At 32.4% G+C, this 72,089-nt stretch overlaps 2 protein-coding genes across 2 annotated transcripts; both read left to right on the forward strand.

Annotated features, from left to right (window-relative positions):
- Positions 1-11,440: 11,440 nt before the first annotated feature.
- LOC134694259 (cardioacceleratory peptide receptor-like) lies at positions 11,441-16,994 on the forward strand. The gene is made up of 3 exons (XM_063555261.1): positions 11,441-11,590; positions 13,462-13,597; positions 16,660-16,994. Exons 1-3 carry the CDS (start codon positions 11,489-11,491, stop codon positions 16,992-16,994), a joined length of 573 nt encoding a protein of 190 aa, XP_063411331.1. The 5' UTR covers positions 11,441-11,488.
- A 31,492-nt stretch (positions 16,995-48,486) lies between these two features.
- LOC134694260 (uncharacterized) lies at positions 48,487-51,788 on the forward strand. Its single transcript, XM_063555263.1, has 2 exons — positions 48,487-48,820; positions 51,349-51,788. Exons 1-2 carry the CDS (start codon positions 48,487-48,489, stop codon positions 51,786-51,788), a joined length of 774 nt encoding a protein of 257 aa, XP_063411333.1.
- The last annotated feature ends 20,301 nt before the right edge of the window (positions 51,789-72,089 follow it).

The raw sequence follows: 72,089 nt of genomic DNA on the forward strand, positions 1-72,089 counted from the left end.
TATGTCAATACTTTTCAGTTACCTTCTTTGTGTACTAGTATACATCAACATCATAATTAATTGTCTGAAGAGCATCTTATCAGTACTGGAATAATTTCAAGCGAAGTGAACATGACTGAACGACTTTATTGTTCAGACTTTCACATCATTTCAGATAAAGCTTGGTTTCCTGGCACCGGTATCAATGCACAGTAATCCAGGAATTTAATGTCCTTTTATACACTACTCATTTTATCGAAGATAAACGTAGATTGATTTTTTTAATAAATTAGTTCCCTTTTCTTTTCATATCTTTTTGGTAGATGTACGCGCTATACACCGCTCTTAACCAGCCGTGAATGTTTTCCCTGCCCCATGTCAATGGACTCATTGTTTATTAAAGATTTGTAAGGTAATTAATACAAAGCCTTTGATAAATTTAATTCTATTGCAATAAATAACATAGTTCCCTTTTTTTTAACATGTCGGTAACCAAGGTTAATTATAGTAGATGTCAAACCACTATTTTTAAAATAACATATAACAATTTTTGAAAACTCATGCAAAGGCATTTTGAGGTGTTTTTATATTTAATTGAGATACTGAATTGTTTGGATTTCGTTTTCTTTTTTAGCCACGGCGTTGTCTGTTGATTTTCTATCTACGAGTTTGAAAGTTTCTCTGCATGGTATCTTTCGCCCTTCATTTGTAATATACAGACATTTTCAAGAAAGACGTTATTTTTTCCTGCATTATGGTGAAAAGAAATAAGGACATATGATGAACACGCAAACCCTAAAGCCGTGTTCATATAGCAATTTTCACTTTGATTTTTTTTAATAGAAACTGTTAATCTAAATCAAAAGTGACAGTATTTTTCTCTGAATACGAATCGATGCTGGTTTTTTACAATATTCCTGATATTTCTCTGGACCAAAGACGCTTATGCAGAGACTCCCCTCTACATTGCGATTTTTGTATTCTTACTTGGGATCATTATTTGCACTATTTGAAGTTTTCTTACGATATTAAGATAACATTATTATATTTCCGTACTATCTTCTTTCCAATTTTCTTAAATTATTTAAGACATTCTTACTCGTCTTTTTATTCCAACTGTAGTATATGATATTTTATTTATTCAAAAGATTTACACTCTTTATAATGTGAAATATATTATGTAGTGTCACAAACTATCATCCATTTGTCTTATTTAACGTGGAGAACTTGATGTAATGTAATTGTGTAACATTTAGTTTTTAGCCTCATTCTTGATTTCTTTTTTTTTCTTGAAAAGAAAAACTTATAGATATAAAATTTCTTTTTTTTTCTGAAGTTTTTATCTGATAAGGAGTTGAGACAGGTCAGAGAGAACACTCTCGCTTTTAAAGGATAATTTTTTTTTGATATCGTTTCTTTTGATGAATACATGAGATAAAATACGGTCTATGTCTAAGTATGTCCATGCTCTTCAAATTTTTACTTGTTTGGCTTTATAAATATTTTGACATGAGCGTCACTGATGAGTCTTATGTAGACGAAACGCGCGTCTGGCGTACTAACTTATAATCCTGGTACCTTTGATAACTTCTATCTATACCGTACCTTGACTTATAATGGTATACTTTTATACATAGTTATTTGAATGGAGAGTTGTCTCATTGGCACTCATACCAAACCTTCCTATATCTATCTATGTCCAGCTCGGACTTCTCTTGAACTGAATTTAAATGTGCGTATTGTTATGAGTTTACTTTTCTGCATTGGCTAGAGGTATACGGGGAAGGTTGAGATCTCATAAATATGTTTAACCCCGCCGCAATTTTGCGCCTGTCCCAAGTCAGGAGACTCTGGTCTTTGTTAGTCTTGTATTATTTGAAATTTTAGTTTCTTGTGTACTATTTGGAGTTCAGTATGGCGTTCATTGTCACTGAAGTAGTATATACATGTGTTTAGGGGCCAGCTGAAATACGCGTCCGGATGCAGGAATTTCTCGCTGCATTGAAGACATGTTGGTGACCTTCTGCTGTTGTCTGTTCAATTATCGGGTTGTTGTCTTTTTGACACATTCCCCATTTCCATTCTCATTTCGAAATTTAACCAAAAACTCTTTACAGACCACATGAAATCAAAGAAGGCCGCAAACATTTTCATTGTTTTAGTGAAAATCTTTACTGCAGATCCCATGTTTTTCTTTTCGTACAGAATGGCTGACAATACATTCTGTGCTGGTTGTCACATTACAGCTGTATCTTGGTGCAGTGACTGCTGTGAGTTTGTATGTGATGGCGTGTTCTAGAGTTCACCAAATAATGTCCCCGACTTACATTGTCCTAGAACTGCGACAATCATCCAGATCAAAAGATTGCACTGTACTGCTGTCAACATGACAAGGTAGTATGCGTGTCATGTGTTCCGGTATCACATCAGAATTGCAAGTCTATCATTTCAACTGAAAAAGCTGATGGAGGCGTAAAAGATAGTACCGCTATTTCTGATCTAGAGAGAAGAATTCTAAACCTATGTCAAGTTACAGAGAACAGACGGAGTCAAAGTGAGAGAACATTTGTACATTTGGAAGAATGTCGTACCAAAATAAAGACAAGGGTGTCTGAAATCAATCGGAAAGTCATTGCTCATTTAGATACGTTAGAAGCAGAGATTCATAAAGATATTGATTTTAAGTATAAAAATTGTACGGAGAGTATGTCCCGAAACAGAAATAGCATATAATCCAGCGCAGACTCGCTGTCTACATGGAAAAGTGATCAAAATTCACTGAAGCAACACACATCAGAAGTTCTTTTATTCAAGTTGGTAAAATTTCTCGATGCAAAAATTTACCAGAAAGAATAAGAAATCAGAGAAATCGAAGCAGCTACTGTTCCGATACTAAAATTTTATCCGTCAGAATCTCAGTCGAAAATTAAGAAACTAGTCCCAGACTTGGGTATAATAACGGTAGAAAATGTCCAAGTACCAAAACCTGTACTAAATATAGACAAACAATATCATTTTCTCGTTGAAGATGAAATAAAGTTGTCGCTGATATATTCATTCCAGACCACAAAATAAGGAAATGAAGTAGATATCACTAGAAGATGCTTTATATCTGATGATAGGTTACTCTTCTGTAGGTACAGGGAGAAACAACTTTTTGTTTGTAAACTCGATGAATCGAATTCCAAAAGGATTGAATTGGATTATGCACCACAAAATATAAGTTTCTATGACAAAAACCATGCTGTAGTATCTGTAGTATGTGCAAATATCCAGATCATCGACCTGACATGATTGAAGCATGGTAGGAGAATTAAAATTGAAGGAAGCTGTAGTGGTACCACCAGTATAAAGGACAAGATCTGGGAATAAAATTTAATATAATACTATAACAATTTTGGATATCAATGGTAAAGTTCTTAAAGTATTACAAACAACATTTGATCCTTATGATATATGTGCCAATCAAGATGGGGATGTATATTGTACTGACATAGCCAGTAATAAAGTATTTTTAGTTTCTTCGGATGGAAAAGAACGTGAAATATACAGCAGTCCTGACCTTGACGGTTCTTATGATGTAGCCGTAGATGACCGTGGGGATGTTTATGTAGCAGGATATACATCAAACAACATATATAAAATATATAATGATGGACAGAAACGTGACATTGTCTTTTCAGCAGACGATATCATCGATCGACCGACCGGTTTATCTTACAACAATGAAACAAAAGAACTATTAGTCGTAAAGGACTATCGTAGATCTATCAATATTTACAAAACCAAATGCACATATGAACACTGGCTAATGAACACTAAAATGTGAGAATTGGTGATTAGCCGAAATATAAACAATAAGTTTTTATATCTTAATGACAAATTGGTATATATAACCAAGTTTTCTAATGTTGCTTTTGCTTGAAACTTTTTCAGATTAAACTGTTGAACCATACCGAGAGTGATACAATACCTATTAAGTTATGAAGTGTAATGAATAGGAAACTTTTTATAATAAATAATAACACATTAAAAAATCTAGAAACATATATTGATTCGGTTTTTTGTACTAGTCGGAAGTAACTTTTCAAATTTGCTCAAAGAGGAAGAGAAGAACAATGTAAAGATGGGTATGCATATTTCGTTCACACATTCTATTTTAGTTCATAAAAGACCGAATGGTGAATCAGTAACTTGAGATTTCTACAATTAAATCAAATATTTAAAAAAAAATACCTGAATGTTTCCTCATTGAAACTAAACAAATTAAAAAAGTACCAGCTGTTAAAAATAAAGACAAAAGGCTGACTTTTCAAAACCAATGTTTTTTTTTTTATTCTTTCATCTATTTAGCGGAGAGTAATGTATAAGTTACCGAATGGCCTTCAACAATTAGAAACAAGAATGTGTCCCCAGTACACGGATGCCCCATACGCACTATTATTTTCTATGTTCAGTTGACCGTGAAAATGGGGGAAAATCTCTAATTTCGCATTAAAAGTAGAAATATCATATCATAGTGAGCATGTGTACCAAGTGTCAAGTTGATTAAACTTCAACTTCATAAAAAAGTACCTCCAAAATTGTTTTTTGGTTTTTAACCAAAACTTTAACCAAAACTATAATCTGAAGCGGAACAGACGGAAGAACGGACGAACGGAATATCGAGAACTGCGTCTGTTTAATCTATAGTTCTGTAATGTTGAGCACTGCGTCTGTTTAATATATAGTTCTGTAATGTTGAGCACTGCATCTGTTTAATGTATAGTTCTCTTAGGTTGAGAATTGCGTCTGTTAAATTTATAGTTCTGTAATGTTGAGCACTGCGTCTGATTAATTTATAATTCTGTAATGTTGAGCACTGCGTCTGTTAAATTTCTAGTTCTGTAATGTTGAGCACTGCGTCTGTTTAATTTATAGTTCTGCTATATCAAAAACTGCGTTTATTTAATTTATAGTTCTGTATTATCGAGAACTGCGTCTGTTTGATATTTTAAAAGTTCGGTAGTGTTTAACATTGTGTTTATTTAATATTCAGTTATGTTATTGCTTAAATTGAATTTGTTTTACCTAACATAAATGTGTTTAAGTAAAATGTTGTTTGTCTTTTGTCATATTTCGTATTTTGGATTGGCGTTGTCCGTTGTCTTTGACTTGTGAGTTTTTCATTTCCCGTTTGGTCAAGTTCGCCTTTCTCTTTCGTGAAATTCTCTTTTTGATACCAGAAGAACAGAAATAATAAAAGAGGGGGGATACCATAGTGCGAATGAAATACTATATGTTAAAGAAAGACAGACTTCTCAATGGACAAACAACAAAAGACGAGGAGACGGATAATTTATAAACACAAAACACTACACGCTACATTGGAAATTACAGATTGAGCAACACAAACTCTACACCCCCCTCCGAAAAAACAAAAAAATAATTGATTGATTGATTGTTGGTTGCTAAACGTAACAGAAAAAAAAATTTAAAAAAATGCCAGGATGCATTTGAAAGGCTGGGAACGGTTGGGAACTCTAGGTCAATTGATGATACTCCTCAAAAGACAATCTGGTTGTTGTCGGTTAAGAACTGTTCAGTCTATGCCTAGGCACGGCGTTGTTTGTTTATTTTCTATTTAGCAACGGCGTTGTTTGTTTATTTTCTATTTAGCCAAGGCGTTGTTTGTTTATTTTCTTTTAAGCCACGGCGTTGTTTGTTTACTTTCTTTTTAGCCACGGCGTTGTCTGATTATTTTCTCTTTTATCCACGACGTTGTCTGTTTATTTTCTATCTTTGAGTTTGAATGTGACGTATATAATTTTTCTGACGTCAGACACTCAAATCAATCCATGTGTTCGTAGATAGTAGATGTTTTTGTGTCCTGTTAAATTGTTCCTTTTAAAAGTTTTGGATTCTCATAAATTCTATGTATAACTTTTGGACTAGTTTGAATCTCGGTCTATTTCTGTAATTTATTCTTACATACTTTTGATTTTTTAACCCTGTATGCGTACATTGCCTATGTAAATTTTAAAATTGTTTGTATGCACATTGAACGACAAATTTATGTGACGTATATAATTTTTCTGACGTCAGACACTCAAATCAATCCATGTGTTCGTAGATAGTAGATGTTTTTGTGTCCTGTTAAATTGTTCCTTTTAAAATTGGTATACGATGATGACTGATGTACCCATATTGTGACTATTTTATTAATTGTGACTGTTTATTTAACGCATCATTTAAATGTAGCGGAATTTGATGAGACTGTTATTAAAGTGAGAGGGTTAGCGCTATAGAACCAGGTTTAATCCACCATTTTCTACATTTGAAAATGCCTGTACCAAGTCAGGAATATGACAGTTCTTGTCCATTCGTTTTTGATGCGTTTTGTTTTTTTGATGTTGCCATGTGATTATGGACTTTCCAAATTGATTTTCCTCTGAGTTCAGTATTTTTGTGATTTTACTTTTTCCTCTGCACGGTATCTTTCGCCCTTCATTTGTAGTATACTGACATTTTCAAGAAAGACGTTATTCGTTTCTGCATTATAATGAAAAGATATGGGGACATTATAATGAACACGCAAACACTAAAGCTGTGTTCATATACCAATTTTCCCCTTGAATTTGCTTATACATGTAGTTACTTCACATCAAAAGTGACAGTGTTAATCTGTGATAAATACGAATCGATATTATGTGTGACAATGTTTTTGACATTTGTCTTGACCAAAGACGCTAATGCACGGAATCCCCTCCCGAGTCCCATTTGTTTTAATTGTTATAAGAGTTCATTATTTTCACTATTTGATGTTTTCTTACGATATTAAGATAACAATATTATATTTCCGTACTAAAATGTACTATGTTCTTTACCTTTTTACTCGTCTATTTATTCCAACTGATATTTTATTTTTTCAAAAGATTTATTCCTAGAAATTCTTTACACTCTTAATAATGTGAAATATATTTTGTAGTGTCACAAACTATCATGTTGTCTTATATAATATGGAGAACTTGATGTACTGTAATTGTGTAACATTTAGTTTTTGACCTCATTCTTGATTTCTTGTTTTTTTCTTGAAAACTTGCAGTTATTCAGCTATTATCTGATAAGTAGTTGGGACAGGTCAGAGTGATCACTCTCGCTTTAAAAGGATGAAAATGTTTTTATATCTTTTCTTCTGAAAAATGCAATAAGATAAAATACTATCTATGTTAAACTTTATATTTTACAGACCATATGAGGTCAAAGAAGGCCACAACACTTTTCATTCTTTTAGTGAATATCTTAACTGCAGAAACTATGTTTTTTATTCTTACAGAATGGCGGACAGTAAATTCTGTGCTGGTTGTCAGCGCAGTGATGAAGACATTACAGCTGTATCTTGGTGCAGTGATTGCTGTGAACTTGTATGTCAGGGGTGTTCTAGAGTTCACGAAAGGATGTCCCCGCCTCACAAGATAGTACCAATAAAAGAGATACAACAACTCAGTTCGTCACTTCTTACATTGTCCAAGAACTGCGACAATCATCCAGATCAAAAGATTGCACTGTACTGCTGTCAACATGACAAGGTAGTCTGCGTGTCATGTGTTCCGATATCACATCAAAATTGCAAGTCTATCATTTCAATTGAAAAAGCTGCTAGAGGCGTGAAAGATGGTACCGCTATTTTTGATCTAGAGAGAAGGATTTCAAACCTATGTCAAGTTACAGATAACAGACGGAGTCAAAGTGAGAAAACACTTGTATATTTGGAAGGAAGTAGTACCAAAATAAAGACAAGGGTGTCTGAAATCAAACGGGAAGTCATTGCTCATTTAGATACGTTAGAAGCAGAGATACATAAAGATATTGATGCTAAGTATAAAAATTGTACTGAGAGTGTGTCCCGAAATAAAACTAGCATAGAGTCCAGCGCATTGTCTACATGGAAAAGTGATTTTAATTCACTGAGGCAACAAACATCAGAAATTTATTAATTCCAGGTGGTAAAATTTCTAGATGCCAAAATTTACCAGAAAGAATTAGAAATCAGATAAATTCAAACAGCTACATTTCCGATGCTAAAATATCATCCGTCAAAATTTGAGTCGAACATTAAGGACTTAGTCCCAGATTTCGGTAAAATAACGGTAGAACATGTACAAGTTCAAATGCCTTTACTAGATATCGACCAACAATGTCAATTTCTAGTGAGAACCGAAAGAAAGTTATCACTGTCACATTCATTCCAGACCACGAAATTAGGTAATAGAGTACGTATCAATAGAGGATGCTTTATTCCTGATGATAGGTTACTACTCAAGCAATACATTGGCACACATCTTTTTGTTTGTAAACTTGATGGATCAAACGTCACTATGCTTGAATTGGATTATCCACCGCATAATATAAGCTTATATGACAAAACCCATGCTGTAGTATCTGCTGGTGAAGCAGGTATCCAGATCATTGACCTGAAATCATTGAAGCCTGGTAGGATAATTCAAGTTGAAGGAAACTGTATAGGAATCACCTGTGTAAAGGATAAGATCTGGGTAAACAATAAAACTCACACTCTAACCATTGTGGATATCAATGGTAAAGTTCATAAAGTAATACGAACAACATTTTATTATTGTGGTATCTGTGCCAGTCAGGATGGTGATGTCTATTGTACTGACTTAGATAGTGATAAAGTCTTCCTAGTTTCTTCAGATGGAAAAGAAGATGAGATATACAACAGTCCTGACCTGGAAGGTCCTAGAAGTAAAGCTGTAGATGACCGTGGTGATATGTATGTAGCAGGATGTTTATCAAACAACATACATAGAATATCTAATGATGGACAGACACATGACATTGTCTTGACAGCAGACGACGGCATCAATAGACCGACCGGTATATCCTACAACAATGAAACAAAAGAACTGTCAGTCTGTAACGACTACGGTTATTGTATTAATATCTATTAAACCCAATGAACACTGGCCAATGAACACTAAAATGACTGTAAGAATTGGTGATCAGCGGAGATATAAACAATAAGTTTTATATCTTAATGACAAATTGATTTATATAACCGTGTTTTCTAATTTTGTTCGAAACTTTTTTAGATTTATTGTTACTGACAATGTAAAACATACCGAGAGTTATCCAATACCTATTTGAATATGAAGTGTAATGGATATGAGACTTTTTAATAAATAGTGACACATTCAAAAATCTAGAAAAAAATATTAAGAGTTTGCCTGTACTAGTCTGAAGTATCTCTTCAAACTTGCACACAGAGAAAGAGTATAGCACTATAAAGATGAATATGCATATTTCGGTCACACATTTTATTTTAGTTCATGAAAGACCAAAATTGTGAGTCAGTAATTTTAGACTTCTATAATTAGATCAAATATTTTGTAAAAACATGAATGTTTCCTCATTGAATCTAGACAAATAAAAATAGCACTTTGTGTTAATAGAGACCAAAAACTGACTTTCAAAAACAATGTAATGTAAAGGTTACCGAGTGACCTTAAACATTTTAAGAAAAAAATGAATACGGTATAGGCACCAATAATTAGCCCACCATGTAAACCGTGAAACATGTCATACTAGTACACTAACGGCCTAAGTTATAACAATTAAGTTTAGAAAAAAACAAACATGAAAGGCATCGATGCTAATTTATAACAATAGAAGAATGCTAACAGCTGTCGGAAAAGACATGTTATTAACTCATTGGCATGGCAAATAAGAAAAAGACAACAAGAAAATTGAGAAAGGAAATTGGGAATGTCATTTGTAATCACTAAGTAATGTTTTCTATTATTTGTACTCTATGACTGATAAAATAAATTGTCTAATAAATACCATTCAACAGCTAACAATATAAACATAGAATCATTGACTTTACACACTTTCAAGAATATAGAGTTAGAATATAAGTTACGCGTTTTTAACAGAGTTATGATAAGTCTATTCCTACGTGGAAAAGAGGAAGATCATTTTCAATGACGAACATTATGATTAGAAGCGTAGGCGAGAAATGATGAAGACCCCGCACAGTGCAATCCATTGTATTACGGCTAAACAAGTTAAATCCAGTATTATATTATCATGACTATCGCAGATGAAATATTAGCATGCTTTACAACCCGGGATAATCTAATTTCTTGAGGGAATGAAGGATCCTGTTTTATCCAATTCATTGGTATTTCACCTACGAGTGGTATGAGGCAAGTCGTACAACGTCTCATAAGTCTTGGAAAAATGTTCGTCTCACCTTTTTGCGATAATATCAGATGTCAAACTTGATTTTGAAAGATCCGAAATGTGAAACTTCAAAGGGTATTTATGATTGACTGCTGATACAGTCATCTTTTTTTAAAGCACCTGTCATGAATTATTCAACAAATAATTGTTATTTGTTGAAAACAAAATATAATATCATCTTAGTATGAAATATCACGATTCCTTTAAATAAATTATACCATTTTCCGTGTTGTCATATAAGCAATGTATGTAGAGGTTCTTGAATATGGAAATATGGCCTTGGTTCATCTGTCTGTAAATACAAAACTATAAAACCTACATTGCTCCCGCTAATTATCTATGTATAACATATATGTTTACTGCAAATGAAAATAGTACCTCATTTAGACCGTATGTAAAGATGCAAAAGTCTCACCAGAAATATAAGATTTTCTTGACATTTTACTAAAAACATATTACTGCTATTAAAGAAATTGCACGCTTAGAGTGCTGTTAGACAAAAACAAGAGCAGTTGCATTTGCAAACGAACATACACAAACATAACGGTGAGGGTAAACTGCACCTGTATTGGTTTCGTTTTAAAAGTAAAGATCTATAATTGTTAAAAGTAATTGATGGTGCCGAAATGTTTACGACTTTTTAACATATTTTCTGAAACGCACATACAACCTTATTGTCTTGTGGTAGCGGTTTGGAGGGATTGAAATGAATAAAGGGTTGATCTCTATTCTGGTCAAGGATGTTTTGTAAACATCTGTTTATTTAGATATGCCAAATGTTGACACAGTTGCATCGACCGGCGGTTAGGTAAAAGACCCAGCATTTCACATATGAAGTTCAACCTACTTCTTTGAACATATTAAATTTTATCTTTTTGAAAGTGTCATTTACATCTATAATGATATAATACTAGTTTTAATAAAAAAAAAATCGCGGTATAAACATTGTTATCGTCTTCTATATGTATTTTTCCCGTAGTTTTAGGGAGCCTTTATGAACATCATCTGATAGATATTGATTCTTGTATCAGCGGATACGTCATAAATTATATAATCTGGGCGTACTGATGTGTAACAGTGTACCGCAACTGTTATTTTTATATATGAAGTTTTATAGTTTACAACGAATACATTAAGGTATACATTACGATTTTTCAGAGGTTTTAACTTCTGTTAATCTAATTAAATTCGTTTATTCATTATACGTTACTTGATTGTTTGTGGAAACTTGTTTTTGTCAAGGCTTACTTTGATTATAAAAACGATGGAGTTTTTCTTAAGGAACATGACATTCCAAATGACATTCCAAAAAAACGGGAGTAAAGCCTGGAATGAAACAGCGACAATCGACGAACAAGAATCTCAGGTAATCAATTATATTTCAAATCAAGCAAGTAATTTTTAGCCTCATACAATTAAATCATCAAGTCATAATTTGCAGGCACCATGAGCCTGTAATTTAGGGATTGTCATTTGTATCTGTTTAATATATTTTTTGTTAATTTTTTTGGTACATTACATAGACAGTTAATGTCCTCAATCGAATTGATTTATATATTTAATGTCGGCGCCTTTTAAAGCTGGAAATGCGTTTGGCTTAGGAACTCATTTTACGGCTAAAAGTGTACCACTTTCACTATGAAGTTGTGATCAAAATCTTATCTTAAAATTGAAAGTTCATATGCACTATTATGTGTTTCAAAGGTACAAAAAAGGGCTGTGCGGCATGATTTCAACGTTGTCATGCCCTGGACTTTTCAAAGTCTAAACTAACAATAATTTCCCTAACTACCCCTACCTTGAATAAAGGGTTACCACGTAATTCAATGTAAACAATATGCAAATGTATATTTACTGGTAACATTCCCAAGTTATGTCTCTTTAAGGTAAAACACAGAGAGCATAATTGGGAACCAGTATGTTAACAAAATTGTTTTTTTTATGAATATTATAGATCTCCCCAAAGAGGCATGGTTTGAGAAACAGCTGTATTTACAAAGTGCAACCTATAGTTGTTAATTACTGTGTCATTTGATGTCTTGTGAAAAGTTGTCTCATCGGCAATCATACCACATCTGCTTTTTATATTCTAAATTATTTGAATTAACATGTCTGTAAAGCCTGCATATTGAATACTTTCCTTTCAGATGACAATATTTAAGGGATTTCGTTTTTATCATGATTTATTTTATATAGATTGCTTTTATGTAAGTATTGACAATGCATATTATCTTAGAAATCCCTTTTCGGCTAACACTGTTCTACTTGTACTATGAAGTTTAAAAAAAGGATCATTTCCTAGAATGGAAAGGGTTGTGCGGCATATTTTCAACGTTTATATGCCCCGAACGTCTAAGAGTTTAAACTAACACTACATTTCTGAACTCTCACTACTTCGACTGTAGGGTTACCATACATTTCAATATAAACAATATTCACATATATATTTTCTAGTAACTTTCCCAAGTTATGTCTCTATGATAACATACATGCAGATCAGAACTTATTCAGTATGTAATAAAAATCAATTATCTATGAATATTCTATATCTCCCCAAAAGAGGCGTGGTTTGAGAGACAGCGGTATTTACAAAGTGCAACACAAGAGTTGCTGCTCTAATGGAAGTTGGTTGACCATTACTGAACATCTGTTACACATACGACGACCGATATTAAAGGAATGACTGTAGGTTTTTTTCTGTCTGAAGAATAACATAGAAAATGAAGTGCACACTTAATAACCCGCAAAGCGTGTTATTTCAAGGTGTGCACCAAAGTTGTATGTTTATTTTGAATAGAGAGAAACAAAAAATAAAGTAATTCCTTATAATTTAATCACAAATTCCATTCTAAGACAGAGAAAATCACGCCAAAACTTTGATGACGTCACGCTCACATGACAAAATTATGTGCTGATAGACAAAACACTGTCAGCTAATCAGAAGACGTGTTATTTTAAAGTTAAATTATGTTCCAATGGTATTTACAACATTGATGTGTTATGTTTCCCCAAATGTGATGCACTTTATAAGAGGCATCATCGGGATTTGATTGCATCGTCTGTTTATTTTCGACATTCGGGATTGAATATTCTTTTCAGTATGTTGTCCTTCTCTTGTACAAAATTTTACATTCTTCATCTTCTTCATTATATAATTTTGGGGAAATCTTAACATGATAATACGAAAAGTGTAATGGAGTTAAACTAAATTAATTATTGTGAATCAATTTATTACAGGGTCTTAAATATAAATGGATTTCCTTAGCCATTCTCATCGGAATAATATTTTTCAACCTGTTGGTGTTGGTTTTACTGATTTTAAGAAATTCAAAATCAAGATTGCGATTTTTCGTTATTAACCTAGCTATAGCAGGTAAGACTAGTATAGATATAAAATGTAACAATTCAGAACCGATACAAATAATATGAAAACATCTGTTGGCCACATGTTTAGCTGTTACGGAATGAACTCCTTGTTTTCTTTGATGACGTTTTCAAGCCTCCATTTCGAAACCACTGTTGTTGAACGAAATATTCTAGATGATGTATCCAATTTGTAAGTTGACACTTAATTGTTGAAATGAAACATATTTGATGTTTTATACAGTTCAGTCAATTTACTGATTATTCTATGTAAAAACTATCCGAAACAAATATTTTCACATTTAAGCCCATGTTTTCTAATTTGGCTTTAGAATATCTTCGCATTTGGCACAGCGTTAAACCTGTCTTGATTTGATAGACTAATAATGCATTTCCCGCATAGTGCGTGTGTACCAACATACAATCATGATTATAACCTTTCAATATTGTTCAATAAGACAGGAGCATATTTCTAAATTAGTTCATTGAGCTCAAATAACAATCATAAATCCTTCCAACAAATCAGTTTTGATGTTAGGTCACAAATCTAATTATTTCCTTAACTGAAATATGTGTAAACATATTTCTGTTAACTTATCATCCAGTAGAGAGTAAGAAATTATTATTCTGGTTTCGTCATACACGACATATTTTACCAAATTTTCCTAATGTATACAACAGCTTTCTAAAATGCAAATAAAACTACAATTGATTAATATATGCTGATACTGTGTCATTTCTGGCAAGATGCACATTCATTAAACAATGAGATGATTATATTAATTTTGCAAAATGTAAAATCATTCGGAACTACTTTCTATTTACATTTATATTATATGTTTTGAAAGGTGAGATCTAAATCTTGCCTCATGAAAGTAGCTATACTATACTGATATAATACCTCAAAGATGATATTGCAAATATACAAGTAAATAAACTCATCATAGATACCAGGACTAAATTGTATATATACCCTAGACGCGCGTTTCGTCTACAAAAGACTCATCAGTGACGCTCGAATCAAACAAAGTTAAAACAAATAAAATAAAGTACGAAGTTAACAAGAATTGAGATCCAAAATTCCTAAAAGTGTTGCCAAATATAGCTAAGGTAATATATGCCTGATATGAGGTAGAAAAGCCTAAGTATTTAAAAAAATCAAATTTTGAAAACAGTTAATTAATGTAACCCGTCATTTATGTATGTATTTGATTGATTGATTTATTGATTTTGAAGTGATCTGCAATGTTTATCATTCTAAAAAGATATGTTCTACATAGTGAACAACGACGATAGACTTACATTTTATTCATACTTAAAAGTTTGGACTTTACAGTTACTTTCTTCTTCTAAATATTTTTAATAGATATAGGAAGATGTGGTGTGAGTGCCAATGAGACAACTCTCCATCCAAATAACAATTTAAAAATTAAACCATTATAGGTTAAAGTACGGCCTTCAACACGGAGCCTTGGCTCACACCAAAACAACAAGCTATAAAGGGTCCCAAAATTACTAGTGTAAAACCATTCAAACGGGAAAACCAACGGTCTAATATAAGGTTATATACAAAAGAGACAAAAAAAGGACATAAAGGCATCACACATTTTTTGCAATAGAAACAAGCAAGACAAGCGATGTTCATTTGCTTTTTCCCTGTACAAGTACATATGCACTGTTATGGTGTCAAGACTGGATACCCAATATCTAACGTTTTTTTAAATCATAAGGTGATAATTAGTACAATCAATGTATCTGCAACCTAAAAAGCAGGTACACTGATGATTGTACAGATGTGTTGAAGCCAAAGACGAACGCTAAGTCATAGCAAATTGTCGCATTGTCTCCATGGTAAATTTGGACAACAAACATGTATCTAATCAGAACAAAACAATTCGTAAAACACTCGAAATAATAGAATGAATATTACTTAACTTTTATGAAACCAGATTGAACATAGTTGTAACAAAAGGGTACACCGATATTGGAATTAATAAAATGATTTAATGTGAACCTTTCAACAGTGATACAGTCACAAATTATTTACAAACAACATTATTTCTTAAAATAAGTCGGGAGCAAACACAACTGAATGACAGAAAACCTATTCACACAACAAAACTAAGACACGTGCACTCTAAAAAATAAAATAGAGAAAAGAAATGGTGAATATGTCAAGGCAACAACAACTCAACTATAGAGTAGACGAGTACAGTGATAATGGACGTCATACTAAACTCCAAATTATACACAAGAAACTAAAATTAAAAATCATACAAAACTAACGAAGGCAAAATGACCTGACTTGGAACTTGGGACTTGGCAAAATTGAGGCGGGGTTAAACATGTTTATGACATATCAACCATCCCCTATACCGCTAACTAATGTAGAAAATAAAATGCATAACAATACGCACATTAAAATTCAGTTCAAGAGAAGTCCGAGTTCGATGTCAATAGATGTACCAAAAGAAAATAAATAAAATGACAATAATACATTAAATCAACAGACTACTAGCAGTTAACTGACATGCCAGCTCCAGACCTCAATTAAACTGATTGACAAATTATGTCTTCGTCATATGAATACCAAGCACAATCCCTCCCGTGGGGGGTTTAATATCATAAAATCATAAAGCATATGAGAAGAACATAACCCGTGTAACGCCAACAACTTTAAAAAAAAGTTCCGATGCAAAGACCCTATAAGTGAATTAATACTTAAGCAAAAATAAGATACATCTTTAATAAACTGACAACATTATCGTATTACATATCTTCTGAATAAGTCTCTTTAAAGGTTTTGTAAGATTTTGAGGTGAATATTACCGTAAACAATTGCATGTGAAATACCTGAACGTATAAGATGTCTGCATGTTTAGTTATATTTACGAAATATCTCCTTATACCAGTGGTAAAAGTTAGTAAATGTTTTGACAAGTTTATGATATCGAAAACCCTGGTGTAATAATTTTTCAGTAATACTTAAATTTCTCTCGCTAAAATCTAATACGTTGTTACATCCACATACAGGTTACTATTTAATATACTTCTATGTACTTTTCACTTCAGATTTTTGTGTAGGAGTATTTTTTGTACTGCCCGAGACGCTCTTCTATTGGTTTGATGTTTCATGGAATCCATACGCGTGTTATATTCTTTACGTGTATTTTTCTATGGTTCCATTTTACGTGTCAACATATGCCATCGTGGTTTTATTAATTGACCGTACATATGCTATTTTAAAACCCTTTGCATCTGCATCTAAGGGGAAGCTATACCGATATGGACTGGCATTGTTCTCATGGGTTATAGGATGTATCTTTGCGATTCCTTACGGAGTCTTTGGTACATATAGCGAAGATGAGGTTTACTGCTTTCATGAGGCGCCAAGCTTAGTAAGTTGATCGTTATTTTTAAAGAGAAAGATGATAGCAATTGACATAAAAAAAACCGAACTACGACACTAACCATCAGTTAATCAAATGTTACACAGGTTGGAATTGATTGAGGAAAAACAAAAATGTCATTATATATAATTCATTATTTCAGATACAATAGATATAATAAGTAGAGGCATCAACATACAAATGTAACTAAAATCTTAATCATAAGCCTGGTCTCTAGGCAGAATCATCTTGTCTGTAATGATTAATATGGTGCTACTTTAAAATTCAACATAAATTGCATACAAACGTGCATGTAATATAGTGTATTTAATGCTACAAGTGCTGTTGTTTTGGTTTTGTGCCGATTGGCATTTGATTCGCTCCAAAAAATATTTGATTTGCGCAACAAACAATGTTTTGAAATAAACACAAATGTTAAAATTTAAACATATAGATAGATACCAAAAGTAGTTGTTTGATTTGGAAAATACATGTATATTGCTGCTTGTTTGTTGAAAAAGCAATTAAATAGTTGTGTGGTATTTAACAACAAACAGGCAATCTATCTGATCGTTTTTGTGTGTATACCCTTTGGAAGTCGTTAATCAATGTTACCAGATGCTAATCGAACTATGATTCCGTATGTTAGAATACGCAATATAGCTATAAGGGTTTACCTGTAAATTGTAAAATTTGTTTTGGTTCAAATGAAATATAACTTTGTTGCGTCATTGAAAGATCGAATTTTGTAAAGATTAGCCAGTATGAAATATGTCCGTTATTATGCAATTACAAGTACGTTATAACTGGGTCAATTTTTGAAGTGAATAATTATCTGATGAATAATTAAATTCTGCTGTTAACTAGAAAGTTATTTCCTATGACATTATCCTACATCAGTTGTTTTCAATATTCAATTTGATTTCTAGACATTGCACCATTTTACAGTTTCACTCTTAACTTTTGATGTTCACTTTGCATGCATCAGATAAATAATACTAATAACACGTACACATAGAAAAGATACTTGTGTGAATTCGTAATATTTGAGGAGCCAATTTAACATCAACGGGAATTAGTACGGCGGCTTTGTGAAAAATTGTGCACATTCTGCTACAAGCATGAAATTTGGCATAGACTTTCCTCATCTATTACTCTTTTATTTCAGATAGGGAGGCATTAAAAAAAATGTCGGCAAAATCCAAAATGGCGGACTTCATACCTAAATCAGCCCAATATCGAAGGCTATTATGTGAAAAGGTGTTATAATCATGCTACTATCATAATATTTGGTGCAAACCATTGTTTTGTACTACTTTTGGATATATTATATACATACGATGTCTTGAAAAACCCTACTTCCGGTAAAATCTAATTTGGGGGACATTGTACTTAAATAAGCTTATTTTTTAGGGAGGGTAATTGAAATATGTTTAAACATATTGCTTCTATCATTACATTGTGCAGGAACCATTTCTTTGATGCTTCTCATTGGTACAATGTATAAGACATATTTCTTAAAAACCCTTACTTCCGGTAATATCCAAAATGACGAACATAGAAATATCAATTTCTTTTTTTTTATATATTCAACTTTTTTCAAAATGTAAAGAAATGTTGTTTATTGTGCTGGCTTTAAGTTATGCCAAAAACCACTTAATATTCTATTCTGTTGTAAATGATTAAATACAAAGTTATCAATTCCGGTAAAAAAACAAAAACATCCAGGCGCTAATGGGTGGGGAAGGGACAAAGAGGATCCCTTTTAAAAAACTTTTCTGAGGCCTCATCATTTTGTCAAAAGCTTGTACATTGTGGTTGTAAGAAAGGATGTCTCCGTCGTTGTTAATGTGGAAAATCCGGTCTCCAGTGCACTGCTTTGTGTGCATGTGGTAGGGACTGTGAATACAAATGTACTTTTGGCCAAATAGTAGAAATTAAAAAAAAAAAATTATATTATACTGATTTTTTTTAATCAATCTATCCAAAACTCTACATCGAAGAAATGGATTGAGTACTCATCTTTGAAATTTACACCATATTTTTAACCGGAAATGTCAACTTTGTATTTAACATTTACAACAGAATAGAATGAGGGGTTTATTATGATTGTAGCATGATAATAACACCTTTTTAAATACTAGCCTTTGATATTGGGCTGATTTAAGTATGAAGTCCGCCATTTTTGATTTTACCGGAAGTGAGACATCTTTTTTCAAATGCCTCCCTATCTGAAATAAAAGAATAATAGTTGAGGAAGGACTATGCCAAATTTCATGCTTGTAGCAGGATGTGCACAATTCGTCTGAAATATGCTTGTAGCCGCCGGACTAAATGGTGGATATGTAATTTTTTTGTCAATATTCTGATCCTCCATTTGAGGAAAATAGCACAGTGGTCAAACCTGGGACTATTATATTAACAGGATTGGAAACTAGTCGATCTGTTGAGATTTCATTGCCCGATATGCTAATTATTCCTGATCAAAACAATAAGTGTGCAATAAAAACAATGTTGGCAATTTCAGTGCATAATTAATTCTTATAACGAAAGTTGTGTTGCACGGGTCTCATAAAAATATATCCAAATTGTTTCAAACTTTTATGAACTTCGTGCTTACACCAGAATTAATACTCTTCACTTTGTACTTGTTTGACTTTATAACTATTTTGATCTAAGCATCGCTGATGAGTGTAATGTACACGAACAACGCGTGTGGCGTTTAAATTATAATCCTGGTACCTTTGATAACTATTTCCTGTCCAGTTTGTATAATAGTCCGAAGTTAAAAGGATTTTCGCAAAACCTTATAGTGTTTAATTTTGAAAAACAGAATTTTATAGAAAACGACGAAAAGTTAAACAATGTGTTCGCGCTTTGCTCGAAAAATAATTTCCGATTCACAAATAAAAATACCCCGATCTTTTCCCCCTTCAATTTAAAGGGTTGCTTCCTTGTCAGTGTGTAATGGTGTATTAAATGTCTGTTACTATATGCATTGCTGTTTTTATCAATTATAGGTAATGTTGTACTTTTTATTAATAGTCGTGTTCATTACCAATCCCAGCAAAACATATTAATACCTTTGTCAATAAATGACTTATATATTGCTTCCTGTACAGACTTTTTTTTAAAACAAATATATTGCGTAACTTATACATTTATTTTATAGTTATTTTCATCGTCACCTGATTTGACCTTTCTTATGTAAAATAATGACTGTTAGAAAGGTGTATGTCTGTTATAATTTGAGGTTATAAGATTATAATGATGTGTGGTAATCAAGTAGAAGTATGCGATGTCCAGTGATGTAAAAATGATTAAGTTGCACCTGGTGTTTCGGATATCATTTAGGTCATTTTTGACCAAGGCCGTAAATCCTCATCAGGTACCCTAGCCTTGTATCATAATAAATACTATTTAATTACAATTTGATTAGTTCTTGCTCTGGTAACATATCAAATGTAGTGTTATTTTTAGGGCACGACACCTGGTGAATCTGCAATATCATTATTATTTTTAGGTGCCCTAAAAATAACACTACATTTGATATGTTACCAGAGCAAGAACTAATCAAATTGTAATTAAATAGTATTTATTATGATACAAGGCTAGGGTACCTGATGAGGATTTACGGCCTTGGTCAAAAATGACCTAAATGATATCCGAAACACCAGGTGCAACTTAATCATTTTTACATCACTGGACATCGCATACTTCTACTTGATTACCACACATCATTATAATCTTATAACCTCAAATTATAACAGACATACACCTTTCTAACAGTAATTATTTTACATAAGAAAGGTCAAATCAGGTGACGATGAAAATAACTATAAAATAAATGTATAAGTTACGCAATATATTTGTTTTAAAAAAAAGTCTGTACAGGAAGCAATATATAAGTCATTTATTGACAAAGGTATTAATATGTTTTGCTGGGATTGGTAATGGACACGACTATTAATAAATAATCTGTGTACTATAATCATAATTCCACTGATAATAATTAGTGTGTGCTACATTATTATCACCATCAAACTATGTGGTCGCAAAAGAGGTGAATTTATTCTGAATAAAAACAAAGATTCAGGTAAGCATAATTTAAAACAATAGAAATTATATACATTGTAAACAGTTATCTGGTTTGTGTTTTTCTTATTGTTAAAGGCCGTTAATCTGCCTACAATAGCTTATATCTTCTCACTTAAAACGTTGGCGAAAAGTTTTCTCATTGACAATCATACAACATATCCTTGTTCTTTTCATTGTGTATGTACTCAAATGTATTTGTTCAGTGTTTCTTGTGAATTGATAATATCATATTTGTTTTCAAAGAGAGGCGAATATACAAAAGAGAAATATTCACTCTAGAATAAGGGTTGATTATATCCTATTAGTTTTTGAATTAAAAACAGGTGCACATTTAGCGTAAGATGACACATTTATGTGAAGGAATGCAAATTACAAGGGTTTAAATGAAAGCTTCGTAAAATTATATAAGGATGTCAAATTTAAAAAAAAAGTACATGTAAATGACTTGAAACAATAATTCTTATCCAAAAAGTAAAATCAAAAATACTGAACACCGAGGCAGAAATCAAGGATTTATATATTTCGTGGATACGAGTTTTGTAACTCATTAGCAGAAGTTTTATTTTCAATTTTGAACATTCGTTCGTGAAAAACATAGATGAGTAAATAGTTTATGAGCTATAAAACAAACTTGCACATCAAAACAATCGAAAGAAATTGATCTCAGTTCAATTTATTTACGAACATAGGAACCATAATAATGTGATAATTTATCAATTTATCAGCATGAAAATAGTTGGGACAGTTGAAATATAATTGCTGTAAGGTCTCTATGTGGTATATTATACGAGCCATGTATGCATTTTCATCCATCTGACATACTTTGAAAACAAATTGAATAACATCATGTTTTATTTGTAGACGAAAATGTTATAACTATAACAAAAGATCTATTGATTTGGTTAAGATGAAGGAGTTTGAACAAAATCAAGTTTGTAACACGTTTGTTAGTAACAATGTTCATGATATATATCTCTTAATCATTTGTTCCAGGGTGTTTTTTTTTGTATTAATGTTATTTTGTTAATTGATATGCATGCACATAAGTACTCTTTGTATTGATACATGTATTACGTTTTTCTGTAATGTATATGTCGTTCTTTATTTCAGTTGATGATTGTGATATAGATGTAACACACCAAGCTACAGCAAAGGCTAAGATCAGAACTCTTAAACTACTATGTGTTGTTGTTTTGGGTAAGAATGTTTCATTCTTGCAGTTATTTTATTTAATTTTGTAATTGGATGTTGTTATTATGCAAAAGAGGGTCGAAAGCTACTAGCTATATAAACAGACTGGTAGAAGGCTAACAAAATGACAAACTAACAAATAGTAGTACACAATATATATTATATATATATATAATTCTATAGAAAATTAAAAGACTGAGTTAAAAGAACCACACAAAAAGCCACGGGTAGTTTCATGTGCTACAAAGGGGTTCGCAGAATCAAAACATATGGTGTGAGTGCCAATTTGACTACCCTTCATCTAAGTCAAAATGCCGAAAAGTTAACAATTATAGGTAACAGTACGGCCTACAACACAGAACATGAGCTCAAACCAAAAGCAAGCTATAAAGGACAAACTAAGTAAAAAACAATATAAACAGTAAATCTAACTGTCTAAAATGTCCAAAAACATTGGAAACGAGAAACACTAATAAGCCATAAAAACAAACAACAACCACTGAAAAAAGGCCACTTTACTCAAGACAGGAGCATACAATTGCAGTTGGTTTCAACATATTTACATGCGCCAAACTTCAAATTATCCTGAAGCAGTAGCAGTAGATAGACACAGTGAAAGATGTAATTTGAAAATGACTTAACTCGTTCAAAAGATAGACTGTGGTGTAAGCCATCAATTGGAATTGCTGAAATCAATCAAAAAGACAATACACAAAAATGAATAAACATGCACTGAACTATACTGATATATGAGACAATATAAATGAAATTTAAATCAGATAATACAAGAGACGTATAACACTTGTGTACGGATAGATGATAGGCAACTATACTTTCTTAAAAATAAAATATCCGACAACAGATTTTATTTTTATTTTTCAGCATATATTTGTTGTTGGTTCCCAATTACAATTGCAGCCATTATGCTTCTTCATAATCCCGCACACTATGGACTGTGGTTTAATGTACTGTACTTACTTGCTCCGTTAAACAGCCTGGTAAATCCACTGGTATTTCTGATCTTTAACCAGAAAATGTTTCGGGGTAAAAAGAGAAAGGGTTTAAGCAGAACGACTTTCAATGCAGAAACTCAGAGAGTAACATTATATAGCTAGATTTGTAATGATTATAATCAGACGCCTGATATGTGCATGCTTTATTTGTTGCAGTATAAAATAGTATTTTGATTTTACTGTTTGTTACAGCTTTTGTTCGCCAAATATCCTAATCAAGAACAAAGAAGATAAATTGATAGTTCATAGTTTACAGTAAAACTGCTACCTGTAAAAATCATTATATTAAGATATTGATTATTAAAAATAGAATTATAAATACATATTTATAGGTTTATTATTAAAACCTGCAAACACCCTAAACCTCATACTCAGGTATGTCGATCTGTGTAATATGTGTCAAGTTTCTTCACCTTTTTAACGCTTAACAAACATTAAAGTGAGAGTTTAAAAACTATTTTCATATAGTAACGACTTAATTGCCATTCTATACATTCATTGACTAAGCAAATGTGTATCAATTAAATCCATCGCAATTAGAATAATATCTTATCCTCGATGTGTAACTATTAACATATTTACAATTTTAGTAGCGTTTTGATAAACAAGTTACCATATAGTTTGGCCGCCATTCCGACATATCGTTAATGTTGCCCTATCTTTTGTGTGGTTCATGTTGATCAGTCTTTAGTTGGATCATGTTTTGTGTACTGTTGTTTGTCGTTTGTCGTTTGCCACGGCATTGTCAGCTAATTTTCGACTCATGTTTTTGTATGTCCCTTTTGTATCTTTTGTATCTCTTTTGTACCTATTATTTATAGAAATATTCATTATACATATTTAAGGAGAGCATAAAATACGAGAGGGATATTCATATTCATTAGTCGAAGACAAACTGACAATACCAAGGTAAAGAAAAGGGAAGTGGCTCTGAAACGAACATATCACATGACTAAAACAAACCTTGTGGTTTTTTTTAACTTGTACTAGACAACAAACATGATTTTTAAGAACGATGAAATGAAAGTGAACTTATCTCCTCTTGTGTGACATGTTTGTGTTTACAATGTAAGTAACCAATGGAGAAACAAATGGCTATTATTCCTAATTTATAGTCAATGCAATGTAAACACATGCAATATGACTAAACGTAATGTATTACGGATTTATAGTACCAACATGTATCATTCAAAATGCATTTTCGGTATATGCTATTGGATATTCTTTTAGCATTTCGTTAACCTGACTTTTTTCAGCTTGACCATGTTTTGAATAATTAAAGGCAATGAACTATCTGAGCAAATGCATTGTGCAAACCTGTCAAATAAGTACCGGCTTTAGTACTCCTGATCGACAAACTATTACACATTACATGTAACTGCATACCATATGCAGTTACATGTAATTCCAAACATTCAATTTCCACATTCCAAACTAAAATACAAATTGAAAGAGTTGGTATTACTTTGCTTCATAAAACAAAATGGCCAACGTAGATACAAGTATCTTGTCTTAGGGAGGGATACATCCTACTTTGTAAAGAATCACTCTGATTCAAACAAAAAATTCTCTAAAACCGTTATTATCAAGATGCTTGATTTCTTGATTGACAACATATTTGTTACGTTCGGAGGACATGTTTTTGAACAGACAATCGGCATCCCAATGGGAACAAACTGTGCCCCTCTACTTGCCGACTTGTTTCTTTATTATTATGAGGCTGACTTCATGCAGGAACTTCTTTGGAAGAACGATAAGAAGTTATCAATATCCTTTAACTCTACTTTTCGCTATATAGATGACGTTCTTTCACTAAACAATTCCAAATTTGGTGACTATGTGGAACGCATGTATCCCATCGAATTGGAGATAAAGGATACTACAGATACAGTTCAGTCGGCTTCATATCTTGACTTACATCTAGAAATTGACATTGAGGGTCGGTTGAAAACATAACTTAACGACAAAAGAGATGATTTCAGCTTTCCAATTGTGAACTTTACATTTCTAAGTAGCAACATTCCAGCAACACCTGCATACGGAGTATATATGATACGATATTCCCGTGCTTGCATTTCCTATCATTATTTTCTTGATAGAGGGTAACTGCTCACAAATAATATATTTAACCAATAGTTTCAAATGGTGAAGTTGAAATCATCCCTTCGTAAATTTTACGGACGCCATCACGAGTTGGTTGGCCGTTATGGAATAACCGTTTCACAAATGATATCGGATATGTTCCTTACGTCGTAACTACAATCCCCTTCCCTTTCATGAATGTGACCTACCGAATTAGACTTTTTACCGGATTTGTAATCACATAAGCAACACGACGGGTGCCACATGTGGAGCAGGATCTGCTTACCCTCCCGGAGCACCTGAGACCACCCCTAGTTTGTGGTTGGGTTCGTGTTGTTTATTCTTTAGTTTTCTATGTTGTGTCATGTGTACTATTTTTTTTTCTGTTTGTCTTTTTCATTTCTAGCCTTGGCGTTGTCAGATTGTTTTAGATTTTAAATTTGACTGTCCCTTTGGTATCTTTCGTCCCTCTTTTATATGATGATTTAACAATACAAATATCGACTTAACCAAAAAAAAAATGAAGTAATGTAGATAAAAAAAGAGGAACGATACACATTTTCGAATTGAACTTTTCAGCAGTGTGATAGTTGAAATGTTATTTAGAAATCGAATCAAACTACGAGTTCCCTATTCTATATATTGTTGGCCTATTACTCTGCGCACTTTGTTCATTATTATGTATTATGTAATACACATTACGTGCACTCATTTTCCACCATTTTCTACATTAGAAAATGTCTGTACCAAGTCAGGAATATGACAGTTGTTATCCATTCGTTTGATGTGTTTGGACTTTTGATTTTGCCTTTTGATTTTTGATTTTCCTTTTTGAATTTTCCTCGGAGTTTTAGTATTTTTGTGTTTTTACTTTCACCAAGTAATAGAGCATTTGCATTAATTAAGTATTTGCTTGTGTATCCGTATCGATGTATCGTATAACACGTATATAAGGAAAGAATGAATAAAGGCTAGTTGGTCCCGATGGAAATATTTTATAATGCCTTAAACTTTAATTGAGATCGGGGTAAAATCAATATTTTAAGTAAATCTGTTCGATACGTATACGTCGATCCGTGCACGTATTCTGATACGTAAATAATGCAAATACTCTAATAGAGCATTTGCATTATTCACGTATCGGGATACGTGCACGGATCTACGTATACGTATCGAACAGATTTGCTTAAATTAATAATCTTACCCCGATCTCAAATAAAATTTAATGCACTATAAAATAATTTCATCGGGGCAACTAGCCTGAATTTATTCTTTCCTCATATACGTGTTATACGATACGTCGATACGGATACGCCAGCAAATACTTGATTAATGCAATTGCTCTAATATAAAGTTGTCTACGAAAGTATATAGGCTTGAATAACGCAGACTCAATTACTAAAAAAATATTTTGGTTTTGATCTTACGCTTACTAAAAAGTATTTCATAAAACATATGTATACTAATGTATACTAATGATGAAATAAACCTTCAAGCAACAATTATGATTTAGTTGTCGTATGCATTCAATATTGTATAACAAACAGGTATATAGGTTAACTGCATTAGATAGATATATAATATAATAGATATACGTAATTTATGCTTACTAGTTTATAGCATTTGCACTTACTCTGAAATGCTGTGTTTAGAATAATCCAGTAGCCAATCGAACACACGCGCCTCTGGAGACAACCAAAGGCTTTAAAACATAAAATCAAACAATTAACTGAAATACATGTCATGTGCATTATTACACCAAAAAGAAACACGTAACTTTGCTATAAAAACCTACATGTCATGAAAAAGCAATTTAATCAGTTTGTATGCTTAAATGAAAGAAAAAAGAAGAACGGAAAAAAATCAGCCATTATTACACATGTGTTACACTTGCATGAAAAATATTGACTTAATCGATCGAATTTTGAATAAAAAAATATAAAGAAACGAAATTTGAATTTCAAACTGTAACAAAACCTCTTGTTATCAGTTAAACACGGTCTTTAGATAATTATGTAAATGCTGCTTTGACTGGTACAGCCAGATAGTGTGAACTTAATAAAAAATGTGATAATCAAAATTTTATACACGTAACATAATCTACATCTCCCTATATCGTATAGTGTATGGTATATGGTGCAGTGGTTGTTATAATGCTATGGTATTTGATATATGATGTAAGGGAAATGGTGTTATGGTGTTTAAGGAATGATGCGATAATGTTACGTGTATATAAAGTTTGATTAACAAAGTGTAAAACTAAGCAAAATATTGAAAATAACTCATTATAATTTTATACAGTAATTTACAATATTGAGATTAAAATTTGTTTTTTTTAATAAACATGATAAATGATAAATTGTGTAGTCGCACGCTTTCTGTGAATTTTAAATTGCATTATTGGAAATTTCGGATGGTATAGATAGAATGTCAATGCTCTTCAACTTTGTATTTGTTTGGCATTTTCACTATTTTGATCTGAGCGTCACTGACGAGTCTTATGTAGACGAAACACGCGTTTGGCGTAAAAAAATATAAATTTGTTACTTTTGATAACTATTTGAGGTATATAGTACAAAGGTGTGCATGACGTGTATGGTGTAATTGCACGGGTTTTATGGTATAATGGTGTATAATGAATGGTGTATGATGGTAGTGGGAAGTTTACACGGACTATATCACTATTGATTTTGTTTTTAGTCAATTAAAAACTGACCATATATTATTGGTGTCTACATATGCTTTTCCACGGCTCTATAGGTTGCATTTATTTAAATATTAACAATGCAATTTATCATAGGAACTCCATTTACGGCTAAAACTGTACCACTTTTACTATGAAGTTTTGAAATCTTATCCTAGAAATGAAAGTTCATATGCATCACAATTTTTTTTAAAGGTCAAAATATTGGGCTGTGCGGCATATTTTCAACGTTTATATGCCCTGAACTTCTCAAAGTTTAAACTACCACTAATTTTCTCAACCTATCCTATCTCGAATGAAAGGTTACCACATATTTCAACTTATTCTACCTCGAATGAAAGGTTACCACATATCTAAATGTAAACAATAAGCACATTAATGTTTTTTTACCCAATTTAGATAAAATTTGTAATATAATATAGTTCAACTATTATTTTCATTCAGTCGCATTTGTCTTCAGATGTAGATTAATTCGTTTTAAGGTGGTATGGGAGTCTAAAATAAAAATGATAACATTTGTTCATTCTTTGCCAAATCATAGTATCTATTGATATATCTTGAAAAATATAATAAAAATTATATGTCACCGCGCATTTTCTCAAGCTACAGGACGTGACAAAATGACACATTTTGTATGGATTATACAGGGATGAATCCTTTAGAAAATGCACTGTCTTAGAGTTACCTCCCCTTAAAATGCCAATTTAAAAAAAATTAAAAAAAATTAAAAAAAAAAATCAATACTTGCAAAAATATTTATATTAAATTATTTATAAGTTATATTCTTATAAATTGGTTCTTTTGAAAGAAAGTTCACATAAAATATTTGCATTCCTGCATCAAATTTTGCTAACTTAATATAAAATATGGACCGTTGGTTCTCTGTTTTTTACATCTAAGATGGAGGAAGACACCCATACCACCGTAAGACGTTATTTTGTTTACGGAAACATATTTTTGACGTCACCTTGTTTCGTTTTAATGCCAATAATATGATTTCTAGGAATTTTAGTTTTATGAAATTTAACTATGAAAAATACATTGAAATGGACTGATTTGTTATTTTGCTGTAGAATAGAGATAACAATATTGTATCTGAGTATTGGCCTACGTTATTTAGGTGTATTGATGTGGAAAATTAGGAGTATCTTGTAGTGTAAATAAGTTGGTTGTTACTCCGAAAAGCCGTTGTAGAGTATTACTGCGTTCGTAAAGGTAGACATGCTGTAATTATGTTCCAGACCGTATGAGTATTTAGACCGTACGCGTACGGTCTAGACCGTATGCGTACTTTTTCAAAATACTCATACGGTCTGACTTATATTAAAAAGTTGGTCAAGTTTATTAGATACAAATGCATATAGCAGATCAACATAACTTAACTATCAAATTAATATAAAAAAAGATCAATAGTAATTGAAACTAAAACTTGATATGTTAACTTTTTTTAATTCACGCTAATTAAATATGCTAATCTGCCGTATTAATATAAAAAAGAAGATGTGGTGTGATGGTCAATGAGACAACTATCCACAAGAGACCAAAAATGACACAAACATTAACAACTATATGTCACCATACGGCCTAAAAGTCGATCAGTAGTACATTAATTGTATTATGAACGCTGAAATTGAAGATATCGAAAGTAAACTTAAGTGGGAGTTTAATTGTTTTAGAATATTTAGCAACTTTACCACAACATGCAAATGCAAAAGATCATGCATGAACTGCAAACATGAATATGCTAAAAATGTTACGTTACGTGAATTGTGTCACCTTGGGCGAGAGTACCAAAATAGGATTCAGATATACAATTAAACAAATACCTAATTTCAATTGTACGTTTGTTCATTTTATCTATCTAATTGTAATAAATTATCAAAAACAATTTGTAAAACTAAAAATAAAGATTGTTTCAATTTAGTCCATAGGATTAAATAACATGTATGGTCAGATCGTACTGGACCGTATGCGTATACTCATACGGTCAGACCGTACGCGTATGGTCTGACCTTATGAGTATACGTATACGGTCCGGACCGTACGCGTACGGTCCAAATACTAATATGGTCTAGAACAATTATACTGTTTGAAGATAATAGGTCGGCATATCAGAATAAGAAATTGAAAATCAAATAAAATGTGGAATAAAAAAGAATTCAAAACAAAGTTATATCACGTAGTTTTTCGAGTGATTCGGTCTTTTTTTTTTTGAGTGTACTTTGGGCTTTTTCGAGTGATAAAAAATGCGATAAGTTTAAATAACTGATGTTTCGTAGATAACATATTTTTTTTATATTACTACCACTCTTATATTGAATACTACGCAAGTTTTGATCTACAAAGAAGTATCATTTCCTTGTATTTAAACAAATGATTTAGTTGTTATCATTGTCCAGGTTTTTTTGAGAGCAACTATGAAATCGTCCGGGTTTTGAAACAAACGGTCCGGTTTTTTTTTTACAGAAAATTAGAATAAGGAAAAAGGTATTCTAGACTTTAAAAATTTACATTTTCTAGTGTGTAACTGTAATTAAGTAAAGGAAAATATATCAAATAAATCATCTAAAACATACTACTGTAAAGAAAGCTTTATGAATTTAATTCAAATGTTTTGTTCGGTGACCGTTGTACAACTTCTTTCCAATGTTTATTTAGAAATACTTGATCCTTTACAAAACGGGGTTTTCAACAAAATACAAGGAAATCATATTCATTTTAACTTCATTTCATGCTACTTTTTATCTAACAGTTAATACTATTTATTGTGGGGAACCCCGGAGATTTAAATAAAGGTGTTAGAGACTTAATAGTCAGCAGAGACGAATTAGAAAAAATGCTATGTAATGAAAGATATTATAATAAAAGAGGAGTGCCCAAGACCAAAAAAAATCCATGAATAAGTAAAAAAAAAAACAAAAAAAAAACGTACACACACACGTCATCCATCCCATTTGTATTGCCATTGAAAATAAATTTGAATAAAAGCTTATGTTAAATCATGTTAATTAATCAACAATGAAATGAATAGTTCATTAACCTAAAAAAAATCCTTTAGAAACGACAGAAAAATACAAAATGTGTGTATATATGCTATCGCCAGCTAGATTGTTATTACATGTGCATAATCAGACTCCTCTTCACAGAAGAGTTGTGACACCGATAACGCCAAATCAGAACTACTTGTACAGCATAGTCTTGATCAGTGTATGTATGTATGTGCCTGTCCCAATTCAGGAGCCTGTAATTCGGTGGTTATCATTTGTGTATGTGTTACATATTTGGTTTTCCTTGATTTTTTTTATGTTGATTATCTTTATTTCCTCCATATACATGAATATTTTACAATTTATATTATCAAAACAGATAAGTAAATAAGGCCGTGATTTTTCTCGTTTGAATTGTTATACTTTGTAATTTCAGGGCCTTTTATAGCTGACTATGTGCGCATAGTATTGGCTTTGCTCGTTGTTGAATGCCTTACCTATAATTGTTAATTTATGTGGCATTTTGGTCCATTGTGGAGAATCGGCAATCATATTACATCTTCTTTTTTTATAACTACAAACTCAAATAAATACCCAAAACGGCGAACACACAAAATTTTCAAAAATAATTTCTCTGCTGAAGCATACATGTACGTGACCCTTAACCTACAACGAAACGAACGGTCAATGTTGTATCAATTTAGATGCGGAATTCTATCTCTAACAGTTTAACGATGACTGTTTAGTGGCTAGCCTAAGGACAGTAGAATATGTAAAATGCGTAGCAAAAAGAAATTGCAAGTAAAATTTATTTCCATATTAACTCGGATTTATAAAATGAACTCTGTAAGGAAGTTTTCTCAAGCATACCAGGCAAAGAAACATTTTTATCGCTTTCATATTTTAAACAACTAATACAATTTCCTATTTATTTTCAAAGATGAACAGCTAAACATATTTAACATGCATTTACAAAACGCAGTCGATTTATCTAGATTTAAATATTTGGACTCTGATATGATATGATTTTTAGATTTATATTTTTAAGTGACTTGTGATCCAATTGGCTGGGTATACAAACATTGTATTAGAAAATATTATTATTCTACTGTGTATATATGTTACAGTGAATTTATTCAAGTGTTTAACCTCATTATTAACAGATAAGTTCAGTACAAGCACAGATGCTGCTTGGGTTGAAAAAAAAAACGTAAACTCAAAAGTTAAGGCAAATTGCAGAGGAAAAAGAAAATGCAACATATGGATATCTAAAACCAATTCCAAAAGTGGTTTCAGGAAAGGAAGATCCTAAAAAAACTAATGGTCATTATTCACGAATGAAGAAGAAGGATTGCTGATTTCCCTTCATTGGTACCTTCAGATCTTTGTGCTGAAGACTCTATGTCTATGAGACGTGCCGTAAAATTTAATTCGATATGGAGGACAAGTTTTTTTTTCAAATGTTGATATTATGGTAAAACAGATGTGGATTTGTTAGATATGCCTGTAAAAAAGCAGGACAAATGTGTAATAGTAGATTGAACCCAAATTTAGTTTGTGAATAAATTGTTTATTTTTTAAACATTGTACATAACATTAACATTTATCAATTGAAAATGAGTGTACGCATACAAATAATTTTGATAACAGTTTCATTCAATTCATATTCTCAACCTAAAAACAAATGCTGAAACAATACGATAACAAGAATAATCATTTTGCCATTTAATATTTTCATACTAGCTTCATCAACCCGCCCATGTGGGCTCGCTTGATATTATTAATACTGATACAATCAGTATTGAAAAGGGCTTGCTTGATATTATAACTGATAAGGTCAGTATTAAAAACAAAACATCAATTATTCTATCATATATTTTATTTATCATTTAATTATATAATGCTTATCTTTTAATTATATTGTCTTTAACATTTCAATATTATTGTGTCTTTCATATTAATATTTTATGCATAACGTTTTAGAATATTAAGGATATTAGTTTGGTATATTGCAGTTAACTTTTAATATATTTCATTATTTTATATATTTTAGTATCACTAGAACACATCCGTGATATCGCGGCTACGTGACTGTATATAACCATGCGTAAGCCTGTTGTTAGTATTGGTATTGTTAGCTGATGAAGTCATGCCGATAATAAGATACATTTTTTTCTCTGCTTTCAAACTTTTTCTGTCACGGTGAACCCGTCGACCTGGAAGTTATCAATTACTGGTACTATTAATTATTTGGAAAACAAAACGTCCTGGAATTGAGTATTTTGAAATCAACAGTATTGTCCTATATTAGTTATAAATAAACTTGACCTATTTGATTCGCTCTTCTACGTCATGCCCGCTAACAAATTAAAAAAAAGTACCTATGTGCCTTATTTTAAGTCCAGATTTTTAGTATTTTATTGCTATCTTACAAAGTCTTACTGATTGAAATACTACAATAGGGAACAATAAGACAATGATTGAATTTAGTAGTGTCAATCCTGTGAGTATGACCCGTGTATATGACAAAATCATAAATACACCGTCAAACTTTGATGATGCGCCTATCAGATGCGGAACGTACAGTTCGGCTATTATAGGTAACAGGTGAATAAACTATCGTTATCGGTATCTGATTCGACCCGGAACTTGTCAATTATTGGCATTATTAATTATGTGAAAAACAAAAGGGTCTGGAGTGACGTAATTTTTAATCTACACCATTGTCCTATATTAACTAAATATAAGGTTGAATTCTTTGTCGTTTTTATCCGATGACGGCTGACAAACAAGACCTCGTTATTTTAGTATTATAGATTTCAACTATTTTGTATAATCCCTGACGCTTTTTCTAGTTATTATATATAATCCCTGAACATTTCAGTGATTATATATAATACCATAACTAACCAGTGATTATACATAATTCCTTAACGTTTAAGGGATTCTACATAATTCCTGATTATACAAATTCACTTTAACATATATACACAATGTCACTATTACAAACAAATTCGTATCTGTATTCGTAGTAGCATTTAAACATTTTCGGTTTCCATTGTTTAATCAATAAAATAAATAATATACGATACAAGACAAATAGTTAATGACATATCTCGGATGTATGCTCTTTTAAAAACACATTCATCTCACCTTATACAATATATGTATAAACGTCTCAATCCGAATTGTCCATGCATGCAAATTACATTAGATTTTTGACATCACGACAATATTCTGAACATGCAATTTAGAAGATTTGTTTCAGAAAAAAGGGTGAAGGTTTGGTACTTTTAAAACGTTTAATCCCACTGCAAATGTTTGCACCTGTCCTAAGTTAGGAATCTGATGTACAGTAGTTGTCGATTGTTTTTATTAGTGTTTCTCGTTTCTTGTTTTTTATATAGATAAAACCGTTGTTTTTCCCGTATAAATGGTTTTACACTAGTAATTTTGGGGCCCTTAATAGCTTGTTGTTCGGGGTGAGCCAGAGCTCAGTATTGAAGGCCGTACATTGACCTATAATACTTTGTTTTTATAAATTGTTACTTGGATGGAGAGTTGTGTCATTGGCACTCACATCACATCTTCCTATATCTATTGAGGAAATTAATACTTATTTTCACGTCCGTTAATTCCCTGACAAATTCCGATTCACAGTCACTGTTAAAGACGATTCCGTAGTTGAAGGGAACGTCATTGTACGCACGAGTTCTCGGACTAAACTGATCACCCGTTGATTGATACTTCAGCACACGATAACAGTAAAACAACAGCAGGGGTTCAGTTTATTCTCGGACTTTATCGTTTCTAAATAGTTAACGGAAGTCTTCATGAGCATTCGAATCAAAATATAGAGGGCCTTTAAAGGGAATACATTGACTTAGTTGTGTTTCACGACTTCTTAATCCAGTGAAAGGCTTTAAAACTTTTTTTTAATTAAACAGTTGAGCTATAGAATGGCAGTTACGATTTTGTGGCCGTAATTATTTGAGTAAAGTACATTTCATTGATCTGAGGGAAAGTTCCTTTCTTGTCATTATCGGCGATTAGGGTAGCCGACCAGTTTAACGTTTCTTTACAAATAAATCACTGTATACATGGACACAGACATGCTTATTAGTTTGTAATAACAACTCACAAGTTCATTAAACCTCAAATATCCTAGGGGATACTCTGTCATCCTGTGTTTGTTTAATTAAATCATTCAAATTATTAATAATATTTTATTGTTTTTATTGGTATTGATCGATTTTGACAGGTAATTTTTAGATACAAATTTATTATCGAGCCGTCAAAAAGCATTCGGAATTCGGTGTTGACAGGGTTCGGTTTTTTCAATTTAGATTAACGTTAATTGGTATGGAATTTTTTTGAGACTTTGAAAACTGAAATTCGGTTTTATCAGGGTTCGGTTTACCCAGGTTTCACGGTAAATACAAATGAACGATACTTGTTTATAAATTGAAAGTGCTAATATCTGTGCCATGCATGTGCGTTGAAAAAAAACTCAATTTGAATCTTTATTTTATAGTTTTAAACGTTAGTACCCCAACAAATTACATTTTTAGCTACGAATTGTGCATATTCACTCTATTAAAAAGGACTCACTCGAAAAAGCCCGGACTTCTCTCGAAAAAGCCCGAACATGAAGAAATGAATTAAGTTTCAGAATAGCATTTTCAATGTACTAACAATACATTTTGTAAAGTGTCTATATATCTAAGGAAATATCGATTCCACGTAAGCATTTCCGTCGATATTTATAATTACATTGGTATGAGTATAAGTTTGGCTTTATTCTTTTTTTTTGGAATAAAAGCATTGTAAGGCTAAATTGAACTTTTTTAACGAAAAAAAATGACAGAATGATAATATTTGGTTTACTAGTATCTCAAATACTAATATACCTGTTATAACCTTGCATCTTTATCTCAAGCATTTATATCACGTCTTATAATCAGCTTTCAATTCTCTTTACACTTTCTTTTCGGATAAAGATATCTGAAGATAAAGTATGAGTGCCAATGACACAACTCATAATTCAAGTCCCAATAAACTGAAGAAGGTATTTATGTAAATGATGTGTATCGCTTGTCGTATCGTACTAATTCATACAGTTTTGTTTACATTCTTGTATAGTCTCTTCTCATATCGTGATATTTCATATATTCCTCTGTTAAATTTTGCTAACGTTCTACTTGATATAACCATTTTTTTTCTTTTTCTAGTAATTCTTTGTCATGTCTGCATCTTATTTCATGTATGTTGGTCACTACATATAAGTTTCGCAATTGTTATCACCTTTCGGAACATCTGTTCTTCCTTTTAAACATCTTTTGTCTATAGATAAAATAGGGTGTAGTATATGTGCCAAGAAACCGCATCATATCTTAGTCACAATTTATAAATGTTAACCGATATTGGTTAAAGAAAGGTCTTCATAAATAAGTTTCGATAATAAGTCCACATTTAACAAGAATCCTTCTATAAAAATACATAAAGCGGAGGTGTCGTCTCTAGTAATCAGGTAATACAGAAAAAAACACTTGGCTGATGTTTAATAATCTGTTTAATTTCGGATTTGGAAAATCAACCAATAAGTGATTAAATTTTCAGCCAACAAATAAATGTAAATGGCTTGTCAGTGATTAAAACTCACTGTAAGTCGAGAAAAAGTAAAAGTGTAAAGATTAAGATAAAACTAAAACAGAATAAAATCATACAGAGAATGAATTCACCATAAACTAAACTGGAAATTACAGTCTCTTTCTAATTACGCTATATAACTTTCTTTCTTTTCAAACAAACGTTATTCGCCAGTTGATAATTTAATCTTTATTTACTATCAGCACATAATAACGACTAGATTATACGAATGAAAAGACAGATAGCAAATACATCAAAGTTATAAAAAAGACGAAGCCTTGAGGGTGAAGTTGCAAGTTTATTTCTCTTTGATCGATGTAATTCACAGTAATATTGTAACGAATGGCATTAAAACAGAATGCACCTCATGCATCTTTTATTTATTTTTTGCATTTACTTTTATGATTAAAACAAACTGTATAATGACTACACATTTTTACAAAAGTATTAAAATGAAAAACAGAATAAATGCGCGAATGGCAATATATTAAAGATTAAACCTACAAGTCTTTTGGGTAATTCAAGTTAAGCTTTTGAATAAAAAAAAAATCAGATGTGCACCTGCATCGATGGAGCTAATGTCTTTTTTGTATTATTGTAGAAAGTGACTCAGTTTTGAAAAGAAAGATTATCTTAAGATATACATTGAGATTAAATAAAAACAAACATATAATCCAAGCGTGTTTATATGAACTTCTAGTGATGGAGACTCGGTGTGGTATAAGAAAATCAGCGTTGTTTAACTTAAAATGAAATAAAGCAAAACAAAACATAGAACCAAAGCATGCTGATATATCTATTACAGAAAAAAGTTTACTAGAGACAACCGCTCAGCAGAAAAAGAGGACAATCTATGAAAGAGATTAGAATGAAATGAAAACAGAAATAGAACCCTAGCGTGCAGGGATATCTTTCATCTTTTCAAACATTTCCATCTATTTTAACAGAAATAAAATACTTATAATCGAATACTTTTTAAACTATGTTTTGGGGAAATCGTCGAGCTATCCACAATTATTCTGAAATGTTTTCAATTGTGACCGTCCTTCTGTAACATATGTACACCCTAAATAACTCACAGTTTTGATGAAAAGTACAGTATCGTTCATATGCGTAAACCTTTTTAAGGTTAAACTTATTTTATATTTAAATTGTTTGTCCTTTTCAATTTTACATTGTCAATAGTGCTTGACTTTGTGCGGGCACACAAAAACGTGAAGTGGAATTTTTTAATCCAAATATCTAACATAAGTAATCGAATGGCAAATATTCAATAACTTCTCTTTATAACTGTTTCAGACATTTTTCGACTCTTTTTAGTCAATCAATTGATGAAATGTGAATAGCAACAGCTGTTCATATCAAATATCACATGTAATCATTTTGCGTTTAACTTCATTGCGATATGACTTATGATCAAAAGGACATATATACATTTTATATTTCATATTTTGTTAATGACTTCATTTTATTTCTTGTTTTTTAGCAAGAGGGTCAAATTGGAGACATTGTACACAAAACAGGTACATGTACCCACAGTTCATCATAAGACTTAAACTGGCATAACTCTTGAAAATATGTAATACCAAAATTCGTACTTAAGCATATTTTTAGTGTTTCAAATAATTTGCAAACTAAAGTTAGAGAACAACAAAAAAACCCAGATAATTCAACATAAAAGTCCAACGAACCATAACTCATGAGTTCAGATGCTGATCAAATTCAAACTTGATTTATATTATAAGCATTGTGTATCTGTATTTAATCACTAAATTGTTGCTTAAAATTAGTCCGGGGCAAACTAAAAAAAAAACTATTACACTCAATTCGTGATCTTCTTCTTATTTATAAATTTAAGGACAATAGATGCTACTTATTTTAAGCCATAGAGCTGTCAGTTTTTTTTTTATATATGAGTTTAATTATCCCCCTGGTATCTTTCGTCCCTCGTTTATGAACTGAAATCAACATATACATTGTTTTTCTTTACAAACTGCCATTATTAAACTATTCCCTTTCTTTGCTTTATTTATGTTCATTAATTTCACCATTTCGATTTTACATTTCAATTACAATAAAATTGAGAATGGAAATGGGGAATGTGTCAAAGAGACAACAACCCGACCGTAGAAAAAAAACTACAGCAGAAGGTCACCAACAGGTCTTCAATGTAGCGAGACATTCCCGCACCCGGAGGCGTCCTTCAGCTGGCCCCTAAACAAATATATACTAGTTCAGTGATAATGAACGCCATACTAATTTCCAAATTGTACACAAGAAACTAGAATTAAAATAATACAAGACTAACAAAGGCCAGAGGCTCCTGACTTGGGACAGGCGCACAAATGCGGCGGGGCTAAACATGTTTGTGAGATCTCAACCCTCCCCCTATACCTCTAGCCAATGTAGAAAAGTAAACGCATAACAATACGTACATTAAAAATCAGTTCAAGAGAAGTCCGAGTCAGGTGTCAGAAGATGTAACCAAAGAAAATAAACAAAATGACAATGATACATAAATAACAACAGACTACTAGCAGTTAACTGACATGCCAGCCTCAGACTTCAATAAAACTGACTGAAAGATTAAGATTTCATCATATGAACATCAGGCACAATCCTTCCCGTTAGGGGTTTAGTATCATACCATCATAACATATATGAGAAGAACATAACCCGTGTCATGCCAACTACTGGTTTTTGAATAAATGTGTTCAGTTCCGACACAAAGACCCTATAAGTGAATCAATATTAACGCCAAAATATGCAATCTTTAATGACCTGACAACAGTAACGAAGCTATATCACTTCTTAATAAGTCTATTCAAAGGTTTTGTAAGTTTCTGAGGTGATCACTGACACCTTTGTGCTTTATAAAGAATATTTCCATAAAAAATTGGATGTGAGATACCTGAACGTAAAAGAAGTCTGCATGTGGAGTTATATTTACGAATGATGTCCTTATACCGATGATTCAATTTAGTAAATGTTTTGACTAGTTTGTGATATCGAAAACCCTGGTGTAATAATTTTTCAGTAATACATAAATTTCTGTCGTTAAAATCTAAAACATTGTTACATACATGAGCGAATCGTACAAGTTGAGATATATAAACACCGTAAGATGGTAACAAGGGAACGTCACCATCTAAAAATGGATAATTAACGATAGGAAATGAAAAGTCATCTCTTTTATCATAAATTTTAGTATTTAGCTTTCCGTTAGTGATATAGATATCAAGATCGAGGAAAGAGCAGTGGTCATTGTTAGTATTAGCTTTATTCAAAGTAAGTTCAACAGGAAAAATTTCTTTAATATCCATACTGAAGTCGTCATTATTGAGAGCCAAAATATCATCCAAATATCTAAAAGTATTATTAAATTTGTGTATCAGATGTTGTTTCGATGGGTCTGCTTATTTTTGTCATAAATTGTAAGTCATAGCAATACAAAAACAGGTCCGCAATAAGTGGTGCACAGTTAGTCCCCATTATAATTGGAGTTTATTTTCATTTGAAAACTTAATCTTTTCGACAACTTTATCTTATTGTGATGGTTTAACAGATTTTTAATTCCGATGAGTTTTTTCTCGCTCTCATGAATTTAAAAAAGAAGGGCAAATGTTTCCGTAGTGACATTTATATTTTTAAGTCGACAAACGATAATATATACACACAACAAAATTATAAAGAAATGAGTATTGTCAAACCGAATCCCACAACAAAAACTGGGGATGATGTCAGGTGACAGGGAAAGGTAAGTATATCCTGCTCCGTATGTCAACTGATGTAAAAATCATGGCTTAATGCTACTAGCAAGAAATCATATCTACACTTGAACAGAAAACGGAACCTAGAGACTCACCTATAAACCATACAAGATCAGTTTACTTATTACAGTGTCAAGTAAATGTAATTAACGTATGCTTATCTTAATATTTGAATCTTTAAATGTTTTCAGCTACAACAATCATGTTTCTACATCAAAAGAGAGATAACTGCATTTTAATAATATCCTACCATATATGAGTTGTTTCATAGTAGTTTGTTTGCCTTGATAGTAAATCGACTCACGCGGATCTACTAATATTGGACTGTTCTTATCGGGGATTATATGTTGCTCATCAACTATTTCATTTAACATTAATCCTTGGCTTTCAAATATATTGCTTTCAGGAGTATTCATTAGAAAAGTTAGCATGGTAACTCACGTATAGCTAGCGCTACATATGCATGACCTACCAAATGTTTTGCTTTCATTTGCTTTTTTTGTCCTCAACTAAGAAGATCATTCGTCTATAAGAACAAAAGCCCGACCCAGTCAACTCAGAGTAATTATTTTGTTGACAGACCCAGACTGAAATGCTATAAGTTGTGCTCAATATATCTATTTTGCTTATAGTAAACAGATTTGTTAATACGTTGCTTTTTTACATTTGACATTAGGTATCCATTAACGATTGAGCTCGTTTAATGCTATGTTTAATTATAGTAAATGGACAGTTTTCCAACAATAGACATTTCAGAGCGGATATCACAGAGACAATGCTTTCAACAGCATAGAAGTACAAACAGAAGCGTTAGTGATTAACATTTATATAGTTCGGGTCACATGACGAAACAAATAGTAGGATGATCTGAACTTATTGTCAATCTTTCGTTGAGATCCGTCCTTTAATATTACATATTTCAATATTCTGTTGAAAAGCTTGTTTTCTCCTAAATATTTCTTGCATTGTCCTTTATAACATGTATACATCTTGATAGTTTGGTGTATCTATAGATTCATGCACAGTACTCTCATTCAGAAACGAATTGCCATGCAAGTTAATAACTATAATTTCATCATGCTAAAACCTTTGCAAATGAGCAAAACAACATTGAAGTCATATTGGTGGGTAAACCATTTCAATTGCACACATTCAACATTATCTTCATTCACTTAATGAAGTCACAAACGACAAAGGCGCACACATGTTTTCACGAAAGACATTCGTCGAGAGGGTCCTACACAAACAAGGACACTTACGTCTAAAGTGATGTACAAAACAACGATAGGAAAACAGCAACAAACGACATCCTCTGAATTACAGGGTCATGACTTGGGAAAATGACATAGATAATGTTGCGGAGTTAGACGTCATTGCTGGCCCGAAACCTTCCACCTAAAATTAAACACTGATGTAACAGTACAACAAATGAACACTATAATAAAAACTAATGTTGAAAAGGGCTTATCTCAACAGATCGATACCGAATAGAAAGCTTACTCTAAAGATTTTAACGAATGTTTTTCAAAATGATATCAAACTCGCCCGTGGAAGCTACCAGGTATCAATTTTAGTACCAATCCACAAAAAGATATAACCCGTTCTTTTTGTTTTATTTCACGGAAGTGTGTGTGGAAGGTCATCAGTTAGAATCTAGGCCATTAAAAAGACTTGACAGTTGGGATTTGCGAATTTTCCTGTTAGCACGAGGCATTTTAACAACAAAACAAACTTTAAGCTTGTCGGCTCCCGAACTTTTAGTCATAATATTGTGTATATGTATGGTAATTTGTCTTCCATTCGACTTTGAACGTATGAACAGCATGTTATCAAATCATACTCTGCGAATCAGTCTACTACAAATCAATGTTTCTACTAGTTTCACTATATTCATCCTGAAAATGCTTTTACTTTTTCCATCTTACATTTAACAGCCATTAGTGAATATATGCTTATAAAATTAAACTTTGACTGTGCATGATGAATATTCGAAGTGATAAATCTTTCTCTTACAGATACGTGTTTGTTGTGTACAAAGTACTATTATATATTTGTCACTACTTAAGAAAAAATAGTTATATTGATAAAAACAAATCATAAAATATCAAAGTTCTACAGATGCTTTTCTTTTATAAAAACGAACACTATTTGTTTTTAAATCGGAAGTGTCACGCCGTCTCAACTCAAACAAATGCCCACATAATGTTTGTTGATACGTTCTATTTTATGGCATTGATTGTACTTGGCGTCTGAATAATGCCATAACTAATGTCATCTTGGGTGTGTCAGTTACTTAAACATTACAATGCATTACACGTAATCTGAGCTATAGGTTGTATAAAGGGCAACTGTCTTTTTGAGTTACATATGTTTTATTGCAATGTGGAAATACTCTGACCTAACAATGTACCGGTTTCATATCGATTTTGTTAGCACTTTAGTAAACATATTATTTAGCATCGGAATATGGTAACTTTAAAAATTATCAAATAAGTTGTTTCTTAAACATTGATAAGCCAATTGTGCAAAACTTACAAGAAAACTAAAAAAGTTAGTATTTTTGGTAACTTGTTTCCATTTATAACTATAGATGATATATGAAGTCAGACATACATGTATAGATAGGACAAGACCATACTTACTTATTTTGATTCTTTTGCAAACTTTGATTCAACCTTAACCTAACTTCGAAATTAAATGTATTGAAACCATAAAGACATACGGGGCAGTTTTTCTTTTTATTTCAAACATTTAATTTTTACAAGGTAAAATGTGTCGTTTTTATAAGAAATAGTTATACACCGGCGCATCCTGTGTATGCATACCTCAAGTCATTTTGACGTTTTTCATGTCGGAGCCTTTAAAAAATCTGTTGTACAGTGGCCGATATTTGATTGTTTAGTATTTGGCATTCCTAGTGAGGATTAATGAATAAAAGCGCTTTAGAAGCATTATAAACATAAACCAAAGAGTTTCAAAAATTCCCCTTGTTTAGCATTTATACTTTTAAAAGTTATTCCTCAATTAGGCATTTTTTTTAAATTACCAAATCGGAACTCTTTGGATGACTTTTAGACTATTTACCGGATTTGTAATCACATAAGCAACACGACGGGTGCCACATGTGGAGCAGGATCTGCTTACCCTTCCGGAGCACCTGAGATCACCCCTAGTTTTTGGTGGGGTTCGTGTTGTTTATTCTTTAGTTTTCTACATGTATGTTGTGTCGTGTATACTATTGTTTTTCTGTTTTTCTTTTTCATTTTTAGCCTTGGCGTTGTCAGTTTGTTTTAGATTTATGAGTTTAACTGTCCCTTTGGTATCTTTCGTCCCTCTTTTCTTGTTTCTTATCGTTTTCCGTTCTATTACAGTAACTGTAATATTGTTTTTGAAAAAAAAAAGTTTAATCTTCTTGAGTTCAGTTTTGGATTATCTTTTTTTCAAGAAAACCGTAACCGATGCCTTAAAACTTGTCATAAATATGATACTGACCAAGCTATTCTGTTTTTTATGGATGTATATGACCTATGATATGAATGAACTAATTTATGATGAAGGATATTGCCTAAGTTGACGAAGGAAAGATTAAGGAAAGATTTTTACTCTTTCTCATCTTTTCAAATGCGGACTGGCTTGAAAGGTCTGTGACTTGCAATATCCGAAATTATAGCTTCAAGTTTGTATTGGTTTAAATAAAGGTTTGTAACAGTGGATTCCAAACCTAAATTTAACAGAGAATAAAGTTTTGTAAGAGGTAGTAAATTAAGTTTCGTGCGAATGTGATCAATACCTCACGGCTTTTTTATACATGGCAGCAGGTCATTAATGGAGACATGATGCAGAGAAGTGATATATAATGACGATGACCATGACTGCGTCTACGTCGAGGAGTCGAGTTGAAAATATTCATCACATTCACCGAGTTACACGAAGGACTAGATATAATAACCAAACCATCAATTTTGGAAAGAGAGTTGTCTAACTGTCACTCATATCATGCCTTCTGGTACCCATTTATTGAGATACAGCCTAAAACGCAATATTATCGAGACTAGTTTATTTGAATTTGACTAAAGGGTGTACGTGAGTGTCTCAACATATTTTTGATGTTTAATATTATGTTTATAACACGTTCATCTTATTTAATGTCCAGGATTATGACAGTGACGTGCCAATTTACTCTGACGAATTTTGTTTCAATGATAGTCACATCCAAACGATCCAGGTCACTTTTGTTTAAAAAACAATAGTATTCAATTTGGTACTCAGATAAACTGTTCCAATATATTATATTTATCAAAATATAAGGCAATAAAAAAGCCCCATAAAATCAAAAGTTTATTTCATTTTTTTAGAAACTCAATTGTAAAATTTAACCAATTAAAGACATAATAATTTTTCGATCTGCCTACTTAAATGCTGTTGATATATATCAATTTTTTTGTAACAAATGATCTGAAGTATAATCAATGTCGATTCAATTATGCAGATACAAGAGACGTCGATACCCTACCACAAAATAGCCTTTCATATTGGTCGACCCATCTTGCATGGTTTTCTTATTTGTTAGTTCTTGTTCTATTTCCCGGAAAATTATGAATTATTTGGCAAAACACTCGAACAAAAACACGATTTTTACACGCAGATACCCAATCATGACTTATATTACCTTAACTGCGGAGACACGGCAGATTTTCTTTTGCTCTCTTTTTGACATATCACCTTCCGCATTTAAACATGATAAGTTGAAATATCTTAATATTGTGGTTAACGAACGAACAAATTTAAAAGTCATGCGCTGGTGTCTTTTTTTTTGTAGTTTTTGGTTGCTTGCAGTGCACAGAAGATTGAATTTTTTTTCACCTGCTTTGTTTGTCATACATTTTATATAATTAATATTGATACATTGTCAATTATAATTGAAAAATTGAGTAATCAACAGTTTTTCATGACATTACACTTGACGTGCATACTAAATATTAATTCATTTAAATTTGGAAACTTAAGGTCAAGTTACCGTAATTGATCGTTGTCTAACTGCTTGAAATACTTCATGTTTTGTAATTTGAGACGTTTCGTTAGCCATGAGTTCTACCGGGAATTCAAAACTAAGCCTTCATGATAAAGATAAAATTCATATGCGTTCAACATTTAACACACCAGAAATAAGGAGAAAAAATACAAATTAAGAAACGAAATTGACAAAATTATCTTGCAGTCCAATCTTTGATTTAGACAGGGTTTTGGCTTACACCGATCCGTTTTTATTTGTTGAAAAAAAGATAACAGATACTTATATATTTGTTTGCGATTTGCCATAATTGAGATAATTCCAAAGTTGTATTATTCTCATTATTGGAAATATTGCAATAGTTTCGGAATTCAAAGTTAATAAATTATACCACATTTTGTTGTATATTGACCTTGTCTTGAAAAGTTTCAGAATTTTATATAACGGGTAATTGATTACATGTAAGCTGTGTATTGCTTGAACTGGATAAGGCGATGTTATTCCCTTCTGACAGCTATTGGCTTTTTTTAAGGAATGGTATTGAATTTATTATTTCAACACGGACATCAAAATAACAAAATTTAACAAAAATGATGGAATTGTGAAGACTTCAGTAATTTAGCACGACTTCATGGTGTTAGTACCCAATATATGTATATTGTTGTGTCAAAAACATCCCATATTTTTGTAGCAGAACCATTCTGCTATCCAATAACTAAGTAAAAGTTTACATTTTTTACAATTTTGTAAAACCGCTATATTTTGGGGTCAAAAAGAGGTCTTACTGGACCTACTCCTTTATAAACCAATCAAAATTATCAATGAAAGAAAAATTACTATCCGCGACAAAGTCGAATTGAGATCATTTCTATGTGCCTTTAACAATGTTTAAGGACGATATTTTAGTCTAGTTTTTCAAATCTATTGACGGGTCATTTATTTCTTTTCTTTTAAGTATGGGGCCTTTTATTAAATTTCACAAAAACAACCGAATTGAAATATTTCATTCATATGCGTAATTAACAAAGCGGAAACTGACGTTAAAATTTTGTTTGAAGTTCCTAATCCGTATGGACGAATTTGTGCAGTTTAAAAACTACTATAATTAAATTCAACTAGGGAAAAGAAAAGTTAGTTACAAATTTCATTTCGTGTTTTTTTTTATTGCATACAACAAGGGTAATGTGATTCCAAATTAAAACAAAATTATTTGGTATAAACAAGTTAAATCCATTGTTTATACCTGAACTGACTTTGACTTTAAAATTATAAAAAAAAGATATAAAGATCGAGCATCTTTAATATCAAGAATTATATCCACTAGAATTATAGTGCGTAATAAACAAGTGAACTTATTTGTAGGAAAACAAAGAAAATTAATATCCTTACATTAAATAGACGGAAGAGTAACTGACCTTCGTGAAGATAGTATTTTCCATAATAAAAAATTGAAAATGAGGGGGAAGCGGGCGTATAAAGATGACACAAAAACCTAAAGCACTACTGTTGGGAAAATTAATTTACAAAAGAAAAGCCTTAACTATTTAACTTTTCATATTTAATTTACAGGTTTAACCTGATACAAAATAGTCTTGGGCGACTAGTACAACACCTCGATACTAATTTACATATGGTGTAATTTGTCGTCTTTAAAAAAGAAAAGAAAATTGAAATGTTCAAATTAAATGGAGTGTTTCTCATTGCGATTGCGTAAGTTTTCAGTGTTTGGTTTCACATGTTTCAGTTGTGATTTGAGAGTATGCTTTTATGAGTGAACCAGTATAATAAAGAAAACACCTTTCATTTAACATTATGAATAGAATAGAGAATGGAAATGGGGGATATGTCAAAGACAACAACCCGACTAAAGAACAGACAACAACAGAAGTCCACCAATGGCCACTAAATAAAATTGCATGTGTACTAGTTCAGTGAAATGGACGTCACACTGAACTCCAAAACATATAAATGAAAAAAAGCTTGCAAAAAGACAATGTTATCAAATGTTAGATATATAAAACTTTAAATGGCGCATGTTACTGTTGTCAGCGTAACACTTCTCATCTAACAGTTACAGATTCTGACATATTGATTTTAGGACACATTTCTAGACATATATGTTAAAATTCTTGCCCATACAAGATTGCAGTTAGTCAAAGTAGGCTATTTTCAGAAATAAACATGTGGCTATGTAATGTATTATACACATAAGCAATCCGGGAGATAGGACACATTTACTATAATTGTAAATATGAAGGTCTTTCGGGAGTTTAAAGTATTCTATAAGAAGATGTTACATATGAGCGCCTTTCATAAGACAACTCTCCATCCAAGTCACAGTTGTAAATGAAAAACCATTAGAGGTCATTGTATGGTCTTCAACACGGACCTTTGACTCACACCTAACAGTACGCGATAAAGGGCACAACAAATAACTAGTGTAAAACAATTCAAACGGGAAAACCAACGGGATAATCTATATAAAAAAACAAGAAACGAGAAAAACTTTGAACATCATCAACAAACGACAACTACTGAACATCAGGTTTAGACTCAGACGATTCTGAGCTTGACATATTGAGATATTGGCAAATCATTGTTTGAGACGATCTTTGAGGGTTGCTGTCTTACATTTTGTAGTTCGTTTCCTTTTTCGGTTGCTGTCTCATTGACGTATATCCAATATATAATTTTATTCAATTTTATTTGTGGACTTCAGCCCGTGTCTTTTTTCTTTTATTTTCTTTTTATTTATTATTATTTTCAGTTTCGTGAGAGGTCTCTGAACTGAAAAGATATGAATAGTTCATTTACAAGGTTGATTCTTATCGAAACTTTCAGTACGAGATAAATACTTTTAGAGTTCATACCACAACTTATCTACTGAAATGATTCGCTCAATGTGTCTCAGTTTTGTTTTTCTCTGTTTTACAATAAGCCATGTTTACGGAAAACTGGAAAACGACAGAATTGATTTAAAAATCATTTATAAAGAAATGTTAGAAATGCGAGAAACAGTTCAGAAATTAGATAATGTCGTTCAGCAACAAAGTGCCCGGATATACGATCTAGAAACAACAGTTACCATCCAAAGAAACCATATTCAAGTTTTAATGACTGATAAGAAAACTGACATAGAATATCGAAATAAACTGGAACGTCGTTTGAAAGTGATTGAAAATCATTTTGTTGTGAGACATTCCGATCCGAAGGAGTATGGTGTGAAAAGCAGTACTATTTCTAAACACAAAAATGTGGATCAGCAGGAAAATACGGATTACAAAAGTGGAATTATGAAAGAACCGGTTAATCCTAAATTGAATGCAATTTCTCGGAAAGGTAAGATTACCTTTTAGGTTACCTTTATTTTGATACGAGGTATACATTGTTATTGTTGATTAAAGACTGAAAACTTTTATGTTTATTACAGTACATAATAAACTTATTTTCAAATGGAATAAAAAAAACAGAAAATATAATGATTCTGAACATTAAATTGTGATGTATTTGAAGATGCTGCCGGTTCGTTATTCGATATTAAAAATTTAGTTGAAAATCAAAAAAAAAAGAAATACTTAATAATTTTCATAGTTAAGAGGATTGATAAGATACGTAGAAAATCGTTTAATGACCTCTTCTAACTGCCGTAAATTCTAAACCCTTTTTTAACTGGCATATTTGTCTTTATGTAAAACGGATTTTTGTCAATAAAAGAACTTCGAAGGTGAACATTTATATATGATATTTTTTAAGACAAAAAGTAAAACCGATCACGCTAAAACATTTTAGAACATAAATAGAAATAGTTATGAAAAGCCCAAGAGAGAAATATATAGTGAAAATCTGAGACCGCTTAAATGAGGGTGAAACCCCCCTGGTCTTTCAAAGTCCATAACATTCAATTAAATCATAGACTCTGTATAATGGTATATCTAAAGGTAGAATCAGAAGGATTTCCCATAATAATTTCATCTTCGATGTCTACGGAGGGTTAAGATTGTCACTATTTAGCTAAAAATTGTCAACATTTCAGGATAAAGGGCACAGGGCAATGGTGAGAGCTCCCTGATCTCTCAATCTTTCTAATATTATGCAGACATTTAGTAAATCGGTAGATACAAATGTGACTAAAAAAAAATTGGGTACACTTCCTGTCTTCCATGTATTCCCAAAGTGTCAGTTCGATATTCAATTTATATAGTGAAAACCTACCTGAGACCGCTTAAATGAGGGTGAATCCCACCTGGTCTTTCAAAGTCTATAAAATTCAATTAAATCATAGACTCTGTAAATGTAAAGATTGTACCAAAAGGATTTCCGAAAATAATGTCATCTTCGATATCTACAGAGGGCTTTGATTGTCACTTTTCAAGTGTACCCACATTCCTTTATTTCACGTTTGTATCTACCTATATTCTAAATGTCTGCATAATATTAGAAAGATTGAAGGATCATGGGGCTCTCACCAGTGCTCTGTCGCCCATTGTTCTGAAATTTTGACAATTTTTAGATGAACATTGACAATTAACACCCTCCGTAGATATCGAAGATGACATTATTTTCGGAAATCCTTTTTATACAACCTTTATATATACAGAGTCTATGATTTACTTGAATTTATGGACTTTGAAAAACCAGGTGGGTTTCACCCTCATTTAAGCGGTCTCAGGTAGGTTTTCACTATATAATTTGAATATCCAACTAGCACTTTGGGCGCTCCGTAAACATGGAAGACTTGAAGTGTACGTAAATTCCTTTTAGTCCCGTTTGTATCTACCTATTATCTAAATGTCTACACACTATTTAAAAGATTTAAAGATCATGGGGCTCTCACCAGTGCCCTGTGTCCTTTGTTCTGAAATTTTGACAATTTCTAGATGATAAGTGACAATCAACGCCCTCCGTAGATATCGAAGATGACATTATTATCGGAAATCCTTTTTATACAACCTTTATATATACAGAGTCAATGATTTACTATGGACTTTGAAAGACCAGGTGGGTTTCACCCTCATTTAAGCGGTCTCAGGTAGGTTTTCACTATGTATTTCTGTTTTTTAGGCTTTCCATATTTATTTCCATTTATAGTTCTATATGTTTCTAGAGTGATCGGTTTTTGTTTTTGTTTTAAGAAAAATTAGATACAAAATAAAATTTTTGGCGTCGTTTTATTGATAAAAACTTATATATCATAAAGAAAAATATATATGCAACTTACTTAAGCATAAATAAGGGTTTATTTTCGAGGACAACGAAAGATTAAAACAACTTAATTTGATGGGGTAATAAGACGATTTCCTATGTATCTTTTCGCTCTTTTCAACTATAAAAATCATGCTTTTAATGTTATCAAACATTAAATTTATTTATGATTCTAAAATAAATTTGAATATCCAACCGACTGCTAGCAGCCGGTTGGATATTGAATATTGAATAACGAATAACGAACCGGCTGCTAACTTCACATACATCAAATTGTGTGGTTTTCAATTTTGTACGAGTTTGAGTTTAAAATTTGATGTTCATCGCACAAAGCGGCAGAACTCGGTCTTTACAAGAGATTTCTGTATTATTACCCTCCGAAAAATTTGAACAAATAAAAAGGAAGGCGGCCTTTATGATATTCAAAATCACTTATAATAAAAGAAACAGAAACATACGGTTTGATTAGTATTCTGTTTATTTTCGATGAGGACAGGTATTTATTAACAGTATTTTCGCAAATCCTCACATAACTATTGCTAAGTAAGCCGGAATGCCTAGTTATATGTGGTTTATGGATAACTTTGGCTGTTGACCGCATACTCGACTGATAGTGTCCGAGGTATTGATCCATATTCTTTTACTAATTTATTCTCATTTTTCAGAACGTCTACTTTTACCAACAGATAACATAGACAGCGATGGGTTTGTTGCGTTCTATTCCTACATGTCAAAACCAGAAATTAACCCTAGTGCTCATCTAACATTAATATACGACGTCCCTATTACAAATGTAGGAAATGGGTACAACCATGTGACTGGAATCTTCACCGCACCAACGAGTGGTATTTATGTATTCATATGGGTAACCAGAGTTTATTCCGGGGAACATTCTACCGAACTCATGATAAACAACGCCGAGTATGGGACCACCTTCCTCCGGGCAAACAATGGTGATGATGGTTCTGTAAGTGGGAATGTTGTGGCTAACATAACCAAGGGGGATTCGATCTTTGTGCGCGTCCATTCCTCATATGCCGGTACTGGATACATTCATAGTAATATACATGGTCGTCCATCATTTTCTGGCTGGCTTCTACGTTGAATTCCAATGAATATTTTGATTATTCGAAAACAAATAATTCGAAATAAAAAATATAGAAGTTAATAATAGTTTTTGATTAGATCGCACTGATGCAAAGACTTTCTTATCACGGAAGACAGACACTTTTCAATAATATTGCTTTGATTAAATGAGTCTAAGACGTCTTATGATTCTAAATAATACAATTTTTTTTTTAAATTGGTCAACTACACAAATGAAGGCAACAAAGTATATTTGTTCAAATACAGAGATGAATAAATAAAGGCAACAGTAGTATACCGTTGTTCGAAATTCATAAATCGATTGAGAAAAAAATAAATCCAGGTTTGAAGCTAAAACTGAGGGAAATGCATCAAATATAAGAGGAGAACTGAGACACAACAGATACACAACATTAAAATTAAACACACACAGAAAGATACCAAATAGGATATTCAAACACGGAAATCGGAAATAAACCGACAATGCCATGTCAAAAAAGTAAAATTTACCAAAAGACTTAACTCAGTTACTATATGTAGAGAACACAACATAGAAAACTAAAGATTGAGCAACACAAACCCTACGAAAGATCTTAAAATATTTAGGTGCTTCGGAGGGGTAAGCAGATCGTGCTCAATGTGTATAAAGATCATAAAATTCGGAAATAAACAATAACAGATAATCGTACGTACGAAGTTCAATAATTAACAAAACGTTTACTATTAAGTTTACTAACGTCACTATTAAGTTTTAAACTTACACACATAGATATAGGAAGATGTGGTGTGAGTGCCAATGAGACAACTCTCTATCCAAATGACAATTTATAAAAGTAAACCATTATAGGTCAATGAACGGACTTCAACAATGTTTGCTTGTGTGTGGTTAAGAAACATATTCCCTGCACAATATAATCTAAACATTTTCAAACGTTAACCAATGGTTGAAGATGACTGGCATTTCTACCGGGAATCAATTTTGGACAAACGACTTCCTCCATGTACCAAATGATACTTTTCGGTAAGACCCATCAAATATTATATTAGGACGATTTGGCTATCATTCAGATTTGGTTAAAACATTTTAAAAAAACACGTTTGGCAATTGTATTCGTTCGAAGCGCTTTTCTAGATTTACCTTCATCAGGACCGCTGAAAACTAAATATTTAAAAGTCGACGAAGTATAAGTGGAAACAAGTCATTACGTACCCTGACCATTTCGTACCTCTGCCATTTCGTAACCAAATATGCCATTTCGTACCCAAAATTTACCATTTCGAACCTACGAAAAAACAAATCGTACCCAATGGGCCAAATTCATCTACCATTTCGTACCTCATGGACTTAATACATGTAAGCTATTTCGTATCATATTTTTGTATAGATTTTCATGATTTTAATGGGTTTTTTTGGGAGGGAAATTTCTGTAAGCCGCCTTCTACGTCTCTGTGAATGCCGTGTGTATGTTCCTGATTCTCACTAGAGACATTATGAATAGAGATAGGTGCAAAATGCCTTCACTTTCCTTGTATGATAAACGATAATCAATAGGCATTCAAATGTTAAAAAATTATTTCCACCTTAATTTTCAATAACAGTTACACAATAGTTGCTATAAAAGGTTCAAATTTAGTGCAAATTATCTCGAGCATAGACATTCTCTTGTTTGCAATTTTGGCATTAAAGTATTGTTATTATTAGTGCTTTCTTTTTGTATTGTTTTAGCAACAATTATGTCATAGGGAAGAAACGTTGACAGAAAAAAAAACAATAAATGAACCAAGTATAACATTTTTAAATTGGTAAAAGTAAATTAAATAGTCCTCAGTCCGAATCCGGGACATTTTTTTTTTTATCACTTCTTTTCTATTTTCTTGTTTTAAGATGACAAAATAGAGATTGAGCATTGTCATTGCTATTTAAAATACGTAATGTTTTTTTATAAGTATTTGAAGTCACGTTCGTCACGATATATTTAAAATTGCATGCATGTGCGCATGCACTAAACATGTTTAGTGTTATTTAAGTAAGTGTACATGCATATATTGATATCTAATGAATTTATGAAAATTTTAAGAGTTCATCATAAATCTATCATGTGTAATGCCATTTGCACAAGTACTTGTTTGTATTTCAAATAATACTAGGACAAAATTAATAAAAAGGCATCAGAGATAAATATAGATGTCGTGCCGTGTCCTGAATTTGTAAATTAATTTAGATAAACAAAATTACAATAACATGGATAGTCATAATAATTTGCTAAGTCTTCATTGAATTTTACAAGTTTAATTTTACTCAAAAGTACATTGTATTTGATTTTCAAGTCGTCAAACTGGTATGAAGGAATCAATGATTGAGATTTGTGAGAGCAGAGCCGTGGTGTAGTGGTTAGAGGATCGTACTACTGATACAAAGGTTTCTGGTTCGATCCTCGTTCCAGGAACTGAATTTTCGGCTCTCACTGACACCATTTGCGATTATGATCTTGATGTAACGATGAAAGTCCGTCGGAAGGGGACAATACATTGCTGACTCGTGCTAAATGAGAGCCATATCTCTTGCACGTTAAATTCAACCTTGTAGATTTCTAAAAAAAGAGCAGGCTGATGCCGCTATAGGGAGCCCTTGTACCCGCAAAGTGGAGAGGGTTTGAAATAAGTTGTAATAACTTGTTTCCCAATCCACTTTCAATAAATATGTTTAAACTTATAAATTATGAATATCAATAATGCGGTCATTTTTATAAATTTCCTGTTTGAAAAACTATGGATTTTCTTATCCCAGGCAAAGATTACCTTATCTATATTTGGCACAACTTTTTGTAATTTTTGGTCCTCAATGATTTTCAACTTTGTATTTGTTTGGCTTTATAAATATATTGATACGAGTGTCACTGATGAGTCTTATGTAGACGAAACGCGCGACTGGCGTACTAAATTATAATCCTGATAACTTTGATAATTATTTATTAAAATGACTGTCCACTAGACAAACATTAGAAATGACGGTAGTGATGGTGAATTGATTATGATATAGAAAGATGTGGTATGAGTGCCAATGAGACAACTCTCCATCCAAATTTATAAAAGTAAATCATTATAGGTCAATGTACGGCCTTTAACACGGAGCCTTGGATTACACCGAACTACAAGCTATTAAGGGCCCCAAAATTACAAGTGTAAAACCATCCAAACGGGAAAATCAACGGTCTAATCTATATAAAAAAACAAGAAACGAGACAAACGTTTAAATTAAATAAACAAATGACAACTACTGTACATCAGATTCCTAACTTAGGACAACGGGAAACATTAAAAACCCATGATAATTCCCAGAAAAAAAGAAGAAGAAGGTGGTGAATAAACTAAGAATTCACATACACAAATTGTCCCTCTAGGATCAGTCACTTGAGGGTGTAAATGTAGTTTGATTGTATATTCTGTCCGGTTAGACTCCTAGTTGTGTACCGCAAGAGGCTTTGATTGTACATTCTGTCCGGACAGTCTCCTAGTTGTGTGCTGCAAGAAGGTTAAGGTTCAATTCCTGGACAGGTCAAACAAAAATTTTAATACAGTTTTTAAATATTTTTTAAATGGGTTAGTTCCCAAAGCCTAGTCAAATCAGGCGTTAAATTAGTCCACGATACAAAAACGTGCTCAGTTAATTGTCGTCAGGTTGAGTGAAAATTTGCACACTAGCACCAAGCAAGGTTCATGATATAGCATATTAGATTATATGTCTGTAACAATTGCCAACGAACGTAAAGTATCAGATCTGTCACACAAATTGTAATTCACCAGATGGTTTCCTAGCAAAGGTATTAAAGCACAGTAATCCAGGAATTTAATGTCCTTTTATAAGCTACTCTTTTTTTCGAAGATAAACGTAGATTGATTTGTTAAATACTTAGTTCCCTATTCTTTTCATATCTTTTAGAAATATTAGCGGACTATACGCCCCTCTTAACCCGCCGCTAATGTATCCCCGCCCCATTCCCATGGGATCATTGTTTATTAAAGATTTGTAAGGTCATATATAAGTGTAACCGTTAGGGCAACTATAGTAGCGACAATACATTTGTTATGACCAATCTACTATTGTACTCACAAATTGGTTAGCTACACGGTCTTTTTCTTTTTATCAACATAAACAGAAATTGGATTTAAATTTACGCGCCGATTCAGTCCAATCACGTTTGGAATATTTAAATAATCTCCCTTTAATTGAATGAGAATTTTCACTGAAAACAAAAGTAATTTTAAGTTACCTCGGTTGATAAATAACAAAAGACACAGTTTTTGTTTTTAAACAAACTGGACAGGTAAGTTTCATCAAACAATTATATTCAAAATAGAAACGTAAAACTTCTAATGATAAAGATGACAATACAAATCGTTTGTTTACGTCGGTAACAAAGGGTAATTATAGTAGCTTACAAACCACAATTTCGATAATAACACATAATAAGTGTGTATGTTATGATTATTTGAAAACTACATGCAAAGGCATTTTGAAGTGTTTTTATATTTAATTGAGATACTTAATTGTCTTGATCTTCTTTTTTTTAGCCACGGCGTTGTCTGTTTATTTTCTATCTATGCATTTGAATGTTCCTCTGTACGGTATCTTTCGCCCTTCATTTGTAGTATACTGACATTTTAAAGCCAAACGTTATTCGTTTCTGCATTATGATGAAAAGAAATTGGGACATATAATGAACACGCTAACAATAAAGCTGTGTTCATATACCAATTTTTCTTTTGAATTTGCTTATACTAGTTACTTCACATCAAAAGTGACAGTGTTAGTCTCTGATAAATACGAATCGATATTGTTGATATTTCTCTAGACCAAAGACACTCATGCACGGAATACCCTCCCGTGTCTTAGGCGCTACTAAAGGGTATATATATACCAAATGACACATAAATTAACATCTAAATGGCTCTTTAGGTAACCGTACGGCCTTCAACAATGAGCAAAGCCCATACCGCAAAGTCAGCTATAAAAGGCTCCGAAATGACAATTTAAAGCAATTCAAACGAGAAAAGTAACGGCCTGATTTATTTACCAAAGAAAAGAACATAAAAAATATGTAACACATAAACAAACGACAACCAATGAATTATAGGTTCCAACATTTGGACAGTTACATTCATAAAGAACGTGGCGTGGTTAAACATGTTAACGGCATTCCCTCACCCCTTCTAACCTGAGATAGTGGTATAGGTTTTGCTGTTATATTTGTTTTCTCGTGGTGTTTTGTCTGTTGCTTGGTCCGTTCCTGTGTGTGTTGCGTTTCGGTGTTGTGTCGTTGTTCTCCTCTTATATTTAATGCGTTTCCCTCTGTTTTAGTTTGCTACCCCGATTTTGTTTTTTGTCCATGGATATATGAGTTTAGAACAGCGGTATACTACTGTTGCCTTTATTTATCACCACCGGACCGGAATCTCTGCTGGTGGACAATCTGTCCCCGAGGATTCTACAGTCCGGTAGCCTAACAGCACGAAAACTAGTAGAACAAATAATATTATACTGGATGACACGACGCCCAGGATAAAAAGGTGTCAATCGGCTGTTGTCAAGGACACAACAACACCGATTTTATCAGGTGTCCCCAGGATCATCTTAAATGATGTTATGAAAATGACACATGTGCAGTCTTCTGAATCCTCATTGTACTATAAAAATTCAGACAAGTTTGAATATATTCGGCCGTGTACTGTTCAACTTTCAGATATTTTAGATTTCAATGACAACCATCAATATAGCCCTATTTCCAAATGTAACCGTAAAAATTGTAAAACCTGTGATATACTAATAACGGATACCCACTTTCAAAGTAATTTGACCACCAAAAATTACAATACACATAGCCATGAGGATTTGCCTCCAATATTGTTTACGGTATTGAATGTACTCTGTGTGGATTGATCTACGTCGGGGAAACTCGACAAAGACTCAATTTTAGGATGAATGATCATCGGTCAAATGTTAATGATCCTAATAACAACAAATTTCTCTATACACATTTTAATCAGCATGACCATTCTATTGTTTCAATGAAAGTCCGGATTATAGAGAAAATATATCATCCAACAAATGACCCAATATTGAGTACACCATATCGTTTACAAAGAGAAGACTTTTGGATTAGAGAATTGGGAACAGCTATTCCCTATGGATGCAATGACAAAATTGATGGTGTAGGTATTTTATCTAGTCCCAGGTGTAGAACTGTCAATACATTAAAATTATTTAATACTTCTGCTCGACGAAATAGAAGTCATGGTCACAGAAAATATAAACCACCTGCTGTACACACCGTGACAATTGATAGTCTATTAACGTCTGTTCAAAAACCTTTAGGAATTCATCATATTAGAACTAAATTATACTCCATTCCATTGTCAAAACTTTCTTTACTATTTCAAGATGCCAAAAATACTTCCGTTACTGATTCTCGTTCTGTTTTGTATAGATTAGTTGCAATTATCATGGACATAGCTAACCATAGACTATTCAAACCAGTATTGACTACATCCAATAGTGAGGAAAAACGTTACTTTTTTAAGGTAGAATTCGCCAATAAAGGTTTAGATGCTGTAAATATTGGCAATATTTTCCATAAAAAATCTGTACAAAAAACTATACTTGATTACTTCAAAAATAAAGCTACACCTGTTATTTCTTATACTTACACCAAGCCTATTGCATCAAAGATTTTCAACCACAAGAGAGTTTTAGAGGCTTTTAATCTCAAAGATACAAAATCCAAGCCTCCGGATTGCTCATGTGCATCTTCTCAATACAATTATAGTCCAGCTGGTCATATTATTACTGGTGACCTTGGTATTGTTACCAATGAACAACTAAGAGAGTTGCTAGCCAAGGGACCAAAGTATAGAATCCCCCAGCCTATCAACTGGAAAAAGAATTTCAAGTTACTGATGGATGCAGTTGAGGACTATGCAAGAACATGGGTAAAGCGCGAACCAGACGAACCCGAACTGGACACTTTGTCTGAATGGATCAAAGCTATTCGATCATGCATTCAGAGGCGCATGCAAAAACTACGATGTAATATGAGTACTAGAGTTTCTAACCCTTTCAAGAATCCGGAGGTTGTGGATGCTTTATCTTCTTTGCAAGACAAATATGTCGTTGTTCCGGCAGATAAAGCCTCCAATAATATTGTCTTCATATGTAAAAAACATTATTTGCAATGTCTCACTACAGAGCTTGGAATTGATAAAACTACTGGTAATCCTACATATTCTTTAACATCATTTACCAAGGATGATATTTTACAAAAACATAAATCTGTCCTTCTTTCTTTTGGTATCAACATCAAAGAAAACGAAGAAAACTTGCCCTCATTATACTGGATACCTAAATTACACCATATAAAGAACGATACATAGCTGGGTCTTCAAAATGTTCGACTAAACATCTTTCTAAAGTATTCTTTCTACAGTAAAAGATGGGCTGCAAAAATATTGTGAGGAGATATATTCTACCAGTGGTGTTAACCAGATGTGGATTCTCAAAAATTCGAAAGATCTACTGCTTAACCTTCGATCACAATCTTTGCAATTTTGCAGCAACATAAAAATTTTGATTTTTCTACGCTATATACTACTATTCCCCATGCTCAGTTGAAAGATCGACTTCACCATCTCATAAAACAGAGCTTTTTCTATAAAAATGGGAATCGTAGATACAAATTTCTTGTTTTGGGATACAATAATTCATATTTTGTAAAGAATCACACTGAATCTTCCAAAAAATATACTGAAGATGATATTATTAAAATGGTGGACTTTTTGATCGACAATATATTTGTTGAGTTTGGAGGATTTATATTTCAACAGACAGTCGGTATTCCAATGGGTACTAATTGTGCACCCCTGCTGGCTGATTTGTTTTTGTATTCGTATGAAGCAGAATTTACTCAGAACCTTCTAAAAGACAAAAAGAAAAAGCACCTTGCGAAATTCTTTAATTTTACTTTCCGATATATTGATGATGTTTTATCATTGAACAACCCATACTTCAGCCAATACTTACATCTCATATATCCCAGTGAACTTGAAATTAAGGATACTACTGATACTAGAAGGACTGCTTCATACCTTAATCTTTTCCTCAATATTAACGTAGATGGACGACTTCGAACGAAATTCTATGATAAACGGGACGATTTCAACTTCTAAATTATCAATTTCCCATTTCTTAGCAGTAACATACCCTCTGCCCCTTCGTATGGTGTTTACATATCACAATTGATACGTTATTCACGTGCTTGTTCACACTATACGGAATTCATATACAGGAGTGTGCTCCTTACGCAGAAACTGCTCCAACAAAGTTATGAGGAGGACAGATAAAAATTGACACTTCGTAAATTTTATGGACACCATCACGAATTGGTGGATCCATATGATGTCTCTTTAACCAAACTAGCTAAGGGCATTTTTACCACATGGTAGATTGTGGTTTGTCATTATGTCGTCTCATCTTTTAATTACCTAACGTGACTTATTCCCGATTGTGGCTGTTTTGCTGAATGTGAATTCGTATTACTATAAGACGTGTTTCTGTACTTGTTTATCCCAAAATTCATGTATTTAGTTTACATGTTTAATGTTATATCTGTAATTCTTATCGGATTTTGTCAAATGTGTTGACGTCTTTTTATTATATTTAGGTGTTACGGATAGAAAAAAATAGAAAAAAACGTAACGTTTGCCTTTTCGCCATCGTATGTGACGTCATTTTTTTTAATTGCGTTGACGTCTGGACTGATTCGGGTGTGTCTATGCTGTATTGAACTTAGCATCATGTATTCGGGTTTAGTTTTCTGTAATAAGTTTATACTTCAGTTTCATTATGTATATATCTTTCATATTCATTTGTTAAAATTTACTGTTTGCAATAGCATGAATCGTTCTATATAATAATGGTGTTCTTATCCCGGGCATAAAAACAATGCCGTATTTGGCAAAACCATTTCAACTTTTGATCTTCAGTGCTGTACAACTTTGTACTTTATTCACTTTCGATCTTTTATATCTGGGCGTTATGTATTCGGGTTTAGTTTTCTGTATTTAGTTAATACTTCAGTTTCATTATGTATATCTCTTTCATATTCATTTGATAAAATTTACTGTTTGCAATAGCATGAATTGTTCTATATAATAAGAATATTCTTATCCCGGGCATACAAACAATGTCGTATTTGGCAAAACCTTTTCAACTTTTGATCTTCAGTGCTGTACAACTTTGTACTTTTTTCACTTTCAAACTTTTATATCTGGGCGTCACTGGTGAGTCTTGTGTGGACAAGACGCGTTTTTGGCGTATTGAATTTTAAACCTGATGCCGTTTGTTATCTATTCATCATGTTTTTCTTTGTCTAATGTGTTCTCCTATTTATTTGTATTGTAGTCCTGTAATATTATGTTGTCATTTCAATGTAATATTTAACTTTGCCATTAAAGTGCGAGGTTTGGCATGCCATAAAACCAGGTTCAACCCACCACTTTTATTCCCCTTTAAAAGTGTCCTGTACCAAGTCAGGAAGATGGCCATTGTTATAATATTGTTCGTTTCTGTGTGTTGCATTTTAACGTTGAGTCGTTTGTGTTTTCTCTTATTTTGAGATATTGAGATAAGACGTGGCACGGTTCTTGTCTATCCCTAATTCACGTATTTGGTTTTGCTGTTATATTTGTTATTCTCGTGGTGTTTTGTCTGTTGCTTGGTCCGTTTCTGTGTGTGTTGCGTTTCGGTGTTGTGTCGTTGTTCTCCTCTTATATTTAATGCGTTTCCCTCGGTTTTAATTTGTTACCCCGATTTTGTTTTTTGTCCATGGATATATGAGTTTTGAACAGCGGTATACTACTGTTGCCTTTATGTATAACAGTACAACATAAGAACAAAACTATAAAAATCAGTAAAAAATGCCTGTAATTCAGTGGTTGTTGTTTTATAATGTGTTTTAAATTTTTTTTCTTTCATTTTTTCATATAAATAAGGCCGTTAGTTTTCTTGTTTGAATTGGTTTACATTGTCATTTCGGGGCCTTTTATAGCTAAATATGCGGTATGGACTTTGCTCATTGTTAAAGGCCTTAAGGTGACCTATAGTTGTTTACTTGTTTACTTCTGTGCCATTTTGGTCTCTTGTGGACGGTTGTCTCATTGGCAATCATACTACATCTTCTTTTTTATACTAACTCATCAGATGAATACAAAGACTAATCGGACCGGGTACTTTGTCCATTTTATAGTTGACCTTGAAATTATATATACACTTTAATTGTCGTCTTTGGTTATAAAGGTCGATTTGAACTGACAACGAAGAGCTAGTGTATATGTGTGCAACGTGCAAACATCCATTGATTTACCTTTAAACGTTTGTTTAGCTTGGAACTTTGAATACCAATAGTTATTTTACATTGGAAATGGTTAAAAACGCCTATACATGTAAATTACTTTCAACTTTTCATGCTTTACAAAGGCAGTAGTCCGTTTTTGAACTGTATAGAACCAGTCTACGATTGACAAAGGGAAGCAACTAAAAATGTTTCACAGGGTGGTAATACAAAAATGTAACAGAATGAAATCGGTCATTGGCAACTGGACTATTATAATAAGATCATTGATTTTTCATCGTTTTTTCTCTCACCGTTGTAATAAGTTTGTTTTGGAAAAAACAGGGCTGATATGCATATTACCACTTATGTTAAGATATATAATCGTAGAACTGATTTATCGTAGAATGTGTAGAAAAATCTGTCAGTTCGGAACAAATCTTAACTAAGTAAGTTATATGCCTTTCATCCCAAAGTGTAAGCATTGACATTGTTATCTAACATATGTCTTTTTTCATAAGTATCTAAAGTTCGTCACGACACATTTAAAATTGAATGCATTGGCACTTTACATGTTCAGTATATACGTATACATACATATATTGATGTATAATGAATTCATCAAAATTTTAAGAGTTTATCAAAACTATTTCTTACTCTAATTAACTGTATGTGAAAAATCTATCATGTTTAATGCCGTTTGCACAAGTACGTGTTTGTATTTCAACTAATACAAGGGACAAATTTAATAAAAGGCCTCATAGATAAATATAGATGTCGTGCCGTGGCCTGAATTTTTATATTGATTTTGATAAACAAAATTACAATAATATAAAGTCATTATAATTTGCCAAGTCATCATTGAATTTCTATTTACATCAAAAGTACATTGTATCCGATTTTCAGGTCGTCAAACTGTTATGAATGAATTAATAATTTAGATTTATGCGAGCAGATCCGTGGTATATTGGTTAGGGCATCGAACTGTTAACGCAAAGGTTCCTGGTTCGATCCTCGCTCCTGGGATACAATTTCAAGGACTGAACTTTCAACTCTCCTTTGACACCATTTGCGCCTTATGGTCTTGGGGAAAATATGATAGTCCGTCGGAAAAATGACTGACCCCTGTTAAGAGGGAGCCATATCTCTTGCAAATTAAATACACAAAACAACCAGGCTAATGCCGCTACAAGGCAGCACTCGCAACCGCAAAGTGGAAAGGGATTAATATAAGTTGTAAAAACTTTTTTCCCAATCTACTAAAAACAAATATGTTTAAACTAATAATTTAAAAAGACTGTCCACTAGACCAACATTAGAAATGACGGGAGTGATGGTGAATAAATTAATTATGTCCGGATAGTCTCCCAGTTGTGTGCCGCAAGAAGTTTGTATTGTACATTCTGTCCGGATAGTCTCTTAGTTGTGTGCCGCAAGAAGGTTAAGAGGTTATATGTTCAATTCCTGGACAGGTCAAACAAAAGGTTTTTTAGCAGTTTTTAACATTATTTTTTTCATGTTCCCAAAACCAGGTCAACTCAGGCGTTAAATTAGTCCAAGATACAAAAACGTTCTCAGTGAAATGTCTTCAGGTAGAGCACAAAACAAGGCTCATAATTTAGTATGTTAAATTATATGTCTGTAACATTTGCCAACGAACGTTAAGTATCAGATCTGTCGTTGATACGTGCGTACAGTACATTGTAAGTACTGTATTCGTTTGTGTCAAATTTTTCATAAATACATTCTTAGGTTCTAGGTTATAACAAAGATGATTTCCTATTTGTTTCAGGGAAATGCTTAAAATATATTGACGAAACTTGACTAATACAAACGCATAACTGATTTAAAGAGTTATCATTCATTATCCAAGGTCAATCCTTAAGTAATTGTTAGTCTTTCAATTTCTTTGAGGTAAATTCAGCACTGTTCAGTCTATGCCCAGTATCCGTTTGATTTTAGTTGCAGAAATCAACACCATACGTATTTCTTTTTAAAGTATCTACTCAGAACTGGAATAATTTCAAGCGAAGTGAACATGACCGAACGACTTGATTGTCCCGACTTGCACATGATTTTCAGATTAAACTTGGTTTCCTGACACAGGTATTAATGCATAGTAATTCAAGAATTGAATATAAGCAACTAATAGTTTCGAAGATAAACGTATAGTAATGCAACCACAGTTCATTTTTAAAACTTTAATGGTCCGGAAGCACACACACCTAAATTATATATTGATGGAAAGAGAAAAACGTGTGCAACAAGAAAAGTTGGGTCGTAAAAATCCAGAGTGGTCACATTTTTGTGAAATTGAGATCAAAAGTCAGACCTAAAAATATCAATATTTCAACCACAAGAACAGAAAGAAGAATTTTTCTGTTGTTTAATCTACAGATTGCTACAAAAACGGTTCAATCATAAGCATATACTATAAACGATGTTAAAACGACAAATTTGACTACTTATATGAAGAGCTGCCATTAAAAAATGGTGTTGATTTAGAACCTTCTCATTTTTTTTCCATTTATAACATAGCAAAAGAAGAAGTGGCCTTGACCTTTTCACATCAATAAACTTTCATATTGTGTATATTGTTTCACTACAGTATATTACAGAATTGTTTTCTAAACTATAAAACACCAGTTTATCAAATTACTTCAATATTTTTTCTATCTTTGAAAAAAACAAAATTCGAGTGCTGAAACAGTGTTGTTAATTTGGCATCTAAAAGGTTGTGTATTTTGTGAAAATTAGTATCTAGTTATAGATAAATACATATTGTGTATTTGCAAAGTCTGGACTGATCAGTTATAACACAAAATGTACCATAGTCACCCGAGGCGAGTGCGAGGTTAGAAAAACCCTCATTAGTGTTACTTGCCTTGATAAGGGGTTTGGTTGAGTATAAAACAAAGTCATTTAGGTGCATGAACATTGTCTTAGTGGGATAATCCCGGTAAAAAAAGTAAACTCATCATTTTTTTAAGGGAAGGATGAAAAATTACACAATGCAATGCCAATTTTCTAATGTTGTAATTCAAAATCAGTCATGATCCTTATATAACTTTTTAAAGCGACACATAATAGCTCAAGTATTCAATAAATAGAGACATGAATCAATATCTTCTCAATTTTTACAAGAACAAGTTCGGCGCAGGACAGGGTTTATTTAAAGCAAACACAGTTTTTAAGTACAAATGCCATCTGGAGCATTACTACCGTCTTGATTCGGTCAATCTCGTCAGATAAAGTCTTACCTTTGCATAGGAAACACAAAACCAATGTGAGTGCACAGTTTCGATCAATGTTCGTGACCCATATTCCCATATGGATATACATGATATATCTGCACGGCCAATCCCAAATGTAATGGGGCCAATATTGTTATAGAAACGATTGATTTTGTAATAGCCATACATTTACGAATTTTTGTTATCTTCAGGGACAATATACGGTTAAGAAGCGCCTTTGTGTTATTTTTCATCAATTAACTAACAAATGAACTTAAGAGCCTAGGCTCCGTGTTGAAGACCGGACCGTAACCTATAATATTGGTTTACTTTTAATAAATTGTGACTTGGATGGTGTGTTGTATCATTGGCACTCATACCACATCTTCATATATCTATCAAGAAGCTATGCGGGCATCATTTCCATAGAAATACCCAAACGAGGACATAGCTCATAAGAGCACTGGCGCAGGGTGAAGTAATTGTTTTTCTTTTAATGCATCTTTGATGTTTTCAGACACACCTAGGTGTAATTCTGAAAGTCTTAACATAGACTTTAATTTTCATGAAGCAGATATGGCATCCCCTATATTGAGTTCAGAGCTAAACTCTATATTTCATATCCCTTGGCCCACTGTGTATGAATTGTAAGGTGTCACAATATCTAGTTAGTTCTGGAGTTTGGCAGTTTGGTAAGCATCAGAGACAATCTTGGGTAAAAGTGATCGGTATATGTAGAGGATGTGCTACATGAGAAAGGCTTTTTCTTATGGCAGAACAGATCATCACTTACAATCGTTATCAATGAACTGACAGCAAGTTCAAATTCTAATTTTTCAGTAACTGTTGTTGACTTCAATAAGTACTTGGTAATGCACGGATAAATGATTACTCACATTAATTAGCACAACTTAAAAGATTGTCAACACGTTTAGAGGACTCAGTTTTGTGTAGTTTTCTGTTTTCTTTTAAAGGGTTTTCTTTTACACAAAAAACCTGTTTTCATATCCAAACTACAAGGAAGAAACTGAGCACGACATCGTATAAAAGTGTCAGGTTGTGAGGATACATGTCGATCAGTTTGATCACATATATGGATCCTGTTGTTACTAATGTAAAGTTCCCCAAGGGTGACTGGGGGAACGAAGTATGGTCACTTGGTCTTCTCCCGACCGACAGTAAAACGAAGTGGGGCGTCCGTTTGGCTGTGCGGGATGTATCAAGTTCGCAGTCACGTCCGGTCAGATTTGGGACGTTGAATCCGATGCCTCGTGAAAAGAGAGTGCCACGTTCTTTGTACATTAAGAACCCTTGCAACAACTCTTTGAGGGGTCCGTTGGTGGCCTGTTGCAATGGGAATTTTTTGTCCAAATCCAATACACCATCATTTTCCAATGGCAGTCCAAATTTTCCTGACCATCATCCCGAATGGCATCTATTGTGACAAGACCTACCTATTGTTTTTATTGTTAACTTGTTCTCGTCCTAAACATGCATGAAATATTTGCCACTGGACGTTGAGCAACCAACAATCAATCAATCAATCTAATTTAAACACGCAACAATTTTGCCCTCTGGTGCAAGTCTAGATCTCATAACATGACTGATGATTCGCCCAATTTCGAGAAATTGGGTGTAGCATCACCTTGTCACACACCAAATCTCAGCTAAACTTCAATAGTACCTTTTCCCGACCACTTGCATGCATATTAGTTGCTCTGAGGTTAAACATTCACATACAATGTATTTTCATACAATATCAACTTTAGTCATTATCCGGAAAAACCTCGTATCCGAAGCATTTGGTTAACTTTAAAAAAAAAGTCAAAATTGTATTAACAAAAATATTACTTATTTACAGAAAATACACGAAAGAACTACTATATATATTCAAATCACTCAAAAATAAATTAACCTCTCCTACAAAACCTACATTATCACATCGAAACTATCAAATTCATTGTGAAGGAAAAAATAAATGGTGGAGCTGAATGATGGATAGGAAATTTCCGTAATATAAAAAAGGTACAAATGATGTTTTTATTTTTGAATTTTTGACAAAATTGTTTGGCATTTGCCCAACAAAATGTGCATGCAGTATCGCAAAAATATGGTTTGTTCTCTCAAATGACAAATGCTGTTTTTGGATCATATGTTTTCTCGTTTTCAAAGAAAAACGCGTTAACTGTCTATCTAAAAGAACAGCCAACTTTAAGTTTGAAAGTTTGACTTGGAGATGGTATTATATTTACATGTATGTCTTCATCATTCCGATGATATGTGCATAGCAAATATTTACTAAAATAGAGGGACATTTAACCAAAAAATATATTTTTGGATTTTAAGGTAACTACCCAAAGCCTTAAATTGAGGGGTACCCCCATTAAAGGGATGAAATACAAAAATGTGACCATAGAAACTTTTTACGACCAGACGGAAATTAAAATGTAGATATTATTTTATTATTTAAAACAATTTGCAGCCTAGTGTTATTCCGGACCATTAAACTCGTTAACTAAGCATTTTTTTCGATGTCAGTTGCAGTACTAGTAGATTCATTTTTTGATAACTGAGTTCCTTTTTATTTTCATATAACTTTTGGTTAAATGTACGCACTTTAACCCACTCTTAACCCGCCGCTAATGTATCCCTGCCCATACCCATGGAATCATTGTTTATTAAAGATTTGTAAGGTAATTTATACAAAGACTTGGATCAATTTGATTCTATTGCAATAAATTACAAAGTTCCCTTTTCTTGTCATATGTTTCGGATATATTCACGCTGTATAAACAGCTCTCACCACGCGAAATTAACCAGCTAAACGGTATGTTGTGTAACCATAAAGGCAACTATATTAGCGACAATACTTTTGTTATGACCCATTTACTATTGTAAACATGTGTAAATGTGAAATCACAAAATGTTTAGCTACACGGTCTTAAAATATCTTTTTCTTTTTATCACCATAAACACGAATTCGATTTAGATTTACGCGCCGATTCAGTCGAATCACCTTTAGAACATTTAAATAATCTCCCTTTAATTGAATGGGAATTTCCACTGAAAAAGAAAGTAATTTTAAGTTACCTCGGTTGATTGATAAAAAAACAAAGACACAGTTTTTGTTTTAAACAAAGTTGATAGGTAAGTTTAATCTAACAATCATATTGAATTCACAATAGAAAAGTAAAACTTCTGATGATAAAGATGACAATACAAATCCTTTGTTTACGTCGGTAACCAAGGATAATTATACTACAATTTCGAAAATAACACATAAAACGTGTGTTTGTTGTGATTATTTGAAAACTACATGCAAAGCCATTTTGAGGTGTTCTCATATCTAATTTAGATACTGAATTGTATCTGGATTGTTTTTCTTTTCTAGTCACGGCCTTGGTTGTTTATTTTCTATCTATGAGATTGAATGTTCCTCTGTATGGTATCTTTCGCCCTTCATTTGTAGTATACTGATATTTTCTAGAAAGACGTTATTCGTTTCTGCATTAATATGTAACGAAATGGGGACCTATAATGAATAAGCACACACTAAAGATGCGATGTCCATTTAACAATTCTACCTTTGAATTTGTATAAGTATCTTCAGTCACGTTCGTCACGACACATTTAAAAGTGTATGCATGTTTAATGCCATTTGCTCAAGTACTTGACGTTTGTTTTTAAATAATACGAGAAAAACATTATTAAGGCCACATGTAATGTAGTGAGATATAGATGTCATACATTGTATGGCGTATTGCGTAATTATACATTTAATTAGGAAAACAAATTAAATAACTATAACATAAACAATCATGATAATTTGCTAAGTCGTCATTGAAAGTTCAATTTTACCCAAAAGTACATTGTATTTGATTTTGAAGTCGTCAAACTGTTATGAAGGAATGGATAATTCAGATTGATGAAAGCAGATCCTTGTTTAGTGTAATTTCATGTGTAATGTTGATGATATTTTTGTAAATACGCTGGATTTTGACCAAGCTATGTTTTTGTTTTTTTTTGAAAAGAAGTAACGATTTTTTTTTAAAGGTCGCTAATTTCATTATGATTAAGAATCTATAAAGGAAGAAATTTCGTATTGTTGAATCCTCCAGTTAAGCTCAATTCAGTAGAATGTTTTGAAACATTGTTAAAAAAATACATTTCTCAGTATTTTTATCTTTAAATCAGAGAAAAGAACATTTTATATCTGACAATTCGGTTATCAAATAACCATGCAGAAATATTGTATAAATTTCATACTGTAACTGTCTGTTACATATAGTAACATCAGATGTAATTTATATCAGGTACTGTCTGGTGAATTTTCATTGCACATGTTTAAATAAAATGTTATCCATAGAAGAAAAAAAAAGTGCATCGGACTTCTTATGCAAATGTTCCTGGTTCGATCCTCACTCCGGGGATAAAATTTCAGACTGAATTTTCGGGTCTCCCTTGACAACATTTCCGAGTATTGTCTTGCAAAAACTATGATAATCTGTCGGAAGTGGAGGATAAACGGCTGACTCGTGTAAAGAGAGAGTCATATCTCTTGCACGTTAAATACACCCTTGTATATTTCGAAAAAATGCTGGCTAATTCCCCTACAAGGCAGCACTCGCACCTGCAAAGTGGAAATGTTTAATACAACTTGAAATAACTTGTTTCCCAACCCACTATAACTAAATATGTTTAAACTAATAATTTTAAATGACTGTTTACTAGACCAACATTAGAAATGACGGTAGTGATGGTGAATAAATAAAGAATTCACATAAACAAAATTGCACCTCTAGGACCAGTTACTTGAGTGTGTAAATGTAGTTTGATTGTACAATCTGTCCGGATAGTCTCCTTGTTGTGTGCTGCAAGAAGGTTAAGAGGTTATATGTTCAATTCCTGGACAGGTCAAACACACATTTTCAGTACAGTTTAAAACATTTTGTTTGCAGGAGTTCCCAAAGCCAGGTAAAACATCATACATATTTTTGAAAGTATCTAATCAGTACTGGAATAACTTCAAGCGAAGTGAACATGACTGAACGACTTTATTGTTTAGACTTTCACATGATTTTCATATAAAAATTGGTTTCCTAGCACAAATATTAATGCACATTTATCCAGGAATTTAATGTCCTTTTATAAGCTACTATTTTTTTTCGAAGATAGACGTTGATTGATTTATTAATTACTTAGTTCCTCTTTTTTCCATATCTTTTGGGTAGATGTACGCTCTATACATCGCTCTTAATCCGCCGCTAATGTATCCTCGCCCCATTCCCATGGAATCATTGAATATTAAAGATCCGTAAGGTAATATATACAAAGCCTTCGATCAATTTAATCCTATTGAAATAAATAACATAGTTCTCTTTTCTGGTCACATGTTTCGGGTAGATGTACGCCCTATACACATCTCTAAACACGCAAAAATAACCTGCTAAACGCGATACGGTATACTGTGTAACCATAAAGGCAACTATATAAGCGACAATACATTTATTATGACCTATTTATTATTGTAATAACAAATTGATTAGCTACGCAGTCTTAAAATATGTCTTTCTTTTTATAAACATCAACAAATACTCGATTTAAATTTACGAGCCGATTCAGTCGAATCACCTTTGGAACATTTAAATCATCTCCCTTTAATTGAGTGGGAATTTCCATTGAAAACGAAAGTAATTTAAATGTGCTTCGGTTGATAAAAAACAAAAGACACAGTTCTATGTTTTAAACAAACTTGATAGGTAAGTTTAATCTAACAATTATATTCAAAATTGAATAGTGAAACTTCTTATGATAACGATGACAATAGAAACTGTTTGTTTACGTTGGTAACCAAGGCTAAATATAGTAGATGTCAAACAACAATTTCGAAAATAAAACATAAAACGTGTGTATGTTTTGATTATTTGAAAACTACATGTAAAGCCATTTTGAGGTGTTTTCATATTCAATCCAGATACTTAATTGCCTGAGTTTTTTTTTAAATTTTTTAGCGACGGCGTTGTCTGTTTATTTTCTTTTTAACCACGGCGATGTCTGTTTATTTTCTTTTTAGCCACGGCGATGTCTGTTTATTTTCCATCTATGAATTTGCATGTGGCCCTGCATGGTATCATCTCGCTTTTCATTTGTTGTATACGGACATTTTCAAGAAAGACGTCACTCGTTTCTGCATTATAATGTAAATAAATGGGGACATATAATGAACACACAAACACTAAAGCTGTGTTCATATACCAATTTTCCCTTTGAATTTGCTTATAGTTACTTCACTTCAAAAGTGACAGTGTTAATCTCTGATAAATACGAATCGATGTTGTTTTGACAATGTTCTTGATATTTCTCTTGACCAAAGACTATGGCAAGCCGTTTTACTATTTATTCGAATTTCAAGATATCTCTTTTAATATATAAGATATCTTATATAATATATAAGATATCTTATATAATTTCATTTTTATAAGATATCTCATAGATTATATAAGATATTTTTAATGGTATATGATATATTACGGAAGCCTGGAGCTGCCTTGTATTATTGTTTATAACTAAACCATATATGATAATCATCGCGATAATGTTTTGAATATTGCAATACGACGCCTTATTTATCGCAATATTTCGCTATATTTAACAACAAGGCACTTTATTTAGCGCAATGATTTTTTGTATTTAACAGTAAGAAGA

The sequence above is a fragment of the Mytilus trossulus genome, chromosome 13 (assembly GCF_036588685.1).
Source record: "Mytilus trossulus isolate FHL-02 chromosome 13, PNRI_Mtr1.1.1.hap1, whole genome shotgun sequence".
NCBI lineage: Eukaryota > Metazoa > Mollusca > Bivalvia > Mytilida > Mytilidae > Mytilus > Mytilus trossulus.

Coding starts and splice junctions, on each gene's coding strand:
- LOC134694259 (XM_063555261.1), top strand. CDS start 11,489: ATGGAGTTTTTCTTAAGGAACATGACATTCCAAATGACATTCCAAAAA. Junction 11,591..13,461: donor TCGACGAACAAGAATCTCAG/GTAATCAATTAT, acceptor AATTTATTACAG/GGTCTTAAATATAAATGGAT. Junction 13,598..16,659: donor TATTAACCTAGCTATAGCAG/GTAAGACTAGTA, acceptor TTTTCACTTCAG/ATTTTTGTGTAGGAGTATTT.
- LOC134694260 (XM_063555263.1), top strand. CDS start 48,487: ATGCGAGAAACAGTTCAGAAATTAGATAATGTCGTTCAGCAACAAAGT. Junction 48,821..51,348: donor GAATGCAATTTCTCGGAAAG/GTAAGATTACCT, acceptor CTCATTTTTCAG/AACGTCTACTTTTACCAACA.